This window comes from Gossypium raimondii, chromosome 2 (assembly GCF_025698545.1).
Source record: "Gossypium raimondii isolate GPD5lz chromosome 2, ASM2569854v1, whole genome shotgun sequence".
Classification (NCBI taxonomy): domain Eukaryota; kingdom Viridiplantae; phylum Streptophyta; class Magnoliopsida; order Malvales; family Malvaceae; genus Gossypium; species Gossypium raimondii.
Window position 1 is genome coordinate 7925776 of NC_068566.1, and position 61120 is coordinate 7986895.

Sequence of the window (61120 nt, forward strand, 5' to 3'; positions counted from 1 at the left end):
TCTAAAAATTTCTTCATGAATATCAAAACTAAAAATGAAAATATAAATTTCTGAAAAAACTAATATTTCCATAAATTACCACCACCATGGGATGATATTTGTATAAAAAGTACGATTCTTATTTAGAAAAGCATAGTAAAATAGCTAGTGTAGAATCAAAAGTATAGATTCTATAGGAAATGGAATTAATTTTGCAAAAGAAAGAATAATTATGCATTGTTTACAAAGTAAGACTTCTAAACAAGTTAAGCATAAACTAGTTAGAAAATATAAAAAGAAAAAATAAGCTATTTATAAAAAGAAAAATAGAAAATATAAGCTAGTTAGATGGAAACCAGGAAATAAAAAAATTCGGTTATAATAAAAGAAAAATTTATTAGAAGAAAACTTCTAAAAATCTAAAAACAAATATGTAAGTGTTTTATATGTGATGAAGAAGGTCATATAGCATCAAATTGTCCTAATAAAGGAAAAAGTGCAAGAAAATGATTAAAACACTTGAAAAACAAGATTTAGAAATATGTTCAAGAGAAAATAAATCTCAAGAAATATTATACGAATGAATAATTTAATATCGAAACGGATTCGATATGTAAGAAGAAGAATATATATTTATGTTTAATATAGGAAGCAGTTCTAATCATCGTTAGAAGAAATTCCTAAAATGAACAACAAGATATTAAATTAGGAAATATAGTAGGAGAAGAAAAGACTTTTCGATGAAATGATAAAAAATTTAATAAAATCATATTTCTAAAGAATAAATTTATAAAATATCTAAATATAAGATATGGTGTCAAAGACATATAGAAAAATAAGAGGTAATAAAGTAGCCAAAGATACTAGAGGTGGATTAATGAAATCTCACTATTTAATAAAGATAAAATTAAGAGGATTAAAAGAAATATCCTCAAGTTAGATACATACATTTAGGAATAATAATGATAACTATAAGAGCTTTGTTTAGAAAATGTCATGATATACAAATAATAGCAGTTTTATTAGATAAAAGATTTGAAAATACAATAAAAACACTTATTGGAGGAATTCAATCAAATTTGCATGCAAGAGTAATATGATTTAAAGTTAAACCAAATTACTTTATATCTATTACAGATCATTTGATAGAAGAATGTTTATATCTTAAAATTCGGACAAAAATTTGAAATTAATGATTTAGCAAAAGATCTAGCAATTAATTGGACTTCTATTAATAAATATACTAATACAATAGAAGTAGAAATCAAAGAAATTAATAATAAAATTATTGAACTCTTTGAACCTAATAAAATAACTACTTGAAATACAACCAAAATTATTACATTTAAGAGATTTATCAATACCAAAAGATTGGATGGTAGATAGGATAAGTAGTGCAAGTACTTCTAAACCAATAAGTACAATAGAATATTGTCGTCCGGTGATAAATTATATTTTAAAAATACAGCTATAACAAATACAAATGATAATTTGGTTTTACCCTCAAATACTCAAATAGAGGATGATGAGGAAAATCCAAGTTAAAGTTCTATAACTTCAACACCGATAGGAATGAAAACAGTTCATATTTCTTTTTTTCCCACAGAACCAAGTAGAAACTTTGTATCTTCTAGAAATACTAGAATGGAAGAAATACAAACTTCGATAATAATCCAACAAATGAAACTTGGAACAAGTGATGTAATTACATTTTCAAATTTCCAATCCAAAAATATTACACATATATTGAAATTACATTTCAATTTAGAGAATATAAAACATATTCTTTACATGCTTTATTAGATATCTGGAACTACAACTAGTAGTTGCGAAAAATGTCATTCCTTTAGAAAAATGGGAACCTATGAAGTATGCAATAAGAGCCATAGAAATAGATGGTAATGAAACCATAATTCAATATAAAGCTAAAACGTACCAATCTACATAAATAATGTAAGATTTGTTATACCTAAAATATTATGCTTTCCAAAAATGCATGGAGATATATTATTAGGTAATAATTTTATATACCAACATTTACCATTTTTATTGATAAAAATTAATTATGTTATCTGTAGAAATTTTTTATAGAAATACCATTGGTAGAAAATCATAAATTTGTTTGTGATAAAAACTTTACACCACTGAGAAAAGAACAAATTAAACAACTTGAAACAAGTCATTGGTTGTTTAAAATATTAGAAAATAATTTTGGTGAAGAACCATTAAAATTATGGCAAAATAGCCCTAGATATTGTGATATTAAATTAGAAAATCCCAATAAAATTATTAGAGTTAAACCAATGATCTATACTAAACAAGATATAGATGAATTTGACATACAAATTAAAGAATTATTAGAAAAAGGATTAATAGAAATAACTAATAGTCCACATTCTAGTCCAACCTTGATGGTTAGAAATCATGCGAAATAAAAGAGGAAAAGCTAGAATGGTTATTAATTATAAAAGATTAAATCAAAATATTATTTTGATGGTTATTTTATTCCAAGAAAGGATGTTTTAATTAATAAAGTTAAACAAGCAAAATATTTTAGTAAATTTGATGTAAATTAAGATTCGGTAAATCATGCTAATGTAAGAATCCAAACATTTGATAGCTTTTAGTACACCTAATGGACATTATCAATGAAAAGTAATGCCATTTGATTATGTAATGCATCACAAATCTTTCAAAGATGGATGGATTCTATATTTAATAAATATAAAAAATTGTGTAGTTTATATAGATGATATTTTGATATTTCCGACACATTAGAATTACATAGAAAACATTTAAATATCATTTCTCAAGAATTCATAAAACATATAATTATACTAAGTCCTAAGAAAATAGAGCTAGAAAAAAGAAATAGAATTCTTAGAATTAAAATTATTTGTAGATGGTCTTAAACTACAAGATCATATTATAGTAAAAATAAAAGAATTTCTTGAAAAATTGAAGATAAAAAGCACTTCAACAATTTTTAGGAATTATTAATTATGAAAGAAATTTTTTCCTAACTTATCCGAAAAAATAGGTAGGTTATATGAAAATTTTAAAAGGATAAACCCTTTATCCGGTCTTAAATGACTCGAAAATCATAAAAATCTAAAATCTGAAATTAATCGAATTCCAAAAGCTTATTTACCTAAACAAGGTGATAAACTAATTTTAGAAACAGACACTTCACAAAATCATTAGGGTTGTATATTAAAAGCTAGAACAATAAATAACGAAGAATTAAAATGTAGATATAGTTCGGGAAAATTTAAACCAAATGAAATTAATTATGTTTGTACAAGCCCATTTTGCCCGGGGCCCCACTAACCCAATTACAACCAGAAACCTAATAGCCTAGACCAAAACCCGAAGCCCAACAAGCCCAATACCCAAACCTAGCCCAACAGACCCATTTTCAGAAAAAAAGAAACATAAAACCCTAACCCTAGGTGCGGCGCACCTAGGGTCTTCTGCTACCGTCCCATCACCCCACTTGCCACCGCCTCTGACCAGCGTCGCACCTACTCCTCTACCACCGCCTGCTACCGACGTTACTTGCAAAGTAAAAGAAACACGCAACCAAGAACAGAAACAGACCACAAACATGGGAAAGAGGGATTTATTCTTTTTTTTTTCTTCTCTCTTCTTTTGGCTATAAAGCCGATTATTGTAAAAACGAAAGGGGTTCCCCTTTTTACGAACATTAATAAAAAAACGAAAATATAACAGATTTAAGAGTTGATTTCTTTTGCTTTCTAGTTCGATTCTCGTTTTTATCCTTTTTATTTTATTTTTGTTTTTATTTTTTTACATATTAAGTAATAAGAAAAAGGGAAAGAAGGGAAAGAAACTCACCTATGTCACTTCGTGACTCGCCGTCGGACACTTTCTCCGGTGAGAAGGCTAAAGGCAGAACCTTTTCCATTCTTTTTCCCTTTTTAGGCATTTGCCTCCTTGATCTAAAATCTAGGCTTAAAACGGGTTAAAAATCAGAAATTTTAGGTTTTTGGCCACCGTGGTCGCAAAGACTGTCGTCAAGAATCAACATGCCGCCACTACGGTAAACACGGGACCTTTGCCTGGAAGCGGAGAGAGGGAGAGAGGGGTTGAGAGGTTTTCTTTGTTTTTTTGCAAAGAGAGTAAAAATGAGGGTTTTAAAAAAATATATTTATATAACAAGGCCAAACGGCGTCGTTTTTGCCTGTACGCATAGGTCCCAAAACGATACCGTTTTGCATAAGATCCGGTTTAACTCGACCCGACTGACAGAGGATCCGCGTGTTTTAAAGCTAAATGGGCTATTTGTGCTTGCGGTCCCTCCGCTTTTGCAACACGCTGCAATTAGGCCCCCCTTTTTTTTCCTTCTTTCCTTTTATTTTAATTTAGCCGCATAATTTTATTTTTATTTTATTTTAGTCCTGCTCAAAGTGATGCGTTTTGGAGGGCGGGACATTTACTGTTTTGGTCCCCCCCTTTCGCGTGTGTCACAATTTAATCCTTTTTCCATTTTCAATTTCGCCCCTAAATTCCCGTTTATTTTAATTTAGTCATTTCCTATTGTTATTTTATTATTATTAAACTAGTTAGGTTATTATTATTATTATTATTATTATTATTATTATTATTATTATAGGTATTATTATTGTATTAGTTTATATATCTATTTACCTTTTTATATATATTATTTTATTTTATTATGTACTATGATTTTAATTCTTTTTATCGTATATTATATCTAATTTCATAATGTATTAGTTTATGTTTTCATACTAATTCAATATTGTCTATATATTTTAAATAATTTTATTTTATAATATATTTAAATTTTTTTATTTATATACTTCTATGCTTTAAAAATCAATAATATTTGTTGACACCATTTTTTTGATGAAAACGGGGTCGACTTGGATTTTGAAAATCAAAACAGGAGTCGCCACCAATCATTTTTGATAAGGTGTGATCGGATCACCTTGAAAAGTGGTTGTTTTTAATAAACGATTTAGTTTTATTAAAACAACAATTTTGATCCACGAAATTCAGAAAAACGAGTTCGGGAGTCGGTTACGTACGAGGAAGGATTAGCACCCTCGTAACGCCCAAAAATTGGTACCTAGTTGATTAGTTAATGTCTTAATGTCAAAAATTGAAAACTTTAAAGAATTTTAAAAATACGATCCTAAAAACTTTCGAACAATATGGGTTGGAATTTAAGATTCTCTTATTCTGAAAGAATATCACATCCAGCACATTAGGATACGATACGTTAAACTCTCGAAACCAAGATCACCTTATAGTTTCCAAAACCCATACTTTGAAACTTTAAGAGGGCTATTTGGCTAAACGAGAAATCGAAACCCAGCACATTAGGGCACGCTTTCTCGAATTTCCAAACGCAAAATATTGCCTTACTTATTTTTTTTAGAAAAATCTTCCTCTCGAGAAAACAACGTGTCATATCCAATGCGTTAGGACACAACGTATTGAATTCCCGATACGAGAATAAATGCCGAAAATTTACTTATTTAAAAGATATTTAATTATCTCGAGTTTAGAAAAGAGATCATGCCCAGTAAGTTAGGACACAATCTTTTCTTAATTCCCGAGATCGTTTAAAAACTTGAGTTTGAAAATATTCGCGTATTTAGATTTATTGTGAAAATCGAAACCCAGTAAGTTAGGGTACAACTTTCTCAAATCTAAACACGAAATTTTGCTTATTTTAAAATCGTAAAACACAATGTTAATATGGGTAGCAAAACAATAATAAATACGACGATGTAAACATAACACGAATAACCACAACAAAATGATAAATAAATAAATAAATAAATAAAAGATGACAAAACAATTATACATGAAATAATAGACAACTAGGGCTAACATTTCATAAAAATAATGATGAACACATAAATAAATAAATATAAGATAAAGCAATAATAACAACACAAAATAAATAAAATTGTAAAAGTAAAATCTATGTATGTATACACATATAGCATAATTTGAAGTAAAAAGGTATTTAATAATATTAATAATAATAATAATAATAGTTTTAATAATAATATATAATAATAAAAAATAATAGCACATATTAAAATAATGTACACACATATATATAAAGATAATGAAAATATAAATAAAATAAAAAATTAATAGTTAAAAAAATAAAATAAAAAAACGAAAGGGATTAAATCGGAATCAGAAATAAATTTAAGGGCTCAAATTACAAATAAAAAAGGGTAATTAAAACACGCTGCAAAAGGATGAGGATCAAACGTGAAATATCCCCATGTCACTGAAACGGTGCCGTTCTAGCGGAATCCAAGCGCATGGTCTAAGGACCAAATCGAAACAGAAGCAAAATTTTATGGCCAAAATTGCAAATATGCGAAAAACTGCCTTGAAAGCGCCATAAGATCGGAGGAACCAATTGCGCAAATAACCCAAAAGCCAAAAACACGTGGATCCTCCCCCCAGGGTCGAGTTACTGCGCAGGTTAGGGCCAAAACAGCGTCGTTTTGGCTCCTGACCCTAATAGCTAAACGGCGCCGTTTCAAGTGCCTTTATAAATCAAATTTTTTTTAAACTTCATTTTTGCCATCTCTCTTAAAAAAAACTGATTTTTCTCTCAAAAACCCCTCCCCTCTCCAATGTTCGGCCTGAAATCCGACGAGGAGAGCCGCCGTCGCGCCGGCCACCGTACAATTCAAATAAAAGGTATTTTTTTGCCTTTTTTTTTACGTTTATACGTTATATATATAGTTTAAAAAAATAAAAGAAACAAAATCGAACACCAATAGTTTCGAAAGGAAGAAAAATAAAGAGAAAAATAAAAATAAAAAAGGAAAATAGATCTTATACCCAGAAAAGGTTTCTTGAATCTGTTTTTTGCTTTTTTATTTCGTCAAATCGTGAAAGAGGGGCCGAACCCTTACAATAGATTTTTGTTTGGCTTTTATAGCCATTACAAGCATTATTTTTTTAATGTTCTTGTCATTTCTGTTGCAGGCGCAAGTGGGCGACTTGACGTGCGGCGCGGCGGGTGGGTAGGTGAGCGGCGGAGCAGAGAGTAGGTGAACGGCGATGGGACAGTGGCGGCGGCAGAAGGCTAGCATGCGGCGCCCTAGGGTTAGGGGGATTAGGGTTTCTGAAATGGTTTTAAAATTTTGGGCCACTAGGCCATGTAATTGGGTCTGTTTAGTTATTATTGGGTCTGATTTGGGTGTTGGGCCATTTGGGCCATGCATTGTAAGTGGGCCGGGTAAATTTGGGCTGTACAATATTTTTATACCATCCTATTTTATGTATATATAAATTATAATAAACTATTTTTGTTCTACATACATATCTTTGATTTATATATGTACATACTTATATATATATTTTATATTTCTATAATTTATATACATATCTATATAGATCAATACATATTTTATTTTCACGAATATATATACTTACATGTTTTTATCTTACAATTTTTTATATATATATATATATATACATATATATATATCTTTTACTTTTTATAATCTTATTCATTTCTTTATTTATTTCTTTATTTACATTTTCATTATTATTTTGAAAGAATGTTTTAATTTTATTTGCTTATATGCATTGTTATTTTGTATGTTATTGGTTGATCCTTTTATCTATCTTATTTTCGTTGCTATTGTTCGTATTATTTTTATACCATCGTATTCATTTTTGTTTTGCTATGCATATCAACAATGTAATTTGTTCTCGCATTCTTTTAACACGGCATCGTGTTTCATTTTACTCAATATGTCAAAATTTATTCTAAATAAATGGCATTTCGTATTTTGAGATTCGAAAGGTCGTACCCTAACTTATAGGGTTTCGATTTTCTTGATAAATCTAAATATACGAATCTTTTTCAAACAAATTTTTACAAATCTCGAAAATTATCAAAAGATCGTGTCCTAACTTACTGGGCATGATCCTTTTTTTTCTCAAGTTTTAAACGATCTTGGGAATTAAGAAAAGATCGTGTCTTAACTTACTGGGCATGATCATTTTTTTAAAATCCGAGATGGCTAAATATCTTTTAAATTTTTGGCATTTATTCGTGCATCGGGAATTCAAGACATTGTGTCCTAACTTACTAGATACAATTTTCTTTCTCGATTAACGTGAAATATGTCTTTTTCCCGAAAATTTTCAACATTTCAATAAAGGATCGTATTTTAGAACTTTTTAAAGTTTTCAATCTTCGACACTAAGACATTAATTAATCAACTAGTTCCAATTTTGGGCGTTACGAGGGTGCTAATCCTTCCTTGTACGTAACCGACTCCCGAACCCGTTTTTCTGAATTTCGTGGACCAAAATCGTTATTTTAATAAAATTAAATTGTTTATTAAAAACAACCACTTTTCAAGGTAGCCCGATCACACCTTATAAAAAATGATTGGTGTCGACTCCCATATTCGTTTTCATTTTTTTTAAAATCCAAGTTGACCTCGTTTTCACAAAAAAATGGTGTCAACAATGTCATATATGAAAAACAATTATTAGCAATAAAGAAAGAAAAAAAATTCTTATATATTTAGCACCTGAAAAATTTATTATAAAAACTGATAATCATGCAGTTAAACATTTTCTTATTAATAAAAGTTTGGAAACTGTACACAGAAGAATTAGATGGTATAATGAATTATATACTTTTAATTTTGAAGTATTATATGTAAAAAGAACTGACAATATTATTGCTGATTATCTTAGTAGGCCAAACGGACAGAGGTAAACAACCTCTAAAAAAAGTCGGTGAATGTGTTACTATTCATAAAAGGCCCAACAAAGGGAACATTTTCAAATCAATAAATCCTAATCAAGGATTTATGACAATACCTTCTCAAATATCTTTTTATCCTAACCAAGGATATTACATTCCATATCCAAAGATAAGACAACCAGTTGGAACTCAATTATCATTTACACCACAACAAGTGAGTCAATTATATTGGTCTCAAGATCCAAATTCAACATACCAAGTCAATTATGTTGAAATCATAAAAGGAGTAGAAAAGTTTTGTGCATCAAAAAATTTGTTGAAACCACAACAAATTCAAGAAATAAAATATTTTTATAATCCGGACTTACCATCGAATTATATAATTTTTTAATGAAATATAGAAAACTCATATTATTGAGCAAAGAGCTAATTTCGAAAAGCTTTTACTAAGCTTTCACAATTTTAGTTAAAAACAACTAAAGAAGAAGAAGCTCATGATTTATTATTAAAATTCATTTTATATCGAGATTGGGAAGAACTAGAAATTAGCTATTTAGATATTAAAGAGATAAACAGTCTTCTTGATATATTTCAGTATTTTATTAATAAGGAGCAAATAACCCAGTTATAAATAAAATATTTAAGTTATGTTTATATAATAAGACTAGGAATATTCTGCTGTAGAAATATTTACAAAAATAAATGAAATTATTTACAACTAGCAAGCTCAATTTCAAAAACTTTTCGAATACTTTCTACAAGCTTATGTTTTCATAAACGATTTAAATAAAAATTCTCTTCTATAAAGTTTAGACTTGATCATGAACCGCTTGATATAAGCGGATTGAATAAGATTTTCTTAAAGAAATAATAATTCAAAAGTTTTCTTTCCATTTATTAAAAGATTTTTCTGCATTTATTAAGACTATATTATTACGTATGGTATATGAAGATTATTATTATTATTATTTTCATCTTGAAATCAACAATCTTATTGGTATAGCTCAAAAAGGAAAATTTTATCAACCATATCAAATTTAGGCCATTAAAAAAATGATTTGAGGTCCCAACCTTTCAATGGTTAAAGAGGAGAAAGATCACTTGACAAAAAATATTGATAAGTGTTACAATAATCTCAGTTATTATCAAATCCAAACAGGAATAGATTTAAAGACCAAAGCCCAATATTTACTTCAACAAAAAACTTATAGCCTCTGAACTGATGGAAGAAGAATATTGTCATACGATACTGCAGTCGAATACACTCAGGATGATAGAAATAAAGAACCCGTTCAACTATTAAAAAAAATAGCTGACATAAATATTGATGATTTTTCATCACATAATAGAAAAAATCAAGAATACATGGAAAAATTAAAACTCACTAAGACTGTCACTCAATTTATTACATCTAGATGAAATTGAAAAAATAAATCTAGATAATATTCAGAAAGGATAAAAGCCAATTGAAAGAAACCAATAAAAATATCAAGGAAGCAACATGAGAAAGCAACATCCATTTCTAGGCAAAAAAGGAAGCAACTTGGGAAAACAATATCCGAGTTACAAAAAAAGAAAACAAATTGAGAAATCAACATCCAGCTTCAGACAAAAAAAAAAACGTTAAAGCAACCATGTCATGACAAATCAATGATGAGACATCATTCTTATCAAAAAAAAATTTGTGCGGGATTCAAAAAAAATTAAACAGAGTTCAACAATACTCCTATAAATAGAGATGAAAGAAGCTTAAGGAAGGCACCGAAGTTAGTTTATAAACAAGTCGCGGGCTCGCCTATCTTCTTTTCACTGCAAAGTTCATTGTTAGTGCACCAAAGTCCAAATGTTTGAAGCCATTTAATACCCAACACGATATCAGACCCAATCAGAGGAATAATATAAAAGCCTGTAAAAAATTCATGGGTAGCAATATAAAAAAGTAACCGAGAACAAATCCCTCTACTTTTTACCTTCTCACCATTGGCAATTGACACACTAGGTGTTACCGGAATTGCAAGGTGCTGAGCAGCTGTAACACTAATGAAGTTGTGTGTACTACCCGAATCTATCAAGCTCAACAACGTTTGTCCATTCATTACGGCTTGTAACTGCATAGTCTTACCATGCAAGGAGATTTCAAGTTCTCCTAATTCTTCAATATTCTCCTCCACTGTATCACCAATTCTAACCAAAGTAGCTTTTTGCGCTAATGAGTGGCCGAATAAGGCTAATCGCAATTATAACATAACCTTTTTGCAAACTGAGGAACAGATCCTCCAGCTGTCGAAGTAGCCCCACCCGGTGGTGGTGGCAGTGGCGCTTAATCTAGTTGGGTTCTCCTCCCCATTTGTCGATTTGCTTCGATAAGAAAATAGGACTTTCATCTGATCTTGCATTTGTTGAAATTGTTTGTCCATCTGATTTTGCAGATCAACAAATTTCATCACCACCACAATCTACGTAAGTTTGGATTTTATCACTCATTGTGAGTGGGTTTGATGCCAAATTGTTGAAAACACAAGAACAGGATGTAGTCATTGGGCAATTAACGAGAACGTTGGAAGTGATTGTCTTCCCTTCATAACTATTCCTAGAACAACCTATGGTAACTGATAATCAAGGGAGATTAAAACATTTAAGACTCGTTTAGAGAGAGCTCTAGATCTCTTAAAAAGTAGATGGAAATTCTGCTTATGTTTTTACTCTCCAATAGGTCTCACTTATGTGTACAGCCCAAATTTACCCGGGGCCCAAACCCAATAATCTAAGCCCAACAAATACCAGCCCAACTACCCACGCCCTAATGGCCCAAAGCATCAAATCAGAAAAAGATAAAAAAAACCTAGCCCTAGTCTGCTGCGGCCGCACCTAGTGGCCTTCTGGCACCCCACTTGCCACCGCCCTTGTCCCATCGCCTCTGACGCCTTCTGCCGCCACCTGCTCTACCAGGACCTGCAAACACGCAACAAAAGAAGTAGAAACAGAAGCAAACGAGACTAGAATAGCAAAATTTAGTTTTTATTCTCGGCTATAAAGCCGATTTGTAAAAAACGAAAGGGGGATTTTTTTGGACAAAAATATCAAGAAAAACAGAAAAGAAATCAAAGGATTTTTTTTTCTCTCTTTGTGCTCGGATCTCTGTTTGCTTTTATTTTTCTGTATTATTTTTTATCTTTCATAGAAAATAACACAAAAACAAAAATAAAAAGCCTTACCCGCGCCGCGCCGGAGGAGGAGAGACCGAACGGTTTCTCCTCGTTTTTTCGAATTTAGGCTCACATTTCCCGTGATTCGACTCGAATCCATTCTCTAGAGGCCACCAGGTTCAAAAAGAGACCCGAAAGGCTCAATTTTGCACCTCCAGCCACTGCCTGTAGCGGAGCTACGGCGGAGGTGCGCCGGAGTACATGGCCGGAACCTGGCCGGAGCTTTGAGAGAGAAAAGGGGGTGATTTTTTTTTCTGAAAACTAAAAGAAATGAAATGTTTTAAATTTTTTTTTGGGTTTAAATAAGACATTAAACGACGCTGTTTTGGGGTTGGGGGTTCAGAGGCCAAAACGATGCCGTTTTGGACCTCTGACCCGCGACCCGACCCACTCCAGCAAAGGGACCCGCGTTTTTTTGTGCGGAAGGGCAATTTGCGCTTTTAGCCCTTCGGATTTTTAATAGCTTTACAATCAAGTCTCCAGCTTTTTAATTTGGCCCCGCGGTTTTTGCACTTATTTCAATTTGGTCCTGAATGAAATGATGCGCTAAAGGTTGGGAATATTTGCTCAATCAGCCCTCCGTTCTTTTAGCGCATTATATTTTGGTCCCTAGGGACTCTTTTTTTTGTTTATTTGCGTTTTAAACCCCCAATTTTTATTCCAAAATTCGATTAAACCTGTTTGTTTTATTATTTTAGTTATTTTATTAATAATATTAGCAAATTAGACATTATTATGATTATTATTATCGTTTGTTACTGTTAATATATTATTATTTGTGTTTACTTATTTAAATTTCAAGTGTATGTGTCTTATTAAAATTATTATTATATAATTACTCACATTTTTATATTTTATAATTCATATATATATAAATCTACATACATAGTCATATTTTTATTTATATGCATATATATATATGTACATACTTACATTGTTTTATTTTATAATATACATATATATCTTTTTTTGTCTTTATGTAATATATATACACATGCATATTTTTATTTATATATACATATACATATATATACGTATAGACATGCATATTCTCATTATATATATATACCTACATAGTTTTTGTACTTTAAATTTTTAAAATTCATACATACATTTTATAATTTTATAATTTTATTCATTTCTTTATTATTGTTTTACTTGATGTTTATTTATTTATTTATATGTCTATTATTATTTTAAAAATGTTTTAGTTTTTATTTGTTTATTTACTTGTTATTGTATATATAATTGATTCGTTTTTTATATATGTTTATTTTTGTTATTTTGTTTGTATTATTATTTTACTTGCATTTTCATAATTGTTATTCTGTCACATTTTTTTATATCCAAATTCAAAAAGGAAAATTTTCTAAATAACGTAATATTCGGTATTTGAAATCTTCGAGAGGATTGAGTCCTAACAAATTGGGTTTCATTTTTTTCGTTAAATCTAAATAATCGAGAATACTCTTTAATCAGAAAACATAAATAAAAGCTCATTATTGAGAATTCAATACGTTGTGTCCTAACGTATTGGATATGACACGTTGTTTTCTCGAGACGAGAAATTTTCTAAAAAAAAAATAAATGCAATACTCAATGTTAAATTATGCCCTAACGTATTAGGCTGCCATTTTTTAATCTGACTTAAATAATAAAATATCCTTTAAAATTTTATTGCACGAGTTTTTGAACAAACTCTTTTTTGAGGAGGTGAAATATTATGCCCTAACTCATTGGGTATGATATTTTCTCTCTCCGAAATGAGAGGGTCTTAACGGGTAATTTGATTTATACAAGTTTTTTTAATAAAATATCGTATTTTAAATCTCTTTAAAGTTTTTAATTTTTGACATTAAGACACTAATTAATTAATTAGGTACCAATTTTTGGGCGTTACGAGTGTACTAATCCTTCTTCGTACGTAACCGACTTCCGAACCTGTTTTTTTGAATTTCGCAGACCAAAAGCATTGTTTTAATAAATCTAAAACCGTTTATTAAAAACAACTGTTTTGCGAGGTGACCGATCACATCTCATTAGAAAAGGTTGGTGGTGATTCCCATTTTCGTTTCATTTTCAAAACCTAAGTCGACCTCATTTTCACAAAAAAATGATGTCAACAATATGTAAATAAAAAAATGTTCTTAAATGGTGATAGTATCAATATTCGGACCGATAACTGGGGGCTGGAAGGTTTAAATGGTGTGGCTGTTAATTCAAATTTGCTGAACCCTAATGAGAGCAGCGTGAAAGACTTATGGCTCGATGATAGTAGAAGATGGAACAACGTTAGAGTTCGCGAGTTGTATGGGCAAGACTTGGGTGATAAAATTTGCAACTCACCGATTGGGGAAGAGAGCCAATGCGATAGAGTGGTGTGGTTCCACTGTTAAATTCTATACCAAAGATAAATCTTGTATTCAATCAAGAAAAAAAAATACATCTGTAAAACTTATCTAATACATGCTGAATGCAATACTATATATAGAGACTATGAAGCTGATAACTGCATATAACAGCTAACAGCTATTAGTAGCTAACAGCAGCAACTAACATTAACAGACTCGTAACACTGAAAGTAACTGACTTCAACAGACTGTAGTTAATGCCTAACTCAGTCATACTCTAACATCCACAACCCTCTTGGCTCGTTCACATCTAAGTCGGCTTATTCATGGTTGTTGTTGAAGCAAATGGGGTTTGGCCCTCATAGGTTCTTGTGGAAAGCTATATGGAAGCTCGACACCATCCCCAAAATTCGGGTTTTCACTTGGCGGGTGGGGCATGAGATCCTCCCTACTAACGTTGAAATTGCATCTATTGGTCGTGGTTTTGGGCAGGAATGCCCTAGGTGCGGGGCTGAGTATGAGACCCTTATTCACGCCCTTAAAGACAGCCCTACATGTCGGGCGATTCTTTCAACTGGAGGTCTGGAAAATAGCACCATTTCGAAGGAGTACAACTGCTGCATCGATTGGTTGGAAGACCTGATGAGAGTTCTGGATAAGAGAGCCATGCCGACCTTATGACTACCTGTGGAACAGCTGGAATAATAGAAACAATTTCATATTCCGGGGTAAGGAAGATGAGGCGCAGGTTGTTTGGGACAGGGCTAGAACGCTTAGTCAAGATTTCCGCATTTGTAATTTGTTAAATGATCCGTAGCTTTCTACTAACCCTATTGTTAAAAGATGGGAAAAACCTCCCAAGGGTCATGTTAAAATAAATTTTGATGCGTCGGCTATGGTGTTATAGCAAGGGATGAAGATGGGTTCGTGTTAGGCGGTGGCGGGGGCTTCAAGTACGAGATGATGTCGGTGGATGAAGCCGAAAGCTTAACATTAAAGCCTTGTCAACAAAGTGAAGAATCAACGTACGGATGTCACGGTCATTGGTGTGCGGATCAAGGAAAGCATAAAAGCCTTTGTTAATTTTAAGTCAGCAAATTTAGTTTGGGTTAACCGGTGTTGTAATTTGACTGCTGCTTTAATTTGTAAGAAAATGTGTGCGGAGGCTTGTACTTGGTTCTTTGACATGGTCTATCCTTTAGATATCCATGATGCTGTCATTTGTGATGCGATTTAATAAATGATTGACCCTTGTGGTCGTTTTATTTAAGAAAAAAAAAGTTTTTAGAATGAAATAAAACAACTTAATCCTAATTAAACAAACTGAACCTAAAGTAAAAGTATGAATAATTTCACCTTAAGGACTTAAATTAATGCCTTTTCCTCTTATATATTCTGCCTATATTATATATAACCAAATTAAGCAAGATCAAACTCAATATGAATTACCAAAACTCATAATTCTTATAATAATCCCTTTTAGAAAATTTAGTTTGTGCAATTTTCACTAAAAGCTCTCAAACATAAAATTAAGTAATTTAAAATGCGTTTCAAAGCTAAGAGATAATTTTTCATCGATTAAAAAATTTTAGATCCAAAATGCCTATAAGCAGCTTATGTAATTAGATTTAATAAACTTCACTGATTTATAGATGTACCAAAACTATTTAAACCCAAGTAACACCTTAAATTCATCATTAAACTAAAATTTTGTTTTGATATTTATATACATTTTAAATTTACCACTTAATCAAAATTTTATTTTGATATCACTTTATTACCTCCAATTTTTATTATATCTCCTTCAATCATTTATTGTATAGTATTTGTAATGGTAAAAGCTAAAAAAAAGAAAAAAAAAACAATCTAACACGTCGTTTATATATAAAAATAAAAAGTTTAAAAGATTTCAACTGAGCAAATCTTAAAAATTGAGTTGGGTTGGATCACCCTAAGCCCAGTCGATTTGTCCATTTACGTTCATCTTTCTTCATTTTCCGGAAAATACACATGAAGTCGAGAATAATAGATGGATACCAATAAAATTGATGCTGAATTGTTTGCAGTGTCATTTTTTTTTATTATCATTTAAAGTTGAATATACCAAACATATCAAACAATATGTGACAAACTGTCCTACATTTAAGTTTTTAAACTATTGTCCAAACCAGAAAGCACATCTCCGATGGCAAGATCCATACCTTCCATTGCTGGTATTTACAGTCCTTTTTTGGCAAATTAAAGGATTAGACCTTGTGCCGATGAGGGAGCACCAGCTTTGGGAGATTCGCATTCGTCCATCCTTGCATACCCCTTTGATTTGTGGGCTTCTTCCTCCTCAGCCAAAACTTTTTCTTTTGTCTTCTGCCCCACATCACCTGCTGCTTTAGCAACCCTGTTAAATGCACCAGTGACCCACGAGGTTCCAGTCAATACATAACGGTTCTTCATTATAGCAGAACCCGCACTGCTGACTGTCTGCTCGGCAGCAGCAATCGCGGACTTGGTCTTCTCGGAAACCTGAAACTTCTGGTCCATTTCCCTCACTTTGTCATTCACCATGGTTGTGCCAGCACTAATTTTCTCAGTAAAACCAATCTTCTGGTCCAGAGAAGCAACTTTGGCAGTAGCAGTTGATGTGAACTGATGCTTCTCATCGAAGGCCTTTGCTTTGTTCACTGCATCTTTGCCAAGAATGAAACCCTTGGCTAGCATGCTGGTTACAACATCCTCTGCCTTCTGGACAGCAGATTCGGCCTGGCCGGCCTCTTTGTTCTGTGTGGCCTAAGGTAATCAAACAATTCATTCACAATAAAATCATCATTTAATAAGTGAAGTCAAAGCAGATTGCTGTAGGTTAGGACATTACAGGTGTTGCAGAGGCAGTAGCAGGTGGCTTGTAATCCGGAGCCAGCTCTATGGTAACAGATTGATCTACAATTGTCGCCCCCTGGAGAAAACCATGAATTCTCAATTCATAACGATGAAATTAAATATTTCCATTTAATCAATAAGCATTTAACCTTTAGGGGAGATTGCTCTTTTGTGAAAAAGCTAATCAAACTTTCAAAAGCTAGCAATTAACAATAATATGGCCATCAGTTACCCACTCACTTTTTCCCTCTTCACTTTCTCCCTTACATAAGAAAAAGTGTAAAAACAACAAGGGAAGAAAAGGAATGATTATGACATCTAACCAACAAAAAGAAAAGGGAAATATCTTGAAACCATGAGACTAACTAAAAAATAAATTCGCATAAATGATTAACAAAATCCAAGCTATAACAGAATAACTGTTCTTTTTCCACATAATGCACAACAGGCAACAAGAATTTTTTTGTGAAACCAAACAAACTGTTCACGAGCCAGAACAACACATGCCAATAGAAACATCAGCCAAAAAGGCTTTAAACGCCATTCAAATGGGGAACTAGATTTGATCACTTCCTTAACATCAAATTGTGGTTTAAATCAATTACCTTTAAACGGAAGAACAGTGAAAATTCAAGATATAAATACAAATACTTGGTCAAATGCATGCAAGGATTTCATATACATGTCTTTAGCAAATCTACCTCAAAGGAAGATCTTTTAGTAACAATGTTATCTTCTAAATGATGAAATACTTAAAACAAAGATGGTCATTAGCATTGTCATCACATTGGCAATGCACTTAAGTATTCACTTTCAAAAGCTCATCACTTGTGAGATTCCAGAAATGATACATAAATACTTAATTCCTTGTGTTTTGGATAAATGATTTTATTTCAATATCCAAGGAAAGCAGAAAGCTGCTGCTTACAAAGTTTACCAGCTTTTACATATTTCACTTGGAAAAACAGTAGAAATTGAACTAGCATCATATAAATATCTACTAAAATACGTCAAAAACATTGACATTTAATTCCCATATATATTAGACATACCATTTCCTTCAAACAGTAGCATAAAATCCGATTATGTGATGCATGTGTGTCAGTGAGAACAATTAAGATAATTGATACAAAAAGCTCAAATGAAATGAGATATGTGCGCACTGAAAGAAGAACAGCAGTTTCTGCTCCCTGTGGATCCTTGAAAGTAACATATGCAACTTGTGATCGCTCGTTATTGCTGAAAGGGAAGAGGAACAAAAAAAAAAGAGAAAACAAAAGCAAATAAGAAACCTATACCAGATAATGTTTGCAGAATCTCAGAACATCACTATACTGGTACATCTACATGGTTAGATGACAGAAGTAGTTTCAACAATTATCATCACTTTTCTTCATATCCATACGGTACAAAAGTACGGTAATAACTAACCCATGCATTTCGACATGTTCGATGTCACCAGAGAACGAAAAGAACTCCTTAATATCTTGCTCAGATGCACCCAAAGAAACGTTGCCTACTTTCACTGATTGGATCTGTCAAAGAATACAACAACTTATACAGCCCAAAATAGAGAAAGCATCTTCAAATCAACATTATTACATCCATTAAAAAAGAAAACCTCCCATAAATATTTAGGCTGAATACAAACAAAATTTTTATTAGGTTGACCATCATAGAAAGCTAGCATCTTAGATTAATAATCACAAAAACGCGAGCGCAGTTCAATATTAGCAAGTTAAATTCGCACTTTTTCATTTTTCTTTCAAGTAAGCATTACTTGGAGCAACATTTTACATAATAAATTCCTAATTAGCATACAACTGATTATACAACACGAAATTGAATCAACCAGATCTATAAATAGTTGCATACAAATCCACAGAAGATATAGCCGGATTCTTTATTAACCTAGTGCAAAAAAGTATATAATAAAATTTCTAAGGACCAGGGTAAATGATAGTATCATATAACGAAATACGAAAAAGGTAAATGAAGTGCACAGCAACAGCAGAAACAAAACTCAAATTAGCATTATATCCGTCTGATTAATGAGGCCCTAATAATCAAAATTTATGTTAGAACAAGAAAAATAATAAAACATAAATTACTAACTAAATTACAGATATTTATGTTAGAACAAGAATATCTTTGATCTTCATGGTGAAATTGAATTGGAAAATACAAAATCTCTTTTTTCTTGTTTGTCATAAATTTTCTCACCAAACAAACAAGATGGTTAGAAAAAATAAAAAAATTGTACTAACCGCCATTCAGTCCCGTTTCTAGCGAAAGAGATCGAATCTTTCTTCACCGAAAAAAAATGCTATTTTGTGTTTCCTCTCTTTTCAACAAAATTTAAAGGCAATGGGAAAATTGATGCGGGGATTAAGGGGTTGAACATAAAATATCCTCTGCGGATATGTGCTTAATTCCTTGTTATGGATCTATTACTTTTGTGGTCATAGTTGCTGGAATCATTCGTTGAGGGTATTTTGGGAATATAAGTGCAAGGTGTGAAGCGTGGTTATATCAAGTTTAGATAGATTCGGGTATAGAAGATTTGAAGAGGTGAGGAGGGTTGACGTGTGAAGGAACGTGGTCATGAGGTTTTCATTTTCGAGGTTCAGTCTTGTTTCATGGAAATGAGTAAAAAAATGTGGGTTCGATCGAGGTTCAATCTATACCCTTCATTACATCATTTACATTTTGTTGAAAGCTCTATTTAACTTAGTACTTAAGTAAATATTTATACAACTGGTTGTTTATGTCAACCTTGTTACACCTGATTTTATGTTTTCAGAATTTGTTAAATTTTTTTATGTTATTTATTTAAATGGTTAAATATAATTAAAATAATTACAATTGTAGTATTATTTTTTAAATGAATTTTAGAATATATGGAAATCATGATTTTAAAAACAAACCCGTAGTTGTCAATCTTTTGCTCTAATGGCAAAAGTATTAAATTGTATGTATGAGAGCTTTATGCATGATGGGAAACTTATGATATTATCTTTAGAAAGAATTTTTTTATGATTCTTTTAAAACCCCCTGCATCTGCTTCACATTGGCATTGAGAGCATCCTGCACATGCTCCTTGAGCTCATCTCTCTTAAAGTTTAACTTTATGATGCTGCTTTCAATCACCTTGAGACTTTCCTTCACATCACCTATGGATTCCTCAAGTTTGGCAACCCTGCCATCCATTGTCAATAGCGTATCTTTCGAACTACTCCCTTTCTTAGCCCTCACACGGGTCTTTGGTGGGACAGATTGATCATCTATTTGATTTATCATCTCAACTCAACACCTTAACAAATCTAGGTTTACTACCAACTGTCAAGGCATTGGACTTTATCTTAATAAATCGTGCAGCCTTAGACAGTGAATTTGCTTCAAATTTGCCTAAGTTAACTTGAACCCTCGAAAACTAAGAATCTCAAAGAGAATTCTTTAAGGTACTGACGTTAAAAAGTTATAAGTGAAGCAAGCAAGATAACAAAAAAGAAAGCACAAGAAAGTTTGAGTAAGTGTTCTCAATTTGATTAATGAAGTCCCAATTGAATTATGAGGGTGGCACCTCATTATTCACTATAATGCCAAGTAGCTTTTAATTTCATTTTCTTAAGGTATACTTGTTATAGTGTGGTAGTTATGGTTGGCATCGGTGATCTCAAGGCCTCCAAGAAATAAGAACTATCGCATGGTTTTGTCATGGTTGTTATGCCCTCTTTGGGTTTACTTCCTCTCTAAGATTACATGTCCTCTCTTAATCCAATCTCATGTTATTTAGAGTTCTATTGCCTTTGGCTTTTGCGCATATTATGTGCACTTTCTATTAGCCTTTGGACCTTGCATTCATGTGCATAGTATGAAACCCTTGACCTTAGCACTTCAGTGCCCTTAGTGTTGTGGTGCTTAACATTTCGTGCGCTTTGGTGTTTGGATGAATCTTCAAGCTTCTTCTATTAGTTTTTACTAAGGGATAAATACTATAAATTGAATAAAAATGTAAAGTGTGAGAATAATGAACTAAATATGAAACATCAAATGAATTTTATAGGCAAAAATGACTAGACCGTATGCTATGTTAACTATAAGTGAAATTTGAATTGAGAAACTATGTGGAAATGAGGAAAAGAAAAATGATTTAAGAATCAATATAGCTAATACACAACACGATTCACAAAAATTTTAAAATTTAAAAACTAAATTATGATTGTTGTATGTAAATAACTAATGCAATTGTGCAAGTGTACACGTCATTCAAGTAATAAAGTGATAAGTAAGTATTGTCTCCACAGGGATCGAAATTTGGTAAGAAATTAAGTAAGTTATTATAATCTTAGTGACTATACTGAATAACAGGAAATATTCTCAAGTAGAATAAGATGTTGAATAATGAATTAATGAAGTCAAATGCAAAAAAAAAAAAAAACAAAGAATTGATATGGCAAATAAAATGCTGTGGCAAATTACAGAGAAAAGCAAGAGTGTTTCTGCTGCTGAATGAATAGGGTTGGAATTATTCAGGTGAAATGTTCATATCAAAATAATGTCATGGAAAAACATTGTCTAATCTACTACCCAGAGAATCACTACTATGATCTGCCTCTGTCGATACCTAGATCTTAAGCTAGAAATCTAAGTTATTGTATGTCAACAAAACTCTGGATTAATAACCGTAACGAACGTTATTCTCTGTACAACTCGCAACATCTATGTCTAGAGTGCCATGAATATTCTGTCGAGTATTCACTTGCATCAAACGATTCAAGATCCAGTATATTTAACCTTTTCAGAATTAAAAATACTTAAGAACACAACACACAATCAAGAGCTTGCATGCTTGTATTTAAAATAAGCATAAATCGAATGAAACAGTGATATAGGCAATCTCTAATCATGGGCATTAAATGTGATAAAACATTCACCCAAAATAACTCCAACCTAGAAAGGATTTAGCTCATGGGTGAAAAAGTTAACATCAAAATAAAACCATTCATCAACATTTTCAAATAAGTTCGAATCACAAAAATCAAGAAAATAAAGCAGAAATGCATGAATTTCTCGCCACACTCCAGCTCCTCTGTAACGCCCCAAAATTTTAATTTTGGTTATTGTGAATGTGTGACATAAAATATCTATCTGCTTTGGTGGTTATGTGTTCTGGGTGTGTTTGGGAGGTCCTAAGTTTAAGCCAGGACTTGGGGCAAATTTTGGTTTGGTCAGTAGGCTTTTAAATAAAAGTTGACAAATAATTAACAAAATGGGCTTGCTGGTCTGGTGGATAAGTGGAGTGTTGGTGTGAAGGAGGTCCTGTGTTTGAATCTTGGCGTGGGCATTATTTTTGCTCGTGCGTCCAAGAGAGTTTGAGATGGACTGAAAATCTGAGTAGTGGATTTAGTGGGGAGTTTGATGGAGAGAAATAAGGGAATGGGGTGGTTATCAAATATTCTGTTTATCTTTCTTTTTCCCTTTTTTATTTTTACTTTCCCCATAATCTCTCCACCATCTTGCCGTTTTCTCTTCATTGCTGCCGAATTTCTACTCTCTCTCACCTTTCATCTTCTTGATTTTTCTTTTCCCACTTTACCTCGTGTTGCCCCACGTTTGTCTGTGATTGTTCGGTAAGTTTTAGATAAGTGATTTGTCTCTGTTTGTTAAATTTCTTCTAAAGTGTTTTGTTTATGCCAATTACGGGAGGATTCAAGGGCTCGTAATCACCAATTGAAGTCTTAGTTTGTGTGGGAATTACTGTTCATCGGTTGAAGGTAAGGTTTAGTCGCTTATGGGTTAAAACCTCGATACGAGTTCGATTTGGGATCACGTTATGTGAGATTAAATTAGTATTATTTGTTCAATTATAGGCTTTGGAGTGCTCAGGGATTGTTTTAGCATAAAAAAAAACCAGCTGTGTACCCGAAATGCAAAAAAATAGGATTCAGCGAAAAGCCAAAATTGCTTGCTGTTTGGATAGCAGCAGTAGGCTAACTTTGAAAAATCGCCATAAATTATGGAAATCTTATTGAGTCTAGTTTCTCACAGAAGAAATGGTGTAAGTAATAGAATTTTAAATCATGATGTATAATAAACTTTGTGAGACAAGGTCAGAATGAATTTGGGTTCCCCTGTTTTGAATTAGTAAAATCATCAAAAATTGGAGAAAATAATTAGGGATTAAAATTTACATGTTTAAATTATTAATGATTCTATTTCAATAAAAACAAATGGTAACATAATCCAAATTTTGTACTAAGAGATAATTAATTTTTAGCAAAGAAAGGTCAAGTCATCGAACAATGAATGGGTAAGATTGAAGATTTTATTGTACTTATTGGCTGAACCAAAAATTTTAAAAATGTTATGGTAGAAAGATATTTGAGTCTAGTTTCAAATACATCAAGCGGACCTTAATTTGAAATTCTGTAGCTCAAGATAAAAATAATTTAGTAACAGTGACTCAAGTAGACAGCTTTGAAGGAACATATATGTAATTAGTGAAAATATATATGAATATTTAGCTAGCACAGGTTTCATTAAAAATGGATCACGTGGCCAAGGCCAATTTGGGTCGAGTGGGCCACACGGACAGGCCACATGGGCGTGTGAGCCCATTTTTTTGAAAAGTTCTGTAAGGTTGCACGGGTTGCCCAAGTCGATTGTGGACCTATTATAGGGCCGGTAAGCTTTACTTAGACCCCTATATGTGTGATTTGTCTGTTTGATTTCTATACCGAGCATGACTTATGATATCTGAATGTATGTACTATTAATTGCATAATGGCATGACATATTTTGCATGTTGCATTACATCGAGGTGGGTTAATGATATTTGGAGGAAGTGTTTGAAAGGCTATTAAGCCTGTTATCTGGTAGCTCAACTGAAACCTTCTGATTATGTGCCGCATTTTGGTACAGCATGGTGTGTAGGGATGGGTGGGTTGATTTAATCCCCATATGATGTGTAGGGTTGGACGGAGATGGTGTGTAAAGGCTGGTGGGTAGGATTCTGATTTACTGTATCTGCATTCTGTATCTGATATGGGCTAGGGCCCTAATGTATTTCTAAGACTGTATCTAAATGGGCTGAGGCCTAAACTAATTCTGTGATGGGCACAGGCCCCAGACTGTATCTAACTGAATTCTGTTAATTATTTGTATGCATGTTTTCTGTGGGGATTACACACTGAGTTTGCGAAAACTCACCCTTTCTCTGTTTAATCTGTACAGGTAATCCCCAGACTTGACGGGTCGGTGCAGCGGAGGACTCGAGGTGGCCACACATAAATTTTAGACTATTTTCCGTTAATGCCTAGAATTTATTACTTATTTGGGGTTTTTGGTGTATCTTCTGGACTATGGACTAGTTGGTTTTAAATTTGAGACTTTATACTTTTTTTATGGATCTTTTTAAAAAACAGCAACTCCATAAAGTACGATTTTTTTTCTAAAAACTAAGGTTTTTCGTTAATAGAAACGATTTTCCCTAAATTAATTGGTTACAAAAGCTTCCGCTAAGAGATAAGTTTTAAAGCAAATCAACTAGTTTTTTTTTTCAAATTAAATAAAAGCTAACTTACTGTAATGGTTTTTAAACTCAACAATCTTGTCTTCAAATCCCTTTCCATGTGACATCGCCAGATTCGGCCATAATGTCTAGGCCGGGTTTGGGGTGTTACATCCTCTTTGATCTTTAGATTGCTCATGAACCCAGGGTACATGTCTCTCCCCTTTCTTTACGCATGTGCTCTGCTCTCTTAGTTGCTACCCTTCTTTCTCTGGAATTTTCCAATGGAGTTCTTCTCTGCGCAGAGAGAAAATTGTTGTCACTGATTTTCTTTTCTCACGCAAATTCTCCTCTCCCTCTTTCTTCTTCTCTCTCATTCTTTTATTAGGTAAATCCATTCCACCTCAACCTACATTTTTCATTCCTCTTTTCAGTTTGGTTTTTCTGGTACACGCACAACTGGCTGAGAGTGACGTGGTTAGAGTGCTAAGTCATTTTCCCAGAATTTCCATGGCAATTTTGTTAGCAATCAATCTTACCATTTGCCGCAACAATTTTTCATTTCCTTATTTTCCTTCTTCATCTTCTTCCTCTTCTTCTTCTTCCTACACCTGTGTTCACACGAAACCGCACCTTTCCTCCCCAAGTGATAAAAGTAACAAACAATGGCCATTATAGCGTAATCCAAGCTTTGTTATGCAATGTTCTAAAATTATCCTAAAAATGTAGATGTATTTACTTAATTAAAAATAATTAATTCCATCTATATGCCTGAAATATAACTCTTTTCAAGAGTTATCAATGATGATAACAAATTTTAACTACATTGTAATTTGGCAATGAGAGAGCAAAACCTTAAGGTGAATTAAACCTCATAGACCTCAAGGTAAGTTAACTTTTTCCTTGTTTACTTTATAAGCATTTATTCTTAGCGTGCAGTTGTTTCTTGCACGTAGACTCATTGTGGTTTACGTGTAACACCCTACACCTGTTTGGAGATGAGAGATGCCATTGAAGCATGTATGAGTAAGAAATTTTGGATTTATTTAATAGTTAAAAGTTTAAAATTTTTTTATAAGATAATTAAAATATGCTTTAGACAAATTAAAATTTTAAAAAATAATTTAAAATCATTTAGAATTTATTCGGAGTTGACTGAAACCAAAAATGGGCCCCACAAGTCAAAACAACTTAAAATAGTGCAGGGTTGTAACAGTGGCGTGATGAAGCGACATGATTGACTGAGTAATGAAGTTGCAATGTGAGGAAAGCAAAGTAGCAAGGTCAGACATCGAAGTCATGACATCACAACTCTGTGGTTGTGACATGACTCATTGAGTATGGCCAAAACACTTCAAAAAGTTTTCCCAAAGTCTCTCTATTCATGATGTACATATAACATGCTTAGAAATCTCTCAAATATATGCAAAAACTATTATAAAACACTTTAAAAATCACAACCAATAGTCTTCAAAGTAAAGTAACCATGCATATCATTATTTAACCAAAAGAAGAATAGGATACTGAACTAACATATTTAGCTTCCAAGCTTAAATTTAAGCAACATTCAACACACGGACCAAATAATATGAAATTAACATATTTATTTATGTAGACACCTAATACATACCACAACAAAAAATATGTCACTTTCATACTCTTATAGGTCTCGATGATTGTGTGATGTCCCAGATTGAGCTAGGCTTCAAGACTCCCTGAATCAATCATCTACGAGTAAAAACAACAGTGAGTAAGCAAATAATCTTTGCCTATGTGGACGAAAATAGGCTATTTTACAAGCAATTTTTCTCACCTAACTTGGCATATGCCTACAAACGAAATTGCACATATATTCAAGTCATAACAAGGCACCAAAATCATGTATATTCTAGCTATTCAAACATGCTATAAGATCATACAACCAATATGCCCTTAGGCACCTCAAATGACAACATATAAACATGTATAACCATGCAAACAATTTGGGCCTAAATAATCAACTAACTTCTAAGAATATTTGCAACAATACATATAATTGAATTTGCTTACCAAAATATACCAAATGGTGAAAAATATGCCATTCAATTACTAGCATTTACTTTCATAAATGTCATTCATAAAAAAGTACCATCTCACCATATTTCCAAACATGTCAAACACTTATAAAATTAAGCATCATAACTACTTAAAACTAAGCTAATTCACATAACATACTTGAAGTATTTAATCATCATTATTTGACACCAAAAGACTTACACAACTTCTACTTATATATGTTCTAAAAGGATTGCTAATTAAACACACAAGTTCAACTATCTTTACTAGAAACAAGCATAACAAGTTACTTCCAATATTTACATTCGTACAAAATACTCAAGTACTATAGACCTTTTCCTAATACATGACACTTAAACCAACTAGTATGAACCAAAATGAGTACCGAGATGTTGATGATAGTGTGTGAGCTTCTGAGTCGATCCAATCAAAGCAACGATTCCAAAGGTCCTATAAGAATAAACCAAACTAATAAGCATCAACAAGCTTAGTAAGTTCGATATAAGTTCCCTTTAATAATTAACCGAAGACTATCCAATTAACGCAAGTTTTCAATACACTGGCACACAGCCTGCTAGGCACATAGCCCGAATAATCACCGGTACAAAGCCTGCTAGGCACATAGCTCGAATAATCACTGGCACAAAGCCTGCTAGGCACATAGCCTGAATAATCACCAGCACAAAGCCAGCTAGGCACATAGCCTGAATAATCATCGGATTTCTATTTCGTTAAACATAATTAAATAAAATCCATATTCAACCAATAATGAAATAGTACAAATATTCAATAAGATTAATAGTAAGCAAATAATGAACTTACTTGGACTGAATGGTAGAAATTGTAGAAGCTTAGGGACTATTCTGCTATTTTGCCTTTTCCTCGAATATCTACAGATTCTTGATCTATAATGTAAAATTATTAAATTCTTAGCATATATTTCATTTTAAATCCATTTTATAATAAATAACCTTTTATTTTTGAATTTACACAATTACATCAAACTTTTACAAATTTGCAATTTAATCCCTTAATTATTTAATCCATCAAATTAACTAATTTTCTTGAATAAATAATTTATCCAAATATTCTAGGCCCTCAAAAACCCTAATAAACCTAAAATTCACTATTCTAGGCCCTAAAAACCCTAATAAACCTAAAATTCACTATCAAACCCTAATATTTTGACTTTTCCACAATTTAATTCTAAAATCAAGATTTAACAAAAATCTCTTTACAAATTCATCAAATAGCATAATAAAGACTCCAAATACATAATATTCATAAAAAAATTCAATATTCATCAATGGCAACTCCCAAAATTTTTAATAGAATCGAAAACAAAGGTACGGGTTAGCTGGACCTAGTTGCAACGATATCAAAAACATAAAAATTACAATAAACGAGTAAGAATTGAACTCACATGCATAAAAAATGAATAAACAGAACTTAGAGCTTCCTCTTATGGTGATTTCGGCCAAATGATGAAGAAGATGAATAGGAAACATAAATTTCCAACTTGTTCTGTTTTAATTTCAAATAATTTACAATTTTGCCATTATAATTACCTTATTTTGTTATTTTCTATTAACGTGTCGTCCCACTATATTATTTATGGCATAATTATTAAACCATTTCATCACTTATTTGCTTGAATTTGCAAGTTTTGCACATTTTTCAATTTAGTTTATTTTCATTAATTAACTATTTAATCGTTAATATTTCTAAACCAAAATTTTAATACGACTTTAATGAATCTATAAATAATCTAAAAATAATATTTACGAGTTGACAGGACAGAAATTTGTGGTCCTGAAACCACTATTCTGTCACTACTAAAAATCGGGTTGTTACAATTCTCCCCCTTTAGGAAATTTCGTCCTCGAAATTGTTACCTGAAAATAGATTCAGATATTGTAATCTAATTGATTCCTCGGTTTCCCAGGTAGCTTCTTCTGAGCCGTGTCGATGCCACAAGATTTTTACTAACGATACTCGTTTATTCTATAATTATTTGACTTCTCAAGCTAAGATTCTCACTGGTTCTTCCGAGTACGTTAAGTCCGACTGTAACTCAATTTCACTATGAGGAATCACATACGAAGGATCATATCTGTACCTTCTCAACATTGAAATGTGGAATACATTATGGATTTTCTCGAGTTCAGAGGGAAAAGTTAGTCTATAAGCTACAGGGCCAATTCTTTCAACAATCTCGTACAGTCCTATAAATCTCGGGTTCAACTTTCCCTTCCTGCCAAAACGCAACACTTTCTTCCATTGAGAAACCTTCAGGAATACTTGATCCCTAACCGTAAATTCTATATCTTTTAATTTTAAAATCGCATACGATTTTTGACGATCAGATGCAGCTATCAGACAATCCTAAATAAGTAAAAATTTGTCTTTTGTTTCTCGGATCAAATCAATTCCGACCATTTTGGATTCATTCAGTTCTGACCAATACAATGATGTTCTACATTTCCTCCTGTAAAGAGCTTCAAAATGGTGCCATTTTTATACTGGATTAATAACTGTTATTATATGCAAATTTGGCTAACAATAAGTATTTTTCCCAGTTACCTTCAAATTCGAGTATACAACATCTCAACATATCTTCCAGAATCTGAATCACTCGTTCTGATTGCTCGTCAGTCTTAGGATGAAACGCAGTGCTGAAATTAAACTTAGTGCCTAAAGCCTCATGAAGTTTGCTCCAAAATCTTGATGTAAATCTCGGATCTCGATCTGAAATGATAGATGTTGGAGCTCCGTGTAATCTCATAATCTCAGACACATATAGTTCTGCTTGTCTCTTAAGGGTGTAATCTATTCTGATTGGAATAAAATGTGCCGATTTCGTCAATCTGTCAACAATCACCCAGATTGAATCTTTCTTTCTCGAAGTTACAGGTAAACTGGATACGAAATCCATCGCAACTCACTCCCACTTCTATTCAGGAATCATAATAGGTTGTAGTTGTAATATCCTGAAAATTACTACTGTAATACCCCGAAAATTACTACAATAAGAAAGTAGGTATCCTTGATAGTAAAATAAGGAAATAAAGTGACAAAAAGGGAAATTTTGAGTTATGGCAACATTGGGAATTATATTATGACATATTAATTCGAGAAAGGATTAAATCGCAAAAGTGAGAAAAGTTTTGTTGCCCAAGAGTAAATACTCAAAATTTGAGGGGTTAAAGTGTAAATGCGAAAAAATTGAAGGACCAATAGTGTAAATATTTTAAGGGTGGAATAATCTAGAAACTAAGGAAAATGGATGAATTAGGACCAAATTGAAAAGGTGAAGAATTTTGAGGGACTAAATCACAATTTTACCAAATTAATTGATGACTCAAGGATGAAATTTTTAAAGATTATAAAGGGCAAAATAGTCAATTAGAAGAGAGAGAAATCTAGAAGGCAATGACGATGTTGGTGATATTTTAGATTAAATAAATAAATATTAGTTTATTAATATTTTAATTTGATTTTTAAATGATATTTTATTATTTTATTATTATTCTATTTAGTATATATATGAAAGGAAAGATGAAGAATCTTCATCTTCTTCCCATGCATCCAACGTATGAAGAGAAAAGAAAACTTTCTTTCTATACAATTTGGTCCTTTCACCAAAAATTCACCATTTTCACTTAGAAATCAAAAGAATTTTCATATCCATCAAGAGAGAAAGATAACAAGGAGACAATGGGGAGCTAGAATATCAAGTTAGATTCAAGAAATAGAAGCTGGAGGAGAGAGAAAATCAAGTTAAAGATTGAAATCAATTGGACAAGGTAAGAACATCAAGATTTCAATATATTTTTAAGTTTGTTATTATTGAAAAACCATGTAAATGATGTTATAGTAGAGTTTTCTTAAATGAAGTCTTATGTTCTTGATATATTAGTGAAGGAAATAAGAGAAAGTGATTGAAAATATTATAGAGAAAATGAATAAGGAAGTTATAAACTTAGTAATCAACATTTTGCACTAAAACAATTTTGGACAAAAGCAGAGGCTAAATTCGAAAAATCACCATAAATTATGGAAATTAAATTATAGGATGAAAAAATATGGAATTAAATCTTATTAAGTCTAGTTTTTCATAGAAGAAACGGTTTAAGTAATGGAATTGTAAATCATGAGATATAATAAATTATGTGAGATAAGGTCAGAATGAATTCGGGTTCCCCTATTCTAAATTTGGAAAATCATCAAAAATTTGAGAAAAATAATTATGGGATTAAATTTATATGTTTAAAATACTGAATGAGTCTATTTTCAAGGGAAACAAACAGAAACATCGTCCGAATCTTGTACATGGAGATAATTAATTTTTAGTGAAGAAGGGTCAGAACTGTCAAACAGCAGAACAGGGATGAATTTAAAGAATAAAATGTACTTATTGGCTAAACCAAAAATTTTGAAAATTTTATAGTAAGAAGATATATGAGTCTAGTTTCAGATAAAATTAACAGATATTAATTCAGAGTTATATAGCTTAAGATATAAATAATTTTGTGATAATGAATCAAGTGGACAACTTTGAATGAACAAATAAATAAATAGTGAAATTATAGATAATGTTACATATAAGCATGTTATATACATTAAGGTTGTGGAATGGAGAGGAGGAGGAGGAAAATATATGATTATTCAACTAGCATGAGTTTTTATTAAAAATGGCTAATTTGCATGTTTTAGGTTCAGGGACTAAATTGAATAAAAGTAATATTTTAAGGGTAAATTTGTAAAAATTTCAAAAAGTGACCAAATTGCATGAAATGAATTTTTTATTATTTAAATTAATTAATTGAATGAAATATTAATTTATATCAAGATTGAGTGGAAATTGAAGGAAAATAAAAATTACCAAAATATCCTCGAATTTTGGTATTTCTGCAATTCAACCTGGTAAGTTCGGGTAACTTGAATTATGTTCTTAGATGATTGAAATATATATATATATATATATATTGGATTAATAAATTGATTTGAATTGTGAACATGAGAAATTGTGAATTGAATGAAATGGAAATGAAGCTTTGAATTACATGAGTAAATATCGGGTCTTGTAGGCCCTATTTGTTATGAATATAATATTCCGAGGATATGTTGTAAAGAATTATAAAAGCACGTTAATAATTTAAAAGTTTTAATTCGGATGAAATTTTGTAACTTGGTTTAATACGTATGCAGATGTATGTCTTCTAGTAATGCCTTGTACCTATTTCGGCGTCGAATACGGGTAAGGGATGTTACAATGTGACATCGCTAGATTCGGTCATAACATTTAGACCGGGTTTGGGGTGTTACAGTAATAAAACTGAGGGTACCTGATGTTCTACTTTCACCTGCTGACAAATCAAGTATTTAGCTACAAATTCGCAAATTTCTCGTTTCATACCCAACCACCAGTACATCTGTTCCAAGTCACAATACATCTTCGAGTTACCGAGATGAATGGAGTGCATACTGCTGTGAGCTTCAGAAAGAATATCATGTTTGAAAACGGAATTGTTCGGAATGCAAATTCTATCATAATAACGCAATATACAATTATCATCAACACTGTATTCTGAACTCAATTTATTTTGAGCCAACTGACGTTTCATAATCAACTTTGGATTTTCCTCTTGTAATTCTCGAATTTACTAAAGGAACAGGGGTCTCATTTTCAATTCTGCTAATACAAAACCATCACCATTCAGGACTGAATGAGCGTTCAACATTCGAAGCGCAAACAATGATTACTTTCGACTGAGTGCATCCGCAACTACATTAACCTTTCCCGGGTGATAATCAATAACGAGATCATAATCTTTCAATAGTTCTAACCACCTTCTATATCTCAAATCCAATTCTTTTTGAGTCATCAAATACTTTAAACTTTTGTGATCTGTGAACACATGATATTTCTTGTCGTATAGATGATGTCTCCAAATCTTCAAAGTGAATACAATCGTGGCCAACTCGAGATCATGAGTAGGATAATTATTTTCATGCGACTTTAACTGCCGAGAAGCATAAACTACTACTTTTCTTGACTGCATCAGTACACAACCCAAACCATTTAGAGACGCATCATTAAAAACAACATATGCTATCCCCGCTTTAGGTTGAGTCAACACTGGAGCTTCTGTCAACACCTTCTTCAACTGACCGAAACTCTTTTGGTATTTATCGGACCAACCAAACTCAATATTTTTTCTGTAATAATTTGGTCATTGGCAAAGCAATAATCAAATTTTTTTAACAATCCGTCGATAGTAACCTTCTAAACCCAAAAAACTTCGCACTTCTAAAACATTCTTCGAGGTCTTCTAATTCATTACAGCAGAAATTTTACTCGGATCAACTCAAATCCCATCGGTTGATACTCTGTGACCCAAAAATCCAACTTTTTGAAGCCAGGATTCACATTTACTAAGTTTTACGTACAACTATTTTTCTCTCAAAGTCTGTAATATGATCCTTAAATGTTGCGCATTTTGACTTGGAATAGATCAATATATCATTAATAAACAGAACAACGAATCTATCCAAGTGAGGCTAAAAAACCCGATTCATTAAATCTATAAAAGCAGCAGGGGCATTGGTCAAGCCAAATGGCATTACCAGAAACTCATAATGACCATAACGAGTTCTCAAAGCCGTCATTGACACATCACAGTCTTTAACTTTTAATTGATAATACCCGAATCTGAGATCTATTTTCGAGAACATTGTGGCACCTTTCAATTGATCAAATAAATCATCGATATGTGGCAAATGATACTTATTTTTTATCGTGACTTTGTTCAACAATCTATAATCTATACACAATCTCAAAGAGCCATCTTTCTTTTTCACAAACAACACAGGTGCACTCCAGGGAGATACGCTCGGTCGAATAAACCCTCGATTTAGTAACTCTTTCAACTGTACTTTCAATCCTTTAAATTCATTTGGTGCCATACGGTACAGTGATATCGATATCAGTGTAGTTCCAGGAATCAAGTCAATTAGAAACTCAACTTTACGATCAGGGGATATACCCAGCAAGTTTTCAAGAAATACATCAGCGAACTCACTAACAACTGGTAATGATCTAGCTTCAATTCTGAATCTCTGGTATCAAGAATATATGCTAGAAACGCTTCACTACCTTTTCTTATCAATATCTAAGTAGAAAAAGCTGAAATAATTTTAACAACATTTTTCAGACTCTCAGACTGCACTAAAATCATCTCACTTGTCTAACATTTCAAATCAATCCATTTCTGTCTACAGTTTACTACAACATCATGCAATGATAACCAATCCATACCCAGAATAACATCAAACTCCCGAAAGGGTAACAACATCAAATCAACAGGAATTCAAAGCCTCTAACTTTCAGTGGACAATTACGACAAACTAAGTTAACTATCACACTCTGACCTAGTGGATTAGTAACATGAATATCATAATCAGTAGATTCAACAAATAATTTCTTTTCTGTCACTAACGCAGTGCATATATATGAATGCGTTGACCTCAGGTTAATTAAGGCATACACACTAACATTAAAGATAGAAAATGTACCCGTAATAACATCAGGATTCAATGCTTCCTCTCGCGCACAAATGATATATGTCCTTTCAGGAGCCCTAGCTTCAGATTTGGTCACTGATTCTTTAACCCCACCTTTGTTGGCCCCTATCTTTGCACTATTTCCAGGTCTTCTACCTCTATTAGAAGTGGTCCCTGGTTTCTCGTTATGCTCTTTAATAGGCTCTTTCAGACTTAGACACTCTCTTTAGAAATGATCAGGAGATCCACAATTAAAGCACACCCTGTCGTTAATTCTGCAGACACCAAAGTGAATCCGTTCATATTGCTTAAACTCTGCTCTATTTGACTTCTTCATATTTCCTACACAGGCCACTGAAGGAGCCGGAGTTCTCTTGCTATTCTGTCTTAACTGATCTATTTCCAAAAGCCCTGACGGAGTAGAAAACTTATTACTGGATTCCTTCATCTTCTTTGGTGGAGAATTGGAGAAATCTTTAGATCCCCCACGTTTACTAAATTCCTACTTCTTTTCTTCGTTTCGTCTTTTACTTTCACAAATTTCTTCCATTTTCTAGGCTCTATCAGACAACACCACAAATTCTCGGATCTCTAAAGCTCCTACTAGCATCTTAATCTCATCCTCCAATCCATTTTCAAAACGTACATACATCTCTTCTTCGGTAGGCACTATTTCACAAGCATATTTGCTAAGCTGAACAAATTGTCTCTCAAACTCTACTATTGACCTACTTCCTTGCTTCAACTCAAGAAATTCTTTCTTCTTCTGCTCTAAATAGCGTTTGCTAACATACTTTTCTCGAAATTTGGACTTAAAGAAGTCCTAGTTGATTCTTTCTTTTTGGACCACTGCCATTAGTATGGACCACCATTGGAATGCTTCCTCTTTCAACAATGATACTATACACCGTAAACAATCGTTAGGAGAGCACAACATTTCATCTAGCACCCTCCGAGTATGTTCTAACCAATACTCTGCCTTGGTTAGGTCATCACTCACGTTACCACAAAATTCAACGGCTCCACTCTTTCTAACTTTATCAATTGACACTCTATGAACACGTTGCTTACTCGAACCTTGCGGATGAGAAGATTGAGGTTGTGGAACTACAGAGTTTACCTTTAAATACGCATCATACATGTCATGCATCATATGGAGAAATGCATCAGGTGCGACATCCCTAGATCCTTGTGGTCCAGGTTCATTCTGCGTACTTTTCTCATCAGTAGGTGTAAAAATTTCTACCTTATCAGAACCTGCTCGATCGGATCCCAACGACATCCTGTTATCTATATAAGAACAATTCAAAATAATCAAAAGCTATTACACTATCATCAGTTAGTCAAGTAGCATGTATTTCTAGACTCTGTACATGCTATGTTCAGTCCGATAACCGACTAAACCATAACTCGAATATCAATAAATGTAACACCCCTAACTCGTATCAATTGTAGGAATAGGGTTACAGAACATTACCAAAGTTTTCAAATCAAATAAACATAAATTCAAACATTTCAAATCATATTAAATCCAAACCAAAACATACTTATTTTCCTTTATACGGGCTCTCGAGGACCTAAAAAATGTTAGAAACAATTCGGGACTAAATCGAAACCACAAATTTTTTTTCAAGAAACAAAGAAAATTTTCAAAGCTGCAGGGGTCACACGGCCAAGAGACACGCCCGTGTCTCAGGCTGTGTGGGCATTCGAAATAGGGACACATGACCCTGCCCTAACCCGTGTAACTCACTGACTTGGGTCACACGGCCAAGCCACATGCCCGTGTGCTAGGCTGTGTACCCTTCGAAATAACCCCACACGCTTGTGTGCCAGGTCATGTGCTAGGCCATGTAACAGCCTTACTTGCAACCTTTTGAAAGCTACAAGGGACACACGGCCATGTCACTTGGCCGTGTGGATGAAAATAGGCTATTTTACAAGCCATTTTTCTCACCCAACTTCGCATATGCCTACAAACGAAATTGCACATATATACAAGTCATAACAAGGCACCACAATCATGCATATTCTAGCTATTCAAACATGCTATAAGATCATACAACCAATAAGCCCTTAGGCACCTCAAATGACAACATATAAACATGTATAACTATGCACACAATTTGGACCTAAATAATCAACTAACTTCTAAGAATATTTGCAACAATACATATCATTGAATTTGCTTACCAATACATACCAAATGGTGAAAAATATGCCATTCAATTACTAGCATTTACTTTCATAAATGTCATTCACAACAAAGTACCATCTCACCATATTTCTAAACATGTCAAACAGTTATAAAAATTAAACATCATAACTACTTAAAACTAAGCTAATTCACATAACATACTTGAAGTATTTAATCATCATCATTTGACACAAAAAGACTTACACAACTTTTACTTATATATTTTCTAAAAGGATTACTAATTAAGCACACAAGTTCAACTGTCTTTACTAGAAACAGGCATAACAAGTTACTTCCAATATTTACATTCATACAAAATACTCAAGCACTATAGACCTTTTCCTAATACATGCCACTTAAACCAACTAGTATAAACCAAAATGAGTACTGAGATGTTGATGATAGTGTGCGAGCTTCATAGTCGATCCAATCAAAGCAACGATTCCAAAGGTCCTACAAGAATAAATCAAACTAATAAGCATCAATAAGCTTAGTAAATTCGATATAAGTTTCCCTTTAATAATTAACCGAAGACTATCCAATTAATACAAGTTTTCAATACACCGGCATACAGCCTGTTAGGCACATACCCCGAATAATCACCGGCACAAAGCCTGCTAGGCACATAGCCCGAATGATCACCGGCACAAAGCCTGGTAGGCACATAGCCCGAATAATTACCAGCACAAAGCCTGCTAGGCACATAGCCTGAATAATCACCGGCATAAAGCCTGCTAGGCACATAGCCTGAATAATCATCGGATTTCTATTTTGTTAAACATAACTAAATAAAATCCATATTCAACCAATAATGAAATAGTACAAATATTCAATAAGATTAATAGTAACCAAATAACGAACTTGCTTGGACTGAATGGTAGAAACTGTAGAAGCTTAAGGACTATTCTATTATTTTGCCTTTTCCTCGAATATACACGGATTCTTGATCTATAATGTAAAATTCTTAAATTCTTAGCATATATTTCATTTCAAATCTATTTTACAATAAATACCCTTTTATTTTTAAAATTTACACAATTACCCCAAAAATTTATAATTTTTTTAATTTAATCCCTTAATTAGTTAATCCATCAAATTAACTAATTTTCTCGAATAAATAATTTATCCAAATATTCTAGTAAGAAAATTTGAAGCTATTCAAACACAAATACTTGAAGTCTTTATTCGAATAAACAATTAACTTGGCATATGCCTACAAACGAAATTGCACATATATACAAGTCATAACAAGGCACCAAAATCATGCATATTCTAGCTATTCAAACATGCTATAAGATCATACAACCAATATGCCCTTAGGCACCTCAAATGACAACATATAAACATGTATAACCATGCACACAATTTGGGCCTAAATAATCAACTAACTTCTAAGAATATTTGCAACAATACATATCATTGTATTTGCTTACCAATACATACCAAATGGTGAAAAATATGCCATTCAATTACTAGCATTTACTTTCATAAATGTCACTCACAACAGAGTACCATCTCTCCATATTTCTAAACATGTCAAACAGTTATAAAAATTAAACATCATAACTACTTAAAACTAAGCTAATTCACATAACATACTTGAAGTATTTAATCATCATCATTTGACACCAAAATACTTACACAACTTCTACTTATATATGTTCTAAAAGGATTACTAATTAAGCACACAAGTTCAACTGTCTTTACTAGAAACAAGCATAACAAGTTACTTCCAATATTTACATTCATACAAAATACTCAAGCACTATAGACCTTTTCCTAATACATGCCACTTAAACCAACTAGTATGAACTAAAATGAGTACAGAGATGTTGATGATAGTGTGCGAGCTTTTGAGTCGATCCACTGAATGTAACGATTCCAAAGGTCCTACAAGAACAAATCAAACTAATAAGCATCAACAAGCTTAGTAAGTTCGATATAAGTTTCCCTTTAATAATTAACCGAAGACTATCCAATTAATGTAAGTTTTTAATACACCGGCACACAGCCTGCTAGGCGTATGGCCCAAATAATCACCAGAACAAAGCCTGCTAGGCACATAGCCCGAATAATCACCAGCACAAAGCCTGCTAAGCACATAGATCGAATAATCACCGGCACAAAGCCTGCTAGGCACATAGCCCGAATAATCACCGCCACAAAGCCTGCTAGGCACATAGCCCGAATAATCACCGGATTTCTATTTCGTTAAACATAACTAAATAAAATCCATATTCAATTAATAATGAAATAGTACAAATATTCAATAAGATTAATAGTAAGCAAATAGGGAACTTACTTGGATTGAATCGTAGAAATTGTAGAAGCTTAGGGACTATTATGCTATTTTGCCTTTTCCTCGAATATCTACGGATTCTTGATCTATAATGTAAAAATTTTCAATTATTAGCATATATTTCATTTCAAATCCATTTTACAATTAATAAAATTTCATTTTCAAATTTATACAATTACCCTAAATTTTACAAATTTTGCAATTTAATCCCTTAATTGGTTAATTCATCAAATTAACTAATTTTCACGAATCAATAATTTATTCAAATATTCTAAGCCTCAAAAAGCCCTAATAAACCTAAAATTCACTATCAAACCGTAATATTTTGACTTTTCCATAATTTAATCCTAAAATCAAGTTTTAACAAAAATCTCTTTACAAATTCATGAAATAGCTTAATAAAGACTCCAAATACATAGTATTCATAAAAAACATTCAATATTCATCAATGGAAACTTCCAAAAACTTTAACAGAATCGAAAACGAAGGTACAGACTAGCTGGACCTAGTCATAACGATATCAAAAACATAAAAATTACAATAAACGGGTAAGACTTGAACTCACATGCATAAAAAAGAAGAAACCGAACTTAGAGCTTCCTCCTATGGTATTTTGGCCAAATGATAAAGAAAATGAATAGGAAACTTAAATTTCTAATTTGTTTTATTTTAATTTCAAATAATTTACAATTTTGCTATTATAATTACCTTATTTTGTTATTTTCTATTAACATGCCGTCCTACTATATTATTTGGGGCATAATTATAACCTAAGTCCCTCCTTAAACATTAATTAAACCATTTTATTATTGATTTGCTTTAATTTGCAAGTTTTGCAACTTTTTCAATTTAGTACATTTTCTTTAATTAACTATCTAATCGTTAATATTTCTAAACCAAAATTTTAATACGACTCTAATGAATCTATAAATAATTTAAAAATAATATTTTCGAGTCAACACAACGAAAATTTGTGGTCCCAAAACCACTGTTCCGTCACCACTGAAAATCGGGTTGTTACATTGTTGGAGGTGAGCATACCAAATTCCATAAGAACATAAACAATGTTATTAACAATCACAACTACAACACATAAGAAAAATTAAGCATGAGAACATATAAGCATGTCAACAATTTCAACTTTCGTTACACCTATCACATAGTAAGGCATATATAATCATTAACATTTCATTCAAGTCCGTATCTCAATGATTTCCTATTCATTTGCAATAGTCAAGTACTTATATGTATAAAGCTTTTTACCCAATGTAATTTTAGTAAAATGGGCTTGGACACACGGTAACCCACCACTACACCAAGAATGCTCCTGAGAGCACAGAACTACACCACACCAAGGCATATAAGTGAAAAGCCCGAAGGCATCATGTGTTGGAAAATTTCGATTAAGAAAATGATTTTCGGTTACAACGTAAGATTAAATTTTTTTTTTTGAAAATTGAACACAATTTTTATATTTATAACAGTAAACTTTTACCGTAAAGTACTTATGCTTTATGGAAGATGAATTTGTATTGTTCCTAGCTTTCAACCGAACCACCTTTTCTATTGTTCTCATACCCCAAATTACACTGAGTGTGGGCTCAAGCAACACGAACCAAACACAAAACAAGAAATAAATTTTATTATTTTAGTAGGAAAGTAATTCTCTTAATAGAAACCCGTAGAAATTGTAATTTCCAGAAAATAGAATTTATCCTAAGAAAATAAATTCTCACTACCTTTGGCAGAATAACAATATATGAAACTTGTGTGTACATAGTTTTACTAGTGCCATCTATTTATATGGAAAGATAAGAGAATTCTAGTTGAATAAGAATAATATAAATAATATTTATTTAATAGAAAATACTCACCTAGTCCAACTAGGAGAGAGGGGGCGGCACATCCTATAGAATAACACTAGGGTTGCTGCCCCTCTCATGTAATATGAAGGATAGTTATTTCCCCTTTCTTTAGTGAAATCCACATGATAATACCTACCTCAGGACTAACAAATTATCATATGCTATCACAGGATAGTTATTTCTATTAAGGAAATCTCCTCAATGAAATCCACATGACAATACCTACTTTAGGGCCGACAAATTGCCATGCCATCATAAGGGACCATTGATGGAGCTATAGGTCTTGTTTAGGGCCTTTTCCCACTCAATCTTTTAGAAAACATATAAGGTTTTTTATTTTTTTTTCAATCATGAATGATTAAAATGTCATAACAAGTACATGTGACATTCTTTTCCTAAACTATATATCATGCTTATCATACATATGCAGTAACATACTTTTTCAGTCAATTTAAATATCATCATGGTATCACATAAAAGCACAAAATTAAATGACTCTGACTAGCCAAAGTTTCCATGATTCCATTCTAAAAAAATATATAATGAAAAATTTATATTTATTATCCCAAAACATTCTTTGGGTCTTCTTGGTGAAAGCAAAATATCCTAGTTTTGGATTTCCCAAAACCCAAAAGACTTGAAAATCACCAAAGGGATCTACTACTGAATCGACATCACCACCACGGTTCACCATTGTAATCGTCGTTGATGCCATCGTCATCGTCGCCACTATCAGGTCACCGTCGAACACTGGTGTTGATCATCCAACCACCTTCAGTCGTCGTCGACTTTTATTGGTTGGCTCACTGCTGATCTTTTTCTGGTTGGCTAGGTCAAGTTTGCGCCGTCTTGATTAGTTTTAGATGTGTCTTAGTTCTCCGAGATTTGTCGAAAAAATTGGTTACAAAAAATAAGTTTGTTTTTGGCTCACATGACTTATTCTAAAATATTTAAAATTAGAATCTACGTGGAGATGATAGCCCACAATCTAATTACATATCTTAAAAATTAACAAATTCTAAATTTACCCCCAATCTAAATTTTAGGAATGATAACTTTGACAAAATTACTTCATCATATATATAATAAAATAATTAAATATATTCATTCAAATATGTAATAAAAAACATGCATATAATAAAAAATATAATATCTTATCCAAATTAACCAAACATGAAAATAAAGAAAATTCGATATCAATTTATATATAAGCATGGCACAATTTGGCTTTGATGCCAATTGTTGAAAAAATTTGATTAAAAATGATTTTTAGTTACAAAGGATAGATTAAAAAATTTGAAAATTGAGCCAATTTATGATATTTATAGCAATAAAGTTTTACCGAAAAGTATCTATGCTTTGTGCAAGACGGATTTGTATCGTTCTTGGCTTTGAATGAAATCCCCTTTTTTGCTATTCTCGTACCCCGAATTGCGTTGAGTGTGGGCATAAGCAACACGAACCAAATACAGAACAAGAAACAAATTTTATTACTTTCAGTAGGAAAGCAATTCTCTCAATATAAACTCGTAGAAATTGTAATTTCCAAAAAAAAATAGAATTTATTCTAAGAAAATAAATTTCCACTACTTTCAAGCAGAATAACAATATATGGAACTTAAGTGTAAATAATTTTACTAGTATAATCTATTTATAGGGAGAGATAAGAGAATTCTTATTGACAATGAATAGCACAAATAATATTTATTTAATAGAAAACACTCCCTTAGTCCAACTATGAAAGAGAGGGGGGAGGCACACCTTAGATAATAAAACTAGGGTTGCTGCCTCTCTTATATAATATGAGAGGATTTGAGCATCTCTTGTATTGGGTCCAATTACATGTGCTTTTTGAATTTTTGACCCAACACTTTATAATTTAATTTAACCCAATATTTGTTTTCTATTTCTCAAAATAAATATTAATTAATTAATTAATTAATTAATTAACTAAATTAATTTCTCAATTAAATAATTTTATCAAACCAATTCTAGTTCTATTAAACTCATGAAAACTTTACCGTAAAATAATCTATGAAGAAATATATTTAATTTCTATATTAAACAAATTCATTATGACTAATTAATTTAATTCTATTTTTGAACTTCAATTATTTAATTATAGTTAATTAAATAATAATTGAAAACCTTAAATTAATTCTCAACTTATTTCTATACTTAGTGAGAAAATACATTCATTTGTGAATGCACCCGTTTCTCTAACTTTACCATTTCAATTCATTTGGTTCTACATGCAATTCATTTTTGGTTTCAATGAGCTAGCGGAGGGATCGATTAGACATATATAATTAGGGCTCAAATAATTTATAATTAAGTTTCAGCTTTTCGCCTATTAATTATATACTTATTTAGTCATGAAGTCATTCCACTATAGTATTGTGACTAAGCTCTTACTAATTACATACTATTACAAAAACAACTTAATAAGTGCTCGTCCAATGACCTTGTCATAAGTGTGCTACCCTCATAAGATATATATTCTTAATCTCTTTGGGATAAATCTGGTCTCCCAATATGATCCTATTTTATCTCATGGTAACCATTACATCTTCTTCATGAAAAGTCAATTACTACCAAATAGTAATCAAGTCATTTATCATAAAGACAAACGACCCATGGCCATGTTTACTTTTCATCTATCATTTAATGTCGATGAGAAGATATCATTTATTCATTAGTTGGGCTATGAATTCCACGACTGGCATTTATACCTAATTGGGCCTAAAACTTTAAAAATGTCTCAAAATGCATTCTAATGATCTCCTAGTAGTCTAAAAATAATTAAATCCAATAAAAAAATTTCTCATTGGATATATAAATAAAATTATCAGAACAATATTGTATGAAACATTGGAAAATTTTAGGGCATTACATTACGCGAGGTCACATCCACTTCATAAGTCTCCATCACATTTGAAAAGTTAAAGAGTTATATATTAATACTTGGTTCTTGTTGTAACACCCTTAAAATTGATATATTGTGATAGTAATAAATTGAATAGTGTATAATTGATTTTCTAGTAAATGAGAAAATAATATAAACATGATAAAATAGAATATTGAGGAGTATTAAAGAAAATTGAATTGAGAAGTATGTTGTGGGATACTATATTAAAGTAAGGATTAAATCGTAAATGTGTTAAAAGTTTTGAGGTTCAAATAAAATTATTCAAAATTTGAAGGGTTGAAATATAAATATAAGAAAAATTGAAGGACCAAAATTGAAAACAACCCAATTCCTCATGACATAAAATTGGCGTGTAGGGACTAAATTGAATAAGTGGAGAAATATGAAGGACTAAGTAACAATTTTACCAAAAGTGAGTGGTGACTCAATATTGGAATTTTGAAAAAATATGAGCGGTAAAATGGTCATCACCCAAATTAGATAATTATATTTTGTAATAATTAAGGAAGAAAAGTGTAAAATTATGATTGGTTGAATATTTTATTATCATAAGATATTTTCAAATTTTAATTAAGATATTAAAAAGATATTTGTATGGAAGTGTGAAGAAAATTCTCTACATTTTCCTTTCACTCAACATGACACCATTATAAATAGGGGAAGAGTTCTCCTTTTCTTACAATTTGGTCCTTATCATGAAATCCCACTTTTTTTACAAATTCCTTGATAATTTCCATAGCCACTCAAAGGGAAAGTGAAGTAGAGATACCAAAAAGAGTTAGAATACCATCTTGGTATGTACTTTAAGAGAAAAGGTATGTACTTTAAGGATTTTACTTTATTTAATTTTAGTCTATAAAGAATGTTAAATAGTTGAATTAATTATGAATGTGCAAATATTATGAATGAAATTATATTACTACATTGAAATAGTAGAAAAAGGATTAAGTTGTAAAGTAAACAAAATAAGATATGTGGAATGGAATGTTGAAAATAGAATATAAATGAAGTGTGATGATATAGTGATTACATCAAAAGTGATGGTGTGGTGAAATTTCCAAGTTAACTTGCATTTGTGAAAATGGAGACTAAATTGTAAAGTGTGAAAAATTTTATTATTTAAATAAAGTATTATGAAAAAGAGTTTAAATTACGTGTTATGTGTTAGAGGATAAATTACAAAGTGATATTAAAGTGAAATTATATTAAATGATGAATTTTCATGATGCTAAGGATTAAATTGTAAAGTTGTGAAATCTATAATTGAAATAAGTGAAGTTATGATGAAATTATATATTAATGATACGTGAATTTTAAGGATTAAATTGAATAATAATAAAAGTGTAATGACTATGTATGTCTAAATGAAAGTTAATGCAAAGAACCATGAAAAGTAATCATTAACACTAAAATAGTTTTTGGATAGCAAGAAGTGACTTGACTTTGAAAATTCACCAAAAATTGTAGAAATTGAGTTAGAGGTTGAATCAATTATGAAATTAAATATTAACGAGACTAGTTTTTCATAGAAGAAATGGTGAAAACAATTGAGTTGTAGATTGTGAGATATAATAATTTTTGTGAGACAAGATACTAAAATCTTGATGAGTCTATTTTCAACGGAAACAAACGGAAATATAATACGAGTCTTGTACTGAAAGGTAATTTATTTTTATTGAAGAAGGGTTAGAGCTGTCTAGCAACAGAACAAGAGAATATTTGGAAAAAAGTATTTATTTTATGTAGAAATTCTAGAATTTTTATGATAAAACCTCATAGAGTCTAGTTTTAAAAACAAAACAAAAAAATCTTAATTTAGAATTACAGAGGTCAAGATATAAATAATTTAGTAATTACTACTCAAGAAGAAAGCTTTGTTAAAGTATATGTGTAAATAGTGGAAGAATAATTAATGTTACATATAAGCATGCCATATTAAAATCAAATATTTTTATATAAATACATATACATATAAGATGTGGAATGAAGAGGAGGAGGAGGAGGAGGAGGAAAATAATAGAAGAGTTATAACATTAAGAAAGCTGCTGCAATGGTAGATTTATTAATACATAAAAGAAGCTTAGATGAATTGTTGAAATACTAAGTGAGTGATTGTTATAAAAGAAATTAAGGAGTCCTAATTGATAATTGATTGGTAAAGGTTGGCATAATGAAGGTATATAGAAAGAGTAAACTATTTTTGTAAAGTGTGAATCCTCTAATGGACTTATTTGTAAAACTTCAATGATTGTGATAATTTTATAAACTTTGATATAAACAACATTTACACATGATTCTTTAAGAAAATATCATATGTTCTATAAATAAGTTAATGGGTAATGATTTTTATAACAAATTTAATATATATATATATATATTGGGTTAATTGCAATAATTATGAGAAGTCAGAGTGTAAGATTCAAATTGTCCTAAAATGAATTTTCTCTTAAATTCAGAACATCGAGCCATATTTTGGAATCGATACCAAGGGCATAGTATCAATACTTTGACGAAGGTATCGATACTTATGATTAAATTCTAAACATTGAAGCTCGAACTGGTATTGATACTAGGCAGGGGTATCATACTCGAGTCAAGGTATCGATACCATATAGAGGGTATCGATATTTGACTCCTTTGGAACTAGTTCTGTACTTTATAAAATATTTGAGACATTGTTATTTGTCCCTGAAGTTTAAAAAGTTTGTAAATAAGTCCTAAATGGCCTATAAGCTGTTGAAGGAGCTAACGAAACCTCGATTAAAACTTGGAATAGAAACAAAAACCTTATATTTACTATAGATTATTTTGTTAACTTGACTAGAAAAAGCATTTGAATTATATTTCTTTAAAGTTGCTTCGACAACGATGTTACATTCCGGTGTTTGGACCTGACGAATGGGTTGGGTATAAGGGTGTTTCACTTGTCTCCTGTAGCATGACATGTACATAGGATGAGTTTCATTCAATAATAAGTTTGTATGATTTGGCTTTAATTCGATGAATGATAAATTATAGTTGTTTCTTGAAATTTTTGTATATTTTTTCATGAATGAATGGAGTCTTTGAATCATTTAAATGTGTTTAAAATGATCTAGGACCTATTGTTGGAATATGGTGTTGATTGTGGATGTTTTTGAAATGTCTTTTGGTCTTTATTTTCAGTTTCAGGGGTTCAGGATTCGATACCCTTATCGTAGGTATCCGGCCAAAATAAGTCAATAGCCAAAATGCTACAATTCTAGGCCTAGTTACCAATACCTAGGGCATAGGTACCGATACCTAGCCTATTGGACAAAGCCCTTGCACTGTTTTGGTCATTTTAAGCTCCCTAGAGCTCATATTTGACCTTGAACACCTCCGATCACCCACGGAAATTTTATAAATGGTTTTAAGATGATTTTAAAGCCTTCAATTTTATTTTAAAATATTTCTATAATTCTATTTAAATTATCTTAAGTTTTTGAAAAACTCCTACTCTTCTCAACCTGTATGACTTTGATTTAAGTCAAAAAGCTTTGAATACTCGTTTTACAAATTAGTAATGTTCGTATATGTTTTAACGACTCGAAATGATTTATAATTTTAATCAAACTTTTCTAAACTTCACCAATTTGATTTAAAGAACATTAATGCAAAATAAATACTTTTACAAAAGAAAATTTTTTATTCGAATCTGAAAGTGCTCTGGTAACAACTCCCACTCGTATCATACTGATGTATCATGAAACTAACTAAAAATACGATAAAGGCAAGTGCACCTATCGACAAATAGTACATCTATGGTGAGTAGAGATATCGTATCCACGAGGATTAAAAGTATTAGTAATTATCGTTTTTCTATTATTTAGTCGACAATTTAGAGTGATGGGTTTTAAACTAAAATTACTAAACTAATTTAACTAAGAACTCAACAGAGAATAAATCAGGAAAATAATTGAATGATAACCAATGAGAGAGACAGGACTCAGGAAAGAATCCACCTAAACTTCATCTATTATTATGAATATGAGTTAAATGATTTATTCACTTGGTATCTTGATCCGTAGAAATCCCTAAATTACGCTAAAATCTTTTTCGAGAGTAAGAGCAACTGACTCTAGGTTGATTAACTGAAATTTCTTTCTAATTAAAACCCCTATTATTGCATTAAATTGATCAATGAATTCCCTTATTAGATATGACTCTAATCCGGTGGATTTATGTCGTCCTATTTCTAGGATTGCATGCAGCTCCACTCAATTATGCTAGATCTACTTTTAAATAGGGACTTTTCCTCCTGTGATTAAAGCGCATTAAACATGAATTAATATCCCAAAAATATTAAACATGAATTAATGTCCCCTGTAGGTTTAAAAGGGTTGAAAGTCAGACAGTTACACGGCCTAGCACACGGCTTGGGACACGGGCGTCTGAGGCCATTCGAGAGTTACACTGCCTGGCACACGGGCGTGTGGCTTGGCCGTGTAACCCAAGTCAGAGAGTTACACTGGTACAGATACGGGCTGGGACACGGCCATGTGTCCCTACTTTGAATGTCCACATGGCCTGGCCACACGGCTGTGTGACCCATGTAGATTCTATCTTTTTCTTTAAGGTTCCAAATGTTTTTGAATTAGTCCCGAATTGTTTTTAAAGTGTTTCTAGGACCTCGAGGACTCGAATAAGAGATAATACGCATGTGTTTGAATGAAATTGTTATGAATTATGAAATGTTTAGAATTAAATGTTTTAAGTTATGATTTATTCATTAATACTCCGTAATCTTATTCCAGCAACGGATATGGGTTATGGGTTTACACACACAGCCTGGGACACGCCCATGTGTCCAGGCCGTGTGGGTCAATTTTTTTAATTAATTTAATTTTAAATTAGCATGTAATAAAATTAAAAGAATTAGCAGAAGTTAAACACTCGGGTTGCCTCTCGAGAAGGACTTATTTAGAGTCTAAGCTCGACTTACCTTGTATGCACATGGTCACGGTGGTTCGCAAAGCCGAAGCTCCTCTTTCTCGTTATCAATTATTTTACCAAGATAAGGTTTGAGTCAAGTACTGTTTACCTTAAATGTGTCAAACTTAGAATGAGTTACTTCGACTGTACTGTATGGGAAGACGTTTAGTACCGTGCATGGGTTCAATCCGTTTGATTCGAGCTCTGAAGGGGAGATTTGTGGATCCGTTTTGTCCAACAGTACTTTATCCCTAACCTTAAATTGGTTTATTCCATTCACATGCTCATCATGGCGTCGTTTTGGCTTTTCATCATTTTTTTGTTTCTCTTTGACATGTGTTTACCATTCATCTAATTCATCGAGTTGCACCATTCGCTCTTCAGAAGTTGTTCTATTTTTGTCACCTCGACCAAAACATGACTCTCATACATTTTCACGAGGGATTTCCTTCAAAGAAGGTTGAGCCACATGGTTACTAACATTAATAGAGCTTTTAATATCATCTCAATCACTAGAGACTCTCGCAGAATCACGTGCTTGGAGAATAATCTTTTCGTCACTTACACGAAGCACAAGTTCACCCATACCAACATCAATAATAGTCCTAGTAGTGGCTAAAAAGGGTCGACCTAAGATCAAAGATACCTTACTATCCTCATCCATGTCTAAAACAACAAAATCAACAGAGAATAGAAAATTATCAATTTACACAACCACATCCTCAATAATACCCCTAGGATATCTAATGGTTCTATCCGCTAATTGAATACTCATCCTAATGTGTTTGGGTTTCCCAAGACCAAGTTGTTGAATCATTTTGTAGGGCATAACATTAATACTGGCCCCTAAATCAGCCAAAGCATTATCAATATTCAAACTACCAATGAGACAAGAAATAGTAAAACTCCCTAGATCTTTTAGTTTGTTGGGTAGTTTATTTTGGAGAATGGCCAAGCAAACTGCGTTGAGTTCCATAGTCAACGGATCGTCTATCTTCCTCTTGTTTGTTAATAGCTCCTCTAAGAACTTGACATAATTTGACATTTACGAAAAAGCTTCAACAAACAGTAAGTTAATGTGTAATTTTTTAAGAAGCTTAAGAAATTTACCATATTGTTCGTTCGTGTGGTCATTCTTTGACGCGTTAGGATATGGCACTCGAGGTTTGTATTCCTTGACAACCAGCTTTTGCTTTCCCTTACCTTCCTCAACCTCATCATTGTTCACCATAATTTCTTGCCTCGGTTCTTGTTCAAGTTTAACTAACCCTTCCATGTCCCAAACAGTAATTGCATGAAGCTACTCCCTTGGGTTAGTTTCAAATTTCTAGACAAGCTACCTTGTGGTCTTTCCAAAATTAGTTTAGCAAGCTAACCTATTTAAATTTTGAGTCCTTGAATCGACGTTTGCTGATTTTTCAGTGCTGCCACAGTGTTCTAAAAGCGAGTTTCTGACACTGATGTAAACTTTGTCAACATCTCCTCAAGGTTCGATTTTTCTCTTGCTGATAAGGTTGCTGAAAGTCTGGAGGTGGTTGTGTTCTTTGTTTCCTTGATCACTCCAAGAGAAATTGGGATGGTTTCTCCAACTTGCATTATAGTTATTACTATAAGGGTTATTTTGAGGTCTAGAATTATTACCTATATAATTGACTTGCTCATTCTCTAGGTTAGGACCGAAAGGTAAACATTCTGGGTTATTCATTCCACCTCAATTTGTATCACATTGCATCACCGAATTCACCTGCATAGAAAAATATAAATAATCAATTTTCTTATTTAGCAATTCTACTTGGTTTGATAACATGGTGGTTACATCTAAATTAAAAACACCGGCTACTTTCATCAGTTTTGTCCTCATGACTTACCACTAATAATTATTCAGTGCCATCTATAAACTCATAAGCCGCATTAAGTGTTTTATTGTTTAGTGTTCCACCGGTTGCTGCATTAATTAATTGCCTAGTTGAGGGATTCAAACCGTTGTAGAAGGTTTGAACTTATAACCATAAAGGTAGCCCATGGTAAGGGTACCGTCTCAATAGATCTTTGTATCTCTCTCATGTATCATATAAAGTCTCTAAATTGATCTGAACAAAGGAAGAGATATCATTCCTCAACTTGGTTGTTTTAGCCAGTAGAAAGTACTTTAGCAGAAATTTCTTGGTCATTTGAGCCCATGTAGTGATGAATCATTGTGGTAAAGAGTTTAACCACTGTTTTTCTTTGTTCCTCAACGAGAATGGGAACAACCGTAAGCGAATGATGTCATCAGCGGCGCTATTAATCTTAAAAGTGTCACAAATCTCTGAAAAATTGGTCAAATGTGTATTTGGGTCTTCATCTTGCAAACTATCGAATTGAACATATTGTTGTACCATCTGAATTGTGTTCGGCTTCAGTTTGAAATTGTTCGCAGCAATATTTGGTCTCACAATACTCGATTCAGCCCCAATCAGAGTAGGCTTGGCATAATCGTACATAGTACGATGGGCAGGATTTGTAGGAGGTAGTTGAATATTCTGATTATTACCCATCTCCTTAGTAATATTGTTGTCCTCTTGTTCGTCTACTATATTTTGTCGACTCTGCCTTGGTTCTCTACGATTTCTACGAGTAGTACTTTCAATTTCACTATTGAAAAGTAATGGTCCCGACGGGTTTCCTTTAGTCATGAACTAAAAGAACCTGCCAGAAGCAAACAAAAGAAAAATTAGGATGTAAAAATTAAACTAAAACAAAAATATAAAAATAAAATAAAATAAAATGGCTAAATTAATAAAAATCAAGTGTTCCTAATATTTTAGTCCTCGGTGACAGCACATCAAAAACTTGATATATCACGAAACTAATTAAAAATACGACAAAGGCAAGTGCACCTATCGATAAATAATACAACTATGGTAAGTAGAGATATCGCAGCCACGAGGATTAAAAGTATTAGTAATTACCGTTTTTCTATTGTTTAGCTGACAATTTAGAGTGATGGGTTTTAAACTAAAATTACTAAACTAATTTAACTAAGAACTCAACAGAGAATAAATCAGGAAAATAATTGAATAATAACCAATAAGAGAGACAGGGCCCAGGAAAGAATCCACCTAAACTTCATCTATTATTATGAATATGAGTTAAACAATTTATTCAGTTGGTATCTTGATTCGTAGAAATCCCTAAATTATGCTAAAATCTCTTTCGAGAGTAAGAGCAACTAACTCTAGGTTAATAAACTAAAATTTCTTTCTAATTAAAACCCCTATTATTGAATTAACTCGATCTATGGATTCCCTTATTAGATTTGACTCTAATCCGGTAGATTTATGTCGTCCTATTTCTAGGATTGCATGCAACTCCACTCAATTATGCTAGATCTACTCTTAAACAGGGATTTTTCCTCATCTGATTTAAGCACATTAAACATGAATTAATATCCCGAAAATATTAAAACAAGAAATAAACATACATAACTGAAAACAAGAATCTAATATTTATCACGTAAAATAGAAATCAAATAATAGAATTCATCATAGGGTTCATCTTTCCAGGTATCTAGGGAATTAGTTCATAATTCTAAATAAAAACATCTCAAAGTCAGAATAACCATAAGAAATAAAGAAACTCATAAAAACTTCAAAAGAAATTAAAAGGAGGTCTTCGATCTTGATGGAAATCTGCTTCAGAGTTGGCTCCAATGGTGTTCTTCGAGTTGTCTTCTTCAATATTCTCTATTGGCTCATATCTCTTCTTCTATTTGGTATTTATAGACTTTAGAATACTCAGAAAGTCTAAAAATTGCATTTTCCTGCGTGTTTGGGAAGCAAGTTGCAAAATCAATAAGGTCTGACACATGCCGTGTGTCCAGCTCGTGTGGCTCTTGAAATCTGCTTTTTTTGTTCGATTTTCGCTCCTTTAGCTCCCAAATGCTCACCTAAGTATAGGAACATGAATTCAAAGGATTAGAAGTATCAAATTCATCAATTTGCATAAATAATCATCCAAAAATGTATTAAGAACGAAATTAAAATATGTTAGATTTATCATTTATCACATACGTTAGGACGATGAAGGGTGTTACAATGTTTTCATGGATAACCTTTTTGAATGACATGTATGGATAGACTATTTAAATGCCACATCCTCAAAAACAGATCCTTGAGTTAAAAAGTAATACAAAATATTTATTCTACATTAATACGTTTCAAATTTTATTATCAAGTGTTTTACGTTTTAAAATATATTTTTGTTCTATGATTTTTTATAAACTTAATTTTATAGTAAAAGAAATTGTTGCAAAAAAGGGTACCGGTTTTCTTATTCTAATATTTCACATGGATTAGTCGATGGGTTATAAAGGGCTAAAATGATTTTGTTAAAAACATTTTTTAGTTTTAGAGTTAAGGCTATTTTGATAGATTTTGTAAATGTTGAGGCCAAATTTGTTGAATTTTTAGAATTAGAACTAAAATATCAAATTTTGTAAACATTGAAGGCTAAATTTGTTGAATTTTTTATATTTAGGAGCAAATTGATAGAATATGTAAACATTACAGGCTAATTTTGTTACTAGACTAATAAAAAAGCCCATATCGGGCCAAAGTGACTAAAATATTTAATTTTGAAAAGTTTAGTGACTAAATTGAAAAATTAATAGTTTGATAACATTTTTGCAGTTTACCCATAAAAAAATAATTTTCAGCATGAATATAACGTTCCATGTCATTTAATAGATAAAATTTAACAGAGGGGTTAATTTGCACGTTTCGAAATGTCTAAAGGTTAATTTGCCCATTTTTTCAGTAAAAGAGCTGAAATACGATCCACCCTTATATACAAGAGCTTCCCTGGTACTTTTACCAATTTTTTTATTTAAAATTTATTTAGTAAAGAGATCTTTAAAGGATTTTACGTGGTTTTCTCTAAACCGAATGGGTAATTCAATATTTTTCAAACTATAAGAGAAAGTATATTTTACACCAAACTTGAGAGGTAAGTCTCTTTTACCCTAAATAAACACTAATAATTTTATTGAAACATACTTAAATATTAACGATATGTATTATATTTTCCGCTCTTGTAATCACAATAGAAAACTTAAAATCTAAACTTAAACCCAAGAAATATAATTAATATAAAATTAAACTTATCAATATTTATTTACAATTTTTTATTTTTTATTTTACTCAATGATTAGGTGTTATATTGTTGTTCTTTAAAATAACAAATAATATATGTTTGAGTAACTATAACTAGAATGAAACCAATGTAAGACCCGATAAGGCTAACATCTATATATGATAGACTTAAACTTAAAGTAAATCTAAGAGAGAATCGAGATTAAAATTTAAATTTGATGAATTTGATGTCACGTGTCAACTTAAAATTAATTTAATCATAAAAATAACTTAAAAATATTTTGTAATAAAGTAATAACAATGGTTTTGTCTTTTATTATTTTTATATTAACTAAAAAATAATACTTTAAAAATAAATGTTGGATTCAAGTGCCAAAAGCGCTTTATATGAACCCTAAAAAATAATGAGAATTTATAAGCAAATACTTTTCGCATTTAATTATTAAAAAAATTAAAATATGGATGGCCATAATTTATTTGGTATGATGTCCAAATTCATGGAAACTTCCAGATTTTTTTTTTTGAAGATTAGATTGTCTTAGTTTGACTTGAACAGCGGCTACGCCAAACAAGTTTTTCTCTGTTTTTAATTTATAAATTAAAATAATAAAAGACTTCAACAACAACTCAACGCCAAGTTTTCATCCTTCATTACTCTTCCTTTGCCTTTCTTCAACCTAACCTAAATCCTTCCAAATTAAGGAACAAGAAAAACAAGATGAGTTTCCAGGATCTTGAAGCGGGGTTCGCTAGGCCACATCCTAGTAATTACTTGAATTCTTCACAGCAAAAGCTGAGGCAAGAAATAGGAGACACTTCGCCTTCGCAGTCGGTGGCGGCCGGGATTTTCAAATTAAGAACTGCTCTTTTGGCCTTTGATCGCCTTGTTAATTCCCTCGCTACCCCTAAAGACACCTTTGAATTACGCGATAAGTTGTATGTTCTCCCCCCCCCCCCCAAATAACAGTTTTCTTTATTTTGATTCTTTTTCTCTGGGCTATAAATGTATTTGAGTATTGGTTTTAATTGAAGCTTACTTTTCATCGAATCAAAAGAAGGTAAATTTGGGCCTTCTTTCAGGATTTTCTGTACTTGGATCATCTACCGAGTAATTTAATTGACAATTTCCCCCCTTTTTTGGTCAATTCGAAGATGGGTTTTTCTGATTTATTATTGGGAGAATTTAACTTGATTAGCCTTTTTAACTAAATTGACCATATAATTATGGAGCCAAATTGTATTTGGCCCTTGGTTTTGTTTTACGCTTATTCAAGATTTTGGACAATTTTCTTGTGGAGTTTTGAATTTTTGTTATTTTGTGGGATTATTTTTTTAGCCATGTACAACTAACAATAATTGAGTGAATGAATGACTGATTGCATGATTAATGCTATTTAACCTTTCATGTTCCTGCGATTAGCACTTGGGACTCAATTTAGATATCTTGTACATGAATCTCGGAATAGATTAGATGGAATTTATGGGATGAGAGCGACTTCTCTCTTATTTTGTTGCTCAACATGATATGTAATGCAACCAATGGTTTTGCTCGGCATTGGTCCTTATATCTGGATGTTTGCATTGGCAGGCACAAGACAAGGCTACATATTGGGCAGCTGGTCAAAGAGACTTCAGCAAAACTAAGGGAAGCAAGTGAAGCTGATCAAGATGCAGAAGTTTGTGCATGTTAAATCTGCATTTTGTTTAATTTGTTCAGCTTTTCTCCAAAAATAGAAAACTACGTAATATTTTTATGAAAATAATTATGGTACGAGGATGCAAGTCAGTCCTATTTTGGGTGTTCTCAGACACTTCCATTGTGTCTGTAACCTCTCACGAGCACTTCATTTCATTCTTGATGACATTGGTTTACTTGTTGGTTTCCCGTTCTTTATCTGCTTATGCTTTTATTCTCTCATCTTTTTACTGGATTGGTTTTTGAAAATTTTTTATTCTCCACTATATTTGTCACCGTCATTTTATTGCCTTACATTTCTCACCTGAAAATTTTTTCGTTGAACTGCAGCCCTTAAAGAAGATTGCTGATGCTAAGCTTGCGAAAGATTTTCAAGCTGCTCTTAAAGACTTCCAGAAGGCTCAAAGGCTTGCAGCTGAGAGAGAAACAGCATATACACCTTCTGCTCCCAAAGAAGTTCTTCCTTCCAGGTAACTTTTACAGTTGACAAGCATTGAAATTACTCTTATGTGCATACAGCATAAATACACATACCCTGAAGCTTGTGTATAAGATAACACCTGTCTGAATCTGTCAAATATACACATGCTTCCGCGCATGTTCAATGTGATTTCAGGTTGGTTGTGTTCTGGGTACAAACATCTTGACTTCTTTTATGGAGTGAAACATTAACCAACCTTTTTATGTTTTTTAATTTTAATTTTATTGAATTTTGAACACATATAGTAAGTTAGTAACTATAGAATATGAAAAAAGAAAATCAAATCAAGACTTCTAAAAAATTAGGCATATTGGTGAATGATTTTGATGTTTTATTACTTTTAATATTAATATATATTTTTAATTATGCAATCTTTCTATTTCTGTTGAAGAATATAAAAGATTAAATTGGAATGTAATATAGTGTGACTCATGGAAGGTTTTGATATTACTTTTTAAGCTACTTTTATCTAGTACAGGGTTGACCATACTGTCTATAATTTAATTACTGCTCAGCTGTTATCCTTTGTACTTGACTCTTGTGTTACACTTTTATTAAACATATGCAGTTATGCTGCCCATGAGGTGGAGAACAATTCATCTAAGAGTTTTGAACAACAAAATCTTCTGGTTACAAAAAGGTGAGCTGTTTTCTATTTACATAGTATGTTGATGCTATAACCTTCTCTTAAGGGGCTATTACTTATTTGCAATAACTTTCTAGATTTTAGCTAAGGTTTTTCTATTGGTGTAGTGGAGAATCTTTAGCACTGTTATGACTTAACCTTATTATTATTTTAAGCTTCTTGCTTAGAAAAAAATGTTTTCTCCATTGCCTTTGCGATTCATACTTTTGAGGTGGCAGCTTTTCATCTCCCCTTTATATTGTAGAAGAAAGATTTGTTAAATTGAGAAATTCTTCATCTTAACTCCGTGAATGCTGTTGCTGATTCTCAAGAAATCCTGTTTGATGGTTTCTAATTCCATAATCGTTTATATGGATCTCTACCTTTCTTCTTCCTCATTCTAAAGTGTGGACTGCCACTTCCAGAATTGATCAGCCTCCTTATTTATGTTTAAGAAGTTGCTATTATGAGACTCATTTTAATGGTTTTCTTGAGTAACTTCGGCCAAAACAATTGCACTGGATTAGTGCAGTATTTTTCTTTGAGGCTTTAAACAATTATAGCCTGGCTTCAAATATTCTTTTTCATCCATGTGATCTACATGCTTGGTTATTGTATCGACCATTCAAGGGGTAAAGCTATATTTATTTCCTTTGAATTTTTCATCAATTCATTTTCCTGGAAATGCTTTTAACTGTCAATTTATTTTTTGTGTTAAAAGACAAGAAGTTGTACTGTTGGAGAATGAAATCACATTTAATGAAGCTATTATTGAAGAACGAGAGCAGGGGATCAAAGAAGTTCAGCAACAGATCAGTGAGGTGAATGAGATTTTCAAAGATCTAGCAGATTTGGTACATGTGCAAGGGGGCATGATTGGTAATACTTGTGTCCTTTGTGTACTTCCAGTGGAATATTTCTCTTTCTTGCTCTAGATTCTCCATGTTTTGCCTGCTAACTTTCCAAGCTGTTGAAATTTTACTCTTGGCAGATGACATTGGTTCGAATATTGAAAATTCCCATTCTGCAACTGTGCAAGCTACTTCACATCTTAAAAGGGCATCCAAGATCCAGAGAGCAAATTCATCAACAGTAAGTTTAATATATCTGATTTTCCCTCCTTGATCAATATGGAACTATCTTTCCCGGTTTAGTGTATTGATGTTTTGATTTATTGGAGTAATTTATGGGAGTTAAGTGGAAGGTATTAGTTCTTGTTCTTTGACTCTAGCAGCACAATAACTTCTATGAGTGCTAGTTCCTTAAATTGCCATTAAGTGTAGAAGTGTTGAATTGTCTGAACAACTCATTTACCACTTGAGCAAAATTTAACTGAATTTATAAAAGCAAAAATGACAATCTTATGAGCTAAAGAAATCAGCTCTTTCAATCAATTTGTAACTGCCAATGGTTGATTGTTTACAAATTTTTAGTCATACTTATAGTTGTTTCACATAACACATTTCTTCAGTTCCCCATTTTCCTCTCATAGTGGATGATAATTCAAACTTCTTATAGGATAAGGCATATTGATCAATTTTTGCAAGTTTTGAGCAAATCTGTGACATTAAAAAAAAGATACAATTATACAATTACTGTTTTTCATGCAGAGGTGTTTGCTGGTGTTAATCTTTGGGATCATTCTCCTTATTTTCATCATAGTTGTTGTGGCTTAAGCCTACAGATTTGGCATCTCGAGCTTAAAAGTTCTCCGAAGCAGTGAGTCGGGTGGTATGCCGTCCAAATCATACAGTCATATGTATAATCTGTAATACTAATTTTTTATGCTGTAGGTTAAGATCCTCTATGGAGGCTCTTTGTTTTGCAGCAAAGCATGTAAAATAGATTGCCTCGTGTAATAAAATTTCAAAGTGAAAAATTGTATATTCAAATTGTTTGTAACAATTGGCATAAAGTGTTGGGGTGTGTGTGTGTGTGTGATTCAATTCTATAATCTCAAGGGCAATGAACAAGGGCTCAATATTAGGTTTTATGATAAGGCATCTCTTCAATTTGACATGTAGAGTAGAGTGGCTTATAAGCTAATTTCATGTCTACACTAATTATTTGGATATGGACTGCCTTTTAAGTTATTACATCCTCACCTTGCCTTACGTTTCATGACTTAAAAGAGTGGGGGTTGGGACGTTACTCTAAATTTTTTCAAAATAAATTCGAAAATAGGGAAAAGGAAAAATAAAAGAAAAAAATCTCAAAAACTATTAAAATTTGGGGAAAATTTTAAAATTTTAAAAAGAAATTCTAGAAAATATATTCCATGTGCTTTAAAAATAAATAATTATTTTTGGATTTTTATATTTTTTGAATTTTGGCTCTTGAGTTTTATGTATTTTAAAAAGAAAAGTACTTTTTTTGATAATTTCTGATGTTTTTATATAATTTTTAAAATTTCTTTCCTTTTTTTCGGGGGGGATTTTTCTATTTTGTTTCTTAAAAAAAAAAAATCCAATTTTTGGATTTCTTTCTCAAAACGAGCAACATGGCAAGCTTGAAGTGCGCCACATCAATTTTTTAACAAAGTCGGGTATTGGAGTAATGGGTACAATGTTTTGAAACATTATGTACCAAATTGATACAAATGAACCTTCAAGTACCAAAGTGATATTTAGGTATAACTTGGGGATAAGTTATAGGTTTACCCTTATAGAAAAGCTGACAGAACATTCTAACTTTTTTAGTTGTTGGCATGTTTGAAAAGGTTTCTTAATTATTTATGTACATATTTTAGTTGTTGGCATGTTTGGATAAAAGATTGGATTAAACAAGAAATGTTTTCAAAGAGTTCTAGTGTGATCAATTTATTTAAAGAGATGTTGATTTTGAAAAAGTTCTCTTATATCATATTCTATAATAAGTGATTTAATTGGGGTAAAATTTAAAAGATTTATTCATATCACACTTGCTCTTCTACAAAGTACCATAATGCATATTTAAATATTTGTATTTTTAACTTTTTGAAATGAGGAACTTATTTTGAAACTACTTTGAGTGCAAATTATTTTATAAGTGAGCTATTCTTGTCGATCAATTTACAACTAAGTTTTTTAGGGGGAAAGACTTAGTAAGAGAGGGATCTAGATTGTGTATAGGAGTGAAGTTGTAGCTGTTGGGATTTTGAGCCCTTAGTGAAGTTATTTCATCATTTGTGCTCGTAATTTTTTTGAACAGATTGATTAATAAAATTCCATAGTTAAATTATTATCTTTCGTATCTTGTCCTCATTGGTTTTTGCACAACAAGCAAAATGAACTAAGGAAATACTGAGTAATTAATTACACAGGATCAACTAATATTAAGTTGCATCATAGAGTTAGATTATATGTGAGAAGACAACTTAGATAGTTGGTAATATACATAGTCTAAGAAATAAAAATGAGCAAATAATTCAAGATACTATTATATTGTCTATCACAATTGATGAGATATATTGTCTTGGGTATCTGTGCATGATGAATCCTAGAAAGATAAAAACATAGGTGTGATTGTCCAGATTAACAATATATCGGACATGACCCAAGTTGAATTAATCCTGATCCGTTTATTGATAAATTAATTGTGACGTTTGTAGTGTGAGTTACCTCAATCCTAAGTAAGTGACTAACTATGCCTATGTAACTCATTTACTTTGATATATTAAAAGCTTGAGCTCATTTGATGCCAGAGTCGAAAGTTGATATGTGGGGTATATAACTTATGTATGACATGTGCATGGCTTCACTTACAACAGTGAAATTTATAGCTCGTTCAAAAGGTAATTGACGTCCTCTCACTAGCATTACATAGATTATGAAAAAGGAATGTGGTCAAGATCATTTGTTAAGGACAAATTGTAACGCCCCGAAAATTCTGATATAACATGTAACATAATTTCAGACTCAAATATCGAGGAAATTATGAGAAAATTTTTGGAATGAATTGGATATGAAAAATGTGAAAGGTGTCATAAAAGGGAAAATATGACAAAAGGATCAAATTGTAAATTTTGAAAAGTTGAGGACTAATATGCAAAATTATACAAAAATGGAAAACATGAGTTAGGATGGATTATTTTACATTGAATGGATTGGGATGCGATGTGGTGAGATGGAAATCACTTTTGGGACTAAATTGAAAAAAAAATAAAGGGAGTAAATTGTAACTTTCCCATTTCCACTAGGAAAAGGGAAAAACTATAATTCTCACCATACAAGGACTTATATTGAGAACTATATATGAATTAATAATTTAAATTGATTCAAATATTTAATTTTGAGAGGAAATCATAAAAAGGGACAAAAGAGATAAAATGGAAAATTTGCCACAAAGGGTAATTTGGTCAATCTTTGAGACTTGTATGAACTAAATATTGTACGTTGGAATGTAGTTATTAAAGAGCCTCCACATTGTAATCTTTATTTTAGATGGCATGTAGCACCCTTAACCCGTATTTGTCATCGAAACAGGGTTACGGAGCATTACCAGAATTTACAGATCAAATAAACAGATAATTCATATCATATAGCATTTATATCAGTAATCAATCATAATGTCCCTTATATGAGCCCTCGAGGCCCAAAATATACATTAGAAATATATCGAGACTAAATCGGGTACTCAAATTTTTTTTCGAAAAACATTAAAATT

General features: G+C 32.0%; 2 protein-coding genes, 1 long non-coding RNA gene and 1 other non-coding gene across 4 annotated transcripts; 2 read left to right on the top strand and 2 right to left on the bottom strand.

Moving 5' to 3' along the window:
- Positions 1-10236: 10236 nt before the first annotated feature.
- On the bottom strand, positions 10237-12207 carry LOC105787937 (uncharacterized). The gene is made up of 2 exons (XR_001131752.1): positions 11950-12207; positions 10237-11686 (listed from the first exon to the last, which is right to left on the bottom strand). It is a non-coding gene; the product is annotated as an uncharacterized LOC105787937 (long non-coding RNA).
- A 4129-nt stretch (positions 12208-16336) lies between these two features.
- LOC105787938 (binding partner of ACD11 1) lies at positions 16337-19596 on the bottom strand. The gene is made up of 5 exons (XM_012614546.2): positions 19433-19596; positions 18597-18700; positions 18329-18404; positions 17161-17241; positions 16337-17075 (listed from the first exon to the last, which is right to left on the bottom strand). Exons 1-5 carry the CDS (start codon positions 19436-19438, stop codon positions 16530-16532), a joined length of 813 nt encoding a protein of 270 aa, XP_012470000.1. The 5' UTR covers positions 19439-19596; the 3' UTR covers positions 16337-16529.
- A 30962-nt stretch (positions 19597-50558) lies between these two features.
- Positions 50559-50665, top strand: LOC128039427 (small nucleolar RNA R71). Its single transcript, XR_008193930.1, has one exon. It is a non-coding gene; the product is annotated as a small nucleolar RNA R71 (small nucleolar RNA).
- Positions 50666-54278: 3613 nt separating this feature from the next.
- On the top strand, positions 54279-58381 carry LOC105787941 (syntaxin-21). The gene is made up of 7 exons (XM_012614557.2): positions 54279-54610; positions 55263-55350; positions 55701-55840; positions 56420-56491; positions 57198-57355; positions 57468-57568; positions 58087-58381. The coding sequence occupies exons 1-7, from the start codon at positions 54393-54395 to the stop codon at positions 58150-58152; spliced, it is 843 nt and encodes a 280-aa protein (XP_012470011.1). The 5' UTR covers positions 54279-54392; the 3' UTR covers positions 58153-58381.
- The last annotated feature ends 2739 nt before the right edge of the window (positions 58382-61120 follow it).

Excerpts from the sequence above, each read along its gene's own strand:
- LOC105787938 (XM_012614546.2), bottom strand. Across the intron at positions 18,405-18,596 it reads GAACATGTCGAAATGCATGG|CAATAACGAGCGATCACAAG; the intron begins GTTAGTTATTAC and ends CTTCCCTTTCAG. Across the intron at positions 17,076-17,160 it reads CTACTGCCTCTGCAACACCT|GCCACACAGAACAAAGAGGC; the intron begins GTAATGTCCTAA and ends TGATTACCTTAG.
- LOC105787941 (XM_012614557.2), top strand. The coding sequence starts at position 54,393 with ATGAGTTTCCAGGATCTTGAAGCGGGGTTCGCTAGGCCACATCCTAGT. Across the intron at positions 55,351-55,700 it reads AAGCTGATCAAGATGCAGAA|CCCTTAAAGAAGATTGCTGA; the intron begins GTTTGTGCATGT and ends GTTGAACTGCAG. Across the intron at positions 55,841-56,419 it reads AAAGAAGTTCTTCCTTCCAG|TTATGCTGCCCATGAGGTGG; the intron begins GTAACTTTTACA and ends AAACATATGCAG.